Source organism: Bidens hawaiensis, unplaced genomic scaffold (assembly GCF_021521415.1).
Source record: "Bidens hawaiensis isolate Kalapana, Puna unplaced genomic scaffold, B.hawaiensis_p1.1 tig00011949_1, whole genome shotgun sequence".
In the NCBI taxonomy this organism is placed as follows: domain Eukaryota; kingdom Viridiplantae; phylum Streptophyta; class Magnoliopsida; order Asterales; family Asteraceae; genus Bidens; species Bidens hawaiensis.
Window position 1 is genome coordinate 596,490 of NW_027491957.1, and position 72,089 is coordinate 668,578.

General features: G+C 34.7%; 4 protein-coding genes and 2 pseudogenes across 5 annotated transcripts; 3 read left to right on the forward strand and 3 right to left on the reverse strand.

The window, feature by feature from the left end:
- The first annotated feature begins 11,200 nt into the window (after positions 1-11,200).
- LOC143539575 (adenine phosphoribosyltransferase 1-like) lies at positions 11,201-13,087 on the forward strand (annotated as a pseudogene). Its single transcript, XR_013136466.1, has 6 exons — positions 11,201-11,393; positions 11,478-11,588; positions 12,204-12,297; positions 12,509-12,658; positions 12,734-12,792; positions 12,917-13,087. The product of XR_013136466.1 is annotated as an adenine phosphoribosyltransferase 1-like (transcript).
- Positions 13,088-15,475: 2,388 nt separating this feature from the next.
- On the reverse strand, positions 15,476-17,087 carry LOC143539576 (uncharacterized). Its single transcript, XM_077032856.1, has 2 exons — positions 16,331-17,087; positions 15,476-15,786 (listed from the first exon to the last, which is right to left on the reverse strand). The coding sequence occupies exons 1-2, from the start codon at positions 17,066-17,068 to the stop codon at positions 15,712-15,714; spliced, it is 813 nt and encodes a 270-aa protein (XP_076888971.1). The 5' UTR covers positions 17,069-17,087; the 3' UTR covers positions 15,476-15,711.
- A 12,571-nt stretch (positions 17,088-29,658) lies between these two features.
- LOC143539577 (uncharacterized) lies at positions 29,659-30,630 on the reverse strand. Its single transcript, XM_077032857.1, has 3 exons — positions 30,491-30,630; positions 29,941-30,046; positions 29,659-29,847 (listed from the first exon to the last, which is right to left on the reverse strand). Exons 1-3 carry the CDS (start codon positions 30,601-30,603, stop codon positions 29,833-29,835), a joined length of 234 nt encoding a protein of 77 aa, XP_076888972.1. The 5' UTR covers positions 30,604-30,630; the 3' UTR covers positions 29,659-29,832.
- Positions 30,631-33,078: 2,448 nt separating this feature from the next.
- On the reverse strand, positions 33,079-33,693 carry LOC143539587 (uncharacterized). Its single transcript, XM_077032865.1, has one exon. The coding sequence runs from the start codon at positions 33,691-33,693 to the stop codon at positions 33,079-33,081; it is 615 nt and encodes a 204-aa protein (XP_076888980.1).
- Positions 33,694-35,726: 2,033 nt separating this feature from the next.
- Positions 35,727-48,099, forward strand: LOC143539588 (mannan endo-1,4-beta-mannosidase 5-like; annotated as a pseudogene).
- A 1,221-nt stretch (positions 48,100-49,320) lies between these two features.
- LOC143539578 (mannan endo-1,4-beta-mannosidase 5-like) lies at positions 49,321-51,228 on the forward strand. Its single transcript, XM_077032858.1, has 5 exons — positions 49,321-49,808; positions 49,895-50,089; positions 50,162-50,284; positions 50,353-50,555; positions 50,758-51,228. Exons 1-5 carry the CDS (start codon positions 49,452-49,454, stop codon positions 51,128-51,130), a joined length of 1,251 nt encoding a protein of 416 aa, XP_076888973.1. The 5' UTR covers positions 49,321-49,451; the 3' UTR covers positions 51,131-51,228.
- Positions 51,229-72,089: the final 20,861 nt, after the last annotated feature.

The window sequence follows — 72,089 nt, forward strand, 5'->3', positions numbered from 1 at the left end:
GAGCCCTAATAATACTCGAGGATGGAGGGTACCGAGCCCTAATAATACTCGAGGAATGTAGGGCGTAATGCTCTTTATAACGTAAGATATGAAGGTAAGTTAATACAAAAGAAAGAATGAAAGTATGAAAGAATGAAAGTATGATAGTATGAAAGAATGAAAGTATGAAAGTATGAAAGTATGAATGAAAGAATATAAGTTTATGTGTATTGTATAGTGTATGATTAACTAGAACTCACTCAGCGTAGCTGACTTTTAGTATGCACGCAGGTGAGTAGGATGAGGCAGCTCGCTTGAGGAGACACGTGGCATTGAATAAGAGCCTGGCATCTGAAGACTTATGATGTTTTAATTTTAATGCTTTAATGTTGAAAGACAAAGGATGTTTTGAGACAAGTTATGAATTATGTAATGTTTTATGAAAGTTTTATATTCCGCGTAAATGTTTTAATTAACTCTGATATTTAGAACTGTGTTTATGAGTAAATCCAACAAGAAAGTAGGGCTACCAGTAACGGGGCCTTACAACTTTCATCTTCAAATAAAATAAAAATAATTCTCTGATAAGGACGAATCTTCAAAGAAGACATTAGATCAATAACTCCATAACCCAAACAAACTGTATTTTCAAGCTTTTTTAACTCCACTATCGATGATCCTTTTTAATGATGAATTTCTACTGTTTTAGGCAACACGTTAAACATCGAAGAATTTCGCAAGATAAATTCTTTGGGAATTTCCTAAACAAAAAATTAAGATTTCCAACAATTAGGTATTGAATGTTTAAAGAAATATATTAACATAGAATTTTAAGAATACCTGAATAGGAAATTTGGGATCTTCAATAAGCATGAGAAAAGAAGTTGTCATAACAAAAATAATCTTTCTACATCAAATCAAACACAATAATGTTTATGTAAAATTTTAGTTATTGACGTATTAATCTAATAAATAGAAGTTCTATAAGAATCGTGAAAAGTTAATCTATACATTATAAGAAGAAATTTAGAAAGTAAGGAATGGATACATACATGAAAGGTGGCAGGGAGAATGAAAAAGAAGATGTTAAACCTAAAAGATGATTAGGTATTTAAAACATTTTTTAAGTTAAGATTCTAACTTAGGTAATAGGCGGCAATATTGTTAGAATACAAATTAACATAAATTGAAAATAGAAGGGGCGGGTATTGAAATTGAAATAAAAATTCTAGAAGAATCATATCAACTTAACAAATTAAAGACATTTATTTGTTAGTTATAATCAAATATGGAAAACATATACTATGAAAATATAAAACATCTATTAAATAAGTAAATTTAATATAAAATTAATATTTATACTAAACATAAGATACTATAACATTTATAATAACAATAACACCACATCAACATGTATGACAAAGGCCAAGATATGATAAACATAGGTTCTATAAGATCTATTAAGTTTATACAAAACATTAATACTTAATAAAGATATTAAACACAAAACATAAAAAAGTGTCATGGTAGCATAACTTAAAAAACATAAACATAATATTCTTGAAATCCAACATTGATAGCGGAAAAACTTAGTTGAAACCTATTTAAAGACTTGGGACATGATTAGAGAATGAGTCGGACGGTTGTACTCGAGTAGACATTTCTTCCCAAACTCGAGTGAATTAAGACGAACAAATTCTGGCCAGTCATGAACTCTAAACTTGTAATTACCATGATTGTGTTCCAAGTGGATTTTAGTCATCACATCTTCACCATTTGGGTTTATCAACACCAACTCAGTCTCCTTATTCAACCCATTGGCACGTGCAAAATCAACACGTAAACGCTATAAAAAATATAAACAAAAATATTTAGTATTTATAATAATACATACTTAAATAAATAATACGTATGTATACCATGACAAATTTATGACAATGGAAAATAACTTACCAAATGATCCCTAATAACAACTTCAACAAAATTGTTACTGACATGTTCATCTTGAATTCAAACACGCTCACCTTGTAGATCAACAACACCAAAGCTTTCATCATCTAATTATAAAAACATACAACAAAAGTTAAAAAATAAATATATTTTCTGGAATATATTAGGTGAATATTGGGAAATTAACCTGAAATAGTAACTATATCTAGACCAACAACAAAACTTTGTTGAGCAAACTGTGTACGTTCAACACCACGACTATCAAACACGTATAACCTGAGAGTATTCTCATCAACCGGTAAAAACACAAGATAATCATTAACTTGTAAGTTAACATGGCTTGCTAAACTGGGCCATTCACCAACAAATGCGTATCTATGTATACTGCTTTTCAAACTTTTAAACACAAGAGTCCATTTACTTCCATCAACTACAGAAACATCCCAGTTGGCAGATGATCTACCACGCTTCAGATATGAAAGGTAACATACAAGCTGATCGTCTCTTAATTGCTGAAAACAATTTTATTAAACATTAATAACAAATAAGTAAAAGATAAATTTTACTTATTAACAAAAATATAAAAAAGTTTAAAATTTATATATAAGCACGAATAATAATACGCTTTAACATACCAACTTATTCATTGTTGGATAAGAGACATAGACATCAAAAACCTTATGCCTCCAGTCCGGATGTTCTGGAACATATAGCAATCTCCACTTGTGTGGCTTAGTTGGAAAGAAAACAAAAACATCTCCAAATAAGAAACCGTTGTCTTTTACAAATGGGAACCATCCATTGCCAAATACATACTTATCAATGCTCAAATAAATATCAACAATCCACTCTTGGTTTAGATGTGTGATGGTAATAGTCTCATTGACAGGTTCATGTGAAAAAAGAAGCTTAAAAAAATCTTCGGGAATTTTCTATAGAATAAATATAACAGAAACTATATTAGAATATACTAACCTAAAAATTAGAAGTACATGATAATAACGACTACTTGTAAATGGTAGATGCTGACCATATGTTCAATGGATGGTTGATTAAACACAGCAAGTGCAAAATAATACATCTGATTAACAAATAACAATGGTAATTAGCCAAGACAAAAACTAAAAAATTAACATTAATGATGAAGAATATGAATAATTATGAAGAAAAAACTAAAAAGAGGGATTATCTAGGACAAAATCAAAAACTAATTAGGGTTGAAGGAACGAACTTATCTTTAAAACCTGGAAGAAGAATAAAAGACTGATGTTGTTATTGATCGGATTGTAAAAATAGATTAAAAAAATTAAAACTTTGTTATAAATGATACAAAAGGTCGGTTTTAAACCCGGGTTATTATATGGTAAACGGGTTTCTTGAAAATATAAACATCACATTTAATAATTGGAATATATTTAAAGTGGAGTATAACTTAAGTACAATATCTTTAATATTTATATTTCTCTTAAATTAAAACTTTGGGAGAAGTTACTTACATTTTTTAGAGACCTAATACAATTCCACCAAATTTATTGAATTAAATTTTAAAAAACATACCATAAAATAACTAAACTAAAATTAGTGAGTTGCAATAAACAATAGAAACAAAATAAGGTTAATCAAAATATAAAGAAATAAAAAACCACCATGATAAATGTATGTGAACAAAATAAAAAACCAACAATGAAGTCTTCAAAAACACCACCAAAATTAAGTCTTAATATAGAAATAACACCGAACAGACTCAGGTGTATTTATTATTAAAATGTGAAAGAAATATTGAAGTCACTTCTCGACCTTAGGAGTAAGAAGTTTAGCACCATTCTTGTTTGTTCCAACAGAGCTAAAAACTCAGAATCACCTTGAACATCGCCTGTCTTGGACTTAGTAGAATAAAATGCCGATGGTTGATCACCATCAAAAACATCCACAAGTTTACGCTTAAGTTTTTCATCGGAATCAGTACTTGACAACTTGATCTCATTCACTTCCTCATCAATCAAAGGATAAGAAATTGGAGTCTTGTTATCCCCATTCTCAGAAATCTGTAAAAAAAGGTGTAAAAACAAATATAAAAACAAACCAAAAAACAAAAAAAAATGTAAAATAGATAGAAGTGGAAAAAACCTTAAAAGAAGCAGAGCTTGTAGATTGAAGATCAATTACAGAATTTCCAAATATAAGAGATCCAGAATCAGAAGGCTACAAATATAATACAAAAAAAAATAAGATATAAGGCTCTAATGTAGTTGATACTTCATTTTAAAGACAAATGAATTTACCACTATAAACTCAGGCATTAGTCTTTTCTCAATAGCAGAAATTATTTTTTGATCATCTGTTAGCTTTGATATACCGTATATCTCTACATTATTTCTAAAGTTGAAATCGGCAATCTCAACTTTAAAAGCAAACTTCTTTTCCAACAAACAGTTCAACTCACTGGGAAATCCTCTATGCCCAACATCATCCTAAAAATTTATAATAAAAACATGTGTTACATTAACAGTGTTTTATATAAATAAAAAAATAAGCAGTAGAATATGAAAACATAATAACATAACCTCATCTTTAGTAGCAAGCAATTCAGATGCTGTTTTGTTGATAATAAGTTTGGCATCCCGATCAAAAAGTGTCAACGAAACAACACCACTGCCATCTTGAACTCTTAGCCTAATCTTAAACCTGAAAGAAATTTTTTAATCAAAAACATAGCAACATTTATTATTAAAACAAATTTACTTATACAATATACACCATACCTAGGAGTAGGTGTAACACCCAAAGTGTTACATCTCTGATTCTTGCATTCATAAACATCTTCGCCTTCGACAACAATCACGCTCACCTTACGACTACAACTATTGCAAGAGACATAGTACCATTCTGAGTCGGGACAACCCGCCTTTATGGTCCCAAGTACTATAATACTCTTTGGCTGAAATAAATCAATTAAAAAAGATAACATAAGCGTTTGGTAAATGTTAGAAATTATAATTATATGTTATTATTATAAATTACCCGCAATATAGTGCAAATTTCACAAATGTTGAAAAATGATTTAGCCATAAGAAACTCTTCATCAAGAATAGACATCAATTTAACAGGAATCGGCCTACGAACAAGACCATCAACAGTGAAGTCCAAAAATTCAAACAAACAGCAAAAAACAGTTAAAAATTTCAACAAATAAATCATTGAAGAGACATTCAGGAAAACTAATAATAATATTACCGTGTCTTATAATCTTCAATCTCAGAAATACTATCATTCATGAAACACGAGTAACATCAGAACCGTAGGAATTAGACACATACGGTTTCTCTAAAAAAATAAAAACATTACAGTCATTATGATATAATATTAAAATAAGAAAGTGACAATGACAAAATAAATGACAGATAAAAAAAATAAAATAAACCTTTATGGTATTTAACTCTACCAAATTGCATGAGAATAATCATATGTGATTCATCAAAATGCTCAACAACATACTTAGAGAACTGTGATACGTAATCCCCCCAAAGAGTAACGTAAACACTGTCACCGTTTGTAAACAAAAATAAAAGAATTGTTATCTGAAAAAAGAATATTAATACAAACAGACATATAAATTAATAAAAAATATTTACCTGATATCAGAAACCTCCATAGTTAATCTTGCACTTTTTTTAACATCTCTCATATTAGAATTGTTATCTTTAAAAACATGAACAACATGTCCAATTATATCTAGAAAAGATCCGATTAAAGAATTAGAAATACAAAAAATGTTCATAAATAATAAAAACAGAAAAGTATGTAAATAACACCTATAGTAGCTTTCGACGGGTTCTCTTTATCAATAACTGACTTGAATGAGTAAAACTTAAAACCGAATGTAGGACCATCAAACTGATTACAAGGATTAACATGGGTACTGGAGTTTAAAACTAACTTATTAGGGCAGTCGATAACCTTGTAATTAGATGCATTAGATCCAAGGCTAGGGTTGACTATAGTTAATGTAGCATTCTCGTTTAAATAACGTTTGAAACAGAATATATCTTGTTTAAAAACTGTAGACTGCATTCGGGTACCTTGAATTTTTAAAAATACAAAATAGAATTATGAACCTTAAAAAAGGGGACAAATCATCATAAACATAAATGGTAAAAAAAATAATATTACCGATTCATCCATAAAAACCATTTCAATCAAGAAATCTTCATTAGGTTTATTATTATCCTTGACGCTCCAAACCTTCAACACTTTTACCTTAATGGTTGATGGAGTAGATTTAAGCACATCAATCTCGTGTAAGATAGTAACATTCTGGGCCTCCATTGACCTTAAGAATTAAAAAAAAAATAATTAGTAACGTATATTGAATGTAAAAGTTGATAGATAAAACAAATAATATTAAAAGTTAAAATGACATTAACTTGGATGAACAAAAACAATGGATATTGTAATGTTTGAAGGCGAGGAGAAAGATTAAGAAATGAAAGACTATATAATGTAAAATAGTTAGTTATTTAAGTAAAATTTAATATAAATAGTAATGATTGGGAATAATTGAGAATTATAATTATGGAAATCATCTAAATATTCGTTATGATATAAAAATTGTTGATAGTCAAAAGAAATATTTTTAGAATAATTGATTTGGATATTTACTATATTTATATAATTAGTAATAATAATAATTACTCCGTATAATTCATAATCTCTTAAGTTTAGACTTTATTAAAATTAAACTTTATAAGTATGTTATTAATTGTATTTTTATTACAATGTACAACTAAAATTTTAATTTGTAATTAAATAATTATTAAATAATTTTATATATTCTTTGACTAAATAATTATTATATTTACTATGTTTAATATAATAATAATAATAATAATAATAATAATAATAATTACTCCGTATAATTCAGAATAATAATTTATATATATTCTTTGACTAAATAGTTATTATGTAACCCTACATCAAATAAAAGTTTGAACTTGATTAGTATTATTTGCGAATTATAATGCTATGCAATAAAAAATTGATAGGGTTACAAAAAAGATTTGTCATGTACATTGTTTTAATCAAATAAAAGATATGTAATCACATACATAGTAATACTATGAACTATAAGTTTAAAATTTATAACAAAAATACAATTAATAACATACTTATAAAGTTTAATTTTAATAATGTCTAAACTTAAGAGATTATGAATTATACGGAGTAATTATTATTATTACTATATTATATAAATATAGTAAATATAATAACTATTTAGTCAAAGAATATATATAAATTATTATTCTGAATTATACGGAGTAATTATTATTACTATTATATTAAACATAGTAAATATAATAATTATTTAGTCAAAGAATATATAAAAATTATTTAATAATTATTTAATTACAAATTAAAATTTTAGTTGTACAAATAAAGGAAACCTGTTAAATAGGAAACCTATAATAATTATTTCATAATTATTGAGTCAAACAATAATTATGGACATTTATTACAAATTTAAATCAAAATTTAAATAATATACAAAAAATGTATAGAGATACTATAGATAAATTATATAACTTGATTTACCTATTTATGTAAATTATTAAAGTTGTTACTCCGTATTATGTATTATTATTTATAGATTATGGACATTTCATTTTACAGAAATTATTATTATGTATATTACGGATATTAATCAAACTTTTTCGTGTTTTTATTATATATTAAAATTATATACCATTAGGGTAAACTAAGATTAACTTTGAGTTTGGTCAAATAATTTTATTTGGTTAAAGTAATAAAATTATTTTATATGTCTAAATGTTATTTTATTTCGTTAAAGTAATTAAATTATTTTATATGTCTAAATGTTATTTATAATTAGAATTGATATTGTATAATTAATTGTAATTTAAGGAAACTCATGGTGTATAAATATAAATGTAATTAATTGTATTAACACTACAAAAATTAGGAAATACCTAATTGAGGAAAGTCAATGTATAATAACTAATTCGGTTATGAGGACACATTAGGTAAGTCAAACTAATTAATTATAATTAATGGAATAGTCAATGGTGTATTTTATTTAAAAAAAAGGAAAACAAATATTATTAACTTTTAACTAAAACATATGAAATAAAATATTGAAATACATGAATATTTAAAAATTTAAATCTATACATGAATATATATTAAAAATACAATTACTACAGTCTTGATCAATTGTGATATTAGTACAGATGAGTCGGACAATAACCTGAAATAATAAATTCGAGAATTATTATTGATAATATGGACTTTTGAACATAATTAAAACACGGAAAATTTAAAAGGTGTTACCGGAAAAACTATATTGTCAGAATTACCATGGTATACCGGAAAAGCGAAATGACCCCAAGTCTTGACATTAACCTGAAATTATAAAGTACAATATTAATGTGGAATGTCTTACCGGTAAATAACAAATATGATTATTAACCATGAAATCCCAGTTTTTGATTAACAAAGTTAAATGAATTATTCAAACATATATAAACAGAAACATCTTATCAATTATCAAAATTTAATCTACAACATAGATTAACAGGATGTGAAACAAAAGCACAACAAAAATAACAAACGACTTTTAATCATTATTATAAACATAACCGAAAAAAATAACCGGCAACACTTACCGGAGAAAGGTAAAAAGGTCCAAAAATAATAAACAACGCCCATTTGTATTAAATAAACGAATCTGATTTAAAAGAAACATAACATAATTGGATGAAACAATAACCGGATGATAATATATTGTCGGAAAAAAATATATATAATACAAACTTACCATATATTACAAACTTACCGGAAAATAATATTATATTGCCGGATGATAATATAACAATACACATTTGGAGTGGTCGGAATATAGAAGACGAACAAATAATATTTGGGTATTTGGCCGGAATATAGAAGATGGATGAAAGAAGAGCCGGCTCTTTGAGAAATAGAGAAAAAAATGATTAGGGGAAAAAATATGAAATATTATGGTTTAAATATAGTTAAGTAGATGACATGCCATTGATAAGAAAGGTAATGAGTGACATGGCCTTGAGGTGGCATTGATGTGGATGCCCTAGAAGCTTGACAGGTGGAAAATGCATCTTGCTTTAATAGTATGTATAGATTTAATATTATACATTTTTTTTACAAATATGCTTTATAAATTTTTAGATCTTAGATTCAATCCATGGTTAAGCATTTTTTAGAGAATGTGAGTTTTTTCTTTTTATTTTTTACTTTTTATGTTATAGTTAATGTTTACTTTTTTTTTCCTAATGTATATATGTTTTAAATTTACATAACGTTTATTCTTTTCTATTTCAATTAATGTGTATGACATAAGACATTTTGAATATTGAATTCATTAGATGATTAAGTTTTAATTAATATGTGTGTTTTAATACTCATGGTATAAGTTGTAAATATATTTTAACTTTTCATGTATCTCAATTAGTCTTTGTATGTTTTTATGTTTGAATTAAAATAACAATGTAATGTCTTAGAGGGGAAGGGGCACTAGTATCGGTAAGGTTTATGGGTTGTTTACCACATAACAAACCCACCCCTAACTATGTTTGCCAAATTACAATTTGTGACAAAGGTTTACCACATAGCAAACCCATTGGAGGTTTTTGATTACATTTAATTGTTTTATATTTTTAAATTAAAATAAAAAAAAGTTTTAGGGTACTTGTGGGCATGTGTTTCCAGTTATTTTATTGTTTGTGGGTACTTAAGAGTATAAATGAAATAACTGTGTATGATTGGTCGGTGCATGAGTACTACCCATAAGTGTCCCCTACCCTCTTATAATCTATGTAAAATTATCTTTTTTTAATATATAACACTTGCATTTGATTCAATTTAAACATATCTATCATATTTATGACGTTTCAAATATTTTACACATGTGTGTAACAAAGTATTATCCTAATAAGTATTAATAAATAATAGACAAAATGGCAAAACTCGTCCTTTATGTTTGTACGGTTTTTCAATGGACGTCATTTGACAAACTTAATGACATAAATCATCCTTTATGTTCAAAAAACGTTGCACGGTTCGTCTTTTCACTAACGAGGGTTAGTTTTTCTCGTTAAATCTAGTCATATGCATCTCATGTGAGGGCAATTTAGTCTTTTTACCTTCTCAGAGGTTATTTGTGTAATTGACTTAAAATATTAGGATTTAAATAAATAAAAAAATTTTCTCTTTTTCAACCATCTTCTTCCCAAATATTCAAAACGCACCATTAACACCACTCACCACTCACCACCCATCATCTCAGAAACCCTAGATCTACCAATCCTTACAAAGATCTAATCAATAATCAATTTACTCAACAAACCAACTCCCATCATCATCCTACCGATCCGACAAGAACTCGGACACCAAAATAAACGCAGCAAACCCCATCATCACAAAGAAAAAACTCAGACCCCGTACCGACCGCGGGTCTCACAAAGAACCCGCCACCTCCAAATGGTGTCGGAGCATAATACGGCACCGAAAACGATAACTCAGGCACGCAGGTTCAAGTACTAAAGCTTATGGAGGACGACGGAGCCGACGAAAACGACCGCCCGCCCGAAGCAGCCATGACATGGTGGTGATCATACAATAACAAAAACCTCAACAAAAGCCTAGTGATTAGGGGTTTTTGTATTAACTTGAAAAAAAATGTTAATTGATTTGAGAATGAGTTGATTAAGGTGGTTTTTAGTGTGAACTAAAGTGGAATTGTGTTGCTTTTGGAGTTTGGTGGGTTGAAATTAGTTTTGCCGTTTTGAATTAGGGTTAGTGAAGAAGCAATTGACTCTGAATTTGAGGAAATGGGGAAATTTGAAGGTGTGGTGAACCAACTACTAGATCTAGGGTTTCTGAGATGATGGTGATAGGTGGTGGGTGTTGTTAATGGTGGGTTATGAATATTTGAGGAAGAAGATGGTTAAAAAGAGAAATTTTTTATTTATTTAAAGTCTAAAATTTTAAGTCAATACACAAATCACCCTAAGGGGGTAAAAAGACTAAATTGCCCTCACATAAGGTGCACATAACTGGATTTAACGAAAAAAATTAACCCTCGTTAGTGAAAAGGACGAACCGTGCAACGTTTTTTGAACATAAAGGATGATTTATGTCATTAAGTTTGCCAAAGGACGACCATTGAAAAACCGTACAAACATAAAGGACGAGTTTTGTCATTTTGTCTAAATAATAATACAGTGGCAATATCGTCAATCCACTAAAAACCCACTTGCTAAAAACAAAACCCTCCATCTCCGGCAGCCGCCACTACCACTTGTCTCCTATGGCGGCTCCTACTTCCGACGGCCACCGTGATGGCGTCGCCAAAGACGACCGCATCTCACGTATCACATCCGCCATTCGCGTCATTCCAGACTTCCCTAAACCAGGTACACAAAACACTTACAACTTCTTTATTATATGTTTCAAAGATATTATTAACTAATAAGAGTTTGAATTGTGTGTTTGTGTAGGGATATTGTTTCAGGATATAACGACTTTGTTGCTTGATCCAGTGGCGTTTAAGGACACCATCGATCTGTTCGTTGAGAGGTATAGAGATAAAGACATCTCCGTTGTTGCTGGTAATAATAATATATGTATCTTCATCTTGCTAGTTAGCGTTTATATGTTTTCATCTGTACATATTTGTTGTAAAAAGTTACAGAGAAGCTTTATTTTGTTTCAGATTTAACCTTACCTGCTTTTAGGGCTGTAATCGAGCCGAGCCAGGGTGTGCTCGAGCTCGAACTTAAATGAGCTGAAAAATCAAGCTCGAGCTAGGCTCGTTTAAACCTAGAGCCGAGCTCCTATATTTTTTTTGTTTGTTGTTTATTTAACTTTTATTTTTACAGATTTTGATATATAAATGACAAGACAAAGATATAATTTTAACGTTATATGTTTTATTTTTGTTCTTTTTTTTTATAATGTTTAAAGATTGAGTGGCATAATATATAATTTATGTATTATTTCTATTTTTTATTTTTTTGGTATGCGATAGCTATATATAGACATTCAGAATTTGAGTTTAATCTAAACGGGCCGAGCCGGCTCTTTTAAAATCGAGCTTTTTTCGGATGAGCCGCGAACTCTTTGAACAGCCCTATCTGCTTCAAATTTGAAATTGGCATTTACACTGTTTTCCTTCTCTATTTGTATGAATATGATATGAGCTGATTATAGTTATAATAATGCAGGTGTTGAAGCAAGAGGATTCATTTTCGGTCCTCCGATTGCGTTGGCCATTGGTGCAAAATTTTGTTCCTATGCGAAAACCAAACAAGTTACCTGGTACATTAACTTCAAGTCTTTATTTCTTTGTGTATTGTAGTGTCTTTGTGTGTGTAATTGTGCATAGTTGAATAATATGTGTCAAATCATGAAGCTCATACAGATACAGATTTTTTGATCTTCTGTAGTTTGCAGAGTTATGCACATGTAGAAATGAAGATACGGGTTTTTTTAATAAGGTGTTGACTGTTGATAATTTGTGTTATTACAGGAGCTGTTATATCAGAAGAGTACTCCTTGGAGTATGGAACAGATAAAATCGAGATGCATGTTGGAGCTGTACAAGAAGGTGAACGGGCTCTTGTAATAGATGATTTAATCGCAACCGGAGGAACCTTGTGTGCTGCAATCAATTTACTCGGTAATATTTGTTTTTATTTGTTATCATTATCCTTATTTTTATATAATCTACAAAGTCTCGTCCTTCTGATTTCAGAGCGGGTTGGAGTCAAAGTAGTCGAGTGTGCTTGCGTTATTGAGTTGCCTGAATTGAAGGTATAGCTTTTGATTAACTTAAAATAATATTATTAATATATGTTCTCATACTTGTGGTTGGATTTTTGGTTTGTATTTTGTGACTATGAAATGGTATTAGTTTGCATCATCTTACTGGTTTTAGGGTCGGGAGCGATTAGGAGACAAGCCGCTGTATGTGCTCGTGAGTTGAATTTGTTCTTATTGTTTTCTACAAGCTTTAATTGGTTCAAAAATGGGTTTGTTTTTTGCAACCAATACTCACATTTGTACTCTTTGTGATTTAACATTTGATCGATGAGCGTTCTTGGTGTTATTGGCTTTGTGAACCTTAAATAAAATGGTTTAGGCTTATGATTATATAAAGCCAGTATATGTTAATTTGTAATCTTTATGCATAGGTCAGTGGTAGTGCTTACAAGTTAGCAAGATATTTGAGTATAGACAAAGTTAAAAGAAAGATTAGATTATTGGACAAAGGTGCAACCATTCTAATCTCTTTTTCACATGGATGATGCATGCTCATTGAGTTGACTCAGTTAGCTCGTGGCTCTAACCGAGTTTTCGTGTTTGTGACTTGTTTTATTTGAGATTGTCTGTCTTTAAATTGTTATTCAAAGTTTAAATAAGAATCTATAAGATCATTAAAATAAAAAAAGAGTGTCAACTCACTGAGCCATAAACTGGCTAGTTGGATGCATGCCCAGCTTCTAGCGTAGATTGAGATAACAAGCCAAGCCTGCTCGAGCCAGTGTTGATGCTTGACCAGCTTGCTTGTTGAACATTAATGTACTACAAACACAACATTATAAGGTGACTTAAGTATGTTTGTAATACTATAAGAACAAGATACACCAATCTGAACTTTTTAGTGTCGATGCACGAACGAATCTCTAGAAAATCACCATTTAAACCCATAAATTTCTTATACAAATCATCTTTAGGTACCTGATTGTGTAGCACTTTTTGACACCACAACCTTTAATGTTCATCAAACCCAGGTTTCTGGAGTATAACCGTTCTAGGTATCGAAAGAAACGCCATGTTTCCGTTGAATCAGTTCATACAACAGACTCTCAGTTGACCCATTTTCCAAACCACCTCATTTTGCCGGCTCTAAATTACTTTATTTAAGATTTCAAGGATAGAGGATGACTGGAGAGACAGGAGTGTTTCACTGGTTCTTGATATTCTTTTTGGCTGAACATCCTCATCCACCTCAGCAAACGATTCCAGAATAGATTCAAGACCTTTGCTTCCGATCAATATTGGAAACAGTGATATTATTTCGCCTATGTTATGTTGTAGTGCGTCAAGTGACATCCACATGATAGTTTAGGACAATCGGACATTATTTTGAACCACTTAGGATTATAACCCTAATCTTAATGCATCAACACCTTTCACCATACAAGTTTAGACGTTTAGTCGTTATGAATTAGTCAATACGAATCTTCATTTATTTAATCACAAAGTTTGTTTATGTTTGTTAATTTAAGAATTTCAAGCTTATATCTCATTAAACATGTAGTCATTTGTGACATTATTTTAGGATAAGTATGCTTACAGTTATTATGTCGAAGTTTTTGTGATTTTGTATTTTTGTTTATGTTGCATGTTGGGCTCTTAATCTAATGAGTGGGCTATGTTTGGATGCGGGCTTGTCTTGAGATGTCTCCTTGAAGTCCATCTAGGCCTTTATCGATCTAGCCTCTAGTCCTCTACATTCCAAATACACGATTGATTAAAGTTGGAAAGAATTCGTTTCTTAGTTTAACAGTTACAAGTTACAAGTTGTTCAGTTCCTTAAGGAAACTTCTCTTGATCTCCTCGGCTATAAATTTCGATCACCCTCTGATGTTCGGTGGACCTGAGGAAACATTAGTAATAATCACATAACTTAACTGACACGCGAACTTTTAGTTAATCAAATGCATTTTAAGACATTGTTTAAGCAATTAAGCTGTTAAGCACCATGTTTGGTATACTACTATACTCTTGAACATGCTATTGTGACTTGTTTCTAACATGATTATCAACGGGCATGTGTCAATCTTGATATTATCGATATAATTAATTGATTATTATTTTTTTTTTCTTTTTCTCTTTACTTCGCTCCTTGGCATACATGATCACATATTTAATTTTGTAAAAATCATTGAAAAAAAGATTAAATAGTTAGAAGCAATAATTAATAGATAAGACTTATGATGAGTTTATTACAAGGTTAATAACACATGGGTTTATTGAAATATAACAAGAACATGTGAAACTCTATAAATTACACGACGCGCCATTGCTAGATTGACTTGCACTGAGCCACAATCTTACTTAAGAAACATTAGTTAGGGAAGAAGGCCTTAAACCATTTCTGCTTAACAATGACTTGTAACAATACTTAGTATATATACTTGTAATATCATGCAAATCAGGTCATTCACTCTTTAAATGTTCTCTCTTATATAGTTATTTTTGGTGATTGCATATATATACACCTATTCACACGCTAAGGATGGTCACAAATAGATTTGTTTTCCTCCGACAAGATTGACAACGTTTTGGTTGGTGCATTTAGGTTTTTTCATGTGGAAGTCGGTATCAAGACCATTTAGGATTTAGTGTTTGCTTATTCATGAATAGTTATAATTTTCTTATAATAAATACAAGTGTGAAGTGTCTTTTCTATCATGATAGAGACCTAAAACTGGATTGAAATTATGTTACTACTTTATAACCACAAATCAACGTACAATAGAAATTTTTTGACGTTGGAAAATACTATGCATATATATAAACATAAAAAAAATGTAACATTAAAAAAGAAAACTAAAAACACAAATCACAGGTATACATCCCAGCCTATTGTTTTATTCCCATAACTGTAACTATTGTTTATTAATTTGTTTGTTATTTAATTTTGGTGTGGGCAAGTGGATGATGCTAATCTGACGAATCCTCGCTGTGAACGGCGTTGCCGGATCTTGGTCGCCGTAGAAGCTCAATCAGCGTCTCCCCCTGTCCACCATACAAATCATTCTTTTTAATACGACAAAACCACCCACACTAAAATATAGCTTTGCTTTCATTAATTTAATCCAACATATTTACATGTTTCTAGAATATCATACTTACTTTATACAAAAGTATTATTATATATTACTTAAAACTTAAGGTTGAGTGGTATACAAAGGTGGCGTTTGGTACATAATGAGTAACGACTTTCATAAACAATTAAACATAATACTTTGAAACCACATAAACAATTAAACATAAATCCTTGTAAAGTTAAATAAAATAAAATAAAATTATGTATTTGTTTAAGTTTTTGTTTCCATACACTATGCATGATCTATAATGTGGTTTTCATTATTAAGTTTTAAACAATTCTTTTGGTAATTTTATATAGAAAACAATTAATACAAATTGCTATAAATATAAAAAAGTAGAGAGTTAAGTAAATTAGTAATTTTTTTTTTAAAAACGACAAATTTGTTTTTGTCGTCTGAAAGACTTGAATCCAAGATCTCCCAATCTAAGATATTTTAAGTAAATCAGTTACCTTTTGTTTAGCACGACTAGTACCAGACTCTGACAATGCCACAAGAGGCGGGATCGCTCCTTCACGAACCACCATACTCCGGTACGCCACACTCTCATCACACAACCGCAACAATATCACCACCGCAATCTCCTTCTGCCATTGCGTTCCCACCTCCACAATCTCCACCAACACCGGAATCCCACCTTCCTCCACCACCGCCACCTTTGCCTCCACCAACTCCACCAAAACACTCATCACAAACGCCGCCTTATCCACCATATTCATCCCAAAATCCGCCATCAACTCAACCAACACCTTCATAACCCCTGACTCCACAGCTCTAATCTTATTCTCATTAACCGAACACAACGAATACAACGCGGTACACGCATCCTTTTTGCCACGTGTACTTCCGGTTTCTAAAAGGTTCACAAGTAATGGAATCACTCTTAACCGTCCGATTGACAATTTGTTTTCGTCAGATTGAGATAATCTCAGAATCGCACACGCGGCGTTCTCTTTAGCCGTTGATGTTCCAATCATCAACGCGTTAACCAACGGTTTGATTACATTTAAACAACATAACTCCTCTTTGTTTTCATCGCATAGAGATAAGTTCAAAACCGCTGTGACTCCGTACTCTTGAAGCTGTAAATCCGACGACGAGATTAACGAAATCAACGGCTGGATTGCACCGGCTTTAGCGATCTTCAATCGGTTATCGGGATTGTTCTTTGCTAGTAACCGTATCTCCATTGCCGCTTGTAATTGATCGTGGATTTGAGTCCGGTGACTAGGTTTTTGATTAGGTCGTCGGTGGCGCGTGAGAGGAGTACGCGGCGGTTGTCCAACGACGTCGTGGTGAATTCGCCTGATCGGTCGCTGTTGCAATCGCTGAAGGCAGTGGAATCATCGGTTGTGGTGGTGAGTGTGAGATTACGTTCGAAGTATGAGTAGTTCGTTTGGAGGAGTTCAGTCTCCGTCACCATTACCGGAATATGCTGCCGGAAGTTGTAACTCCGATGGGATAATAATAATATTTAGGGGGCAGGACACCCTGTACGGATGCTAAATATGATTGGTGATATAGAGGAGCCGTACTCGTCTTATCACGTGCAAACCGTGTGACTCTTTGAAACGCGTGTATAGAAGCTTTCTTTTTTTAAACAACGAATTGTCCACATGTCCCGTATGAGATTACCTAAGGTAAAGGTCACCGTCAGCTAGCCTAAAATAGTTATACAAAGTTTTTAAGTGTTTTCAAGTTATTTTAAGTTTGGGGAAAACTCACATGCATTAATGCTCACTAGTGGTAAAACCCAAACATAATCAGATTCGAACCAGGGATCGCAAAAATCCCGACCTTCCTTTATTAAGCCACTTATACCCTCTCCTAAGTGTTGTTTGTGGGGATCGAATCTGGGTATTCATTGAAAAACATAGGCTTGCTACCACTACACCATATTGAAAAACACTATAGAAGCTTCGATAATTTGAGGACAATTTCAACTTCATTCTAATTTTGTTATCTTAGTTTTTAAAAAGGCGAAAAATATATACATTGTAATTTGCTTCAATCAAACAATAAGAAACTGATGACATAACAATACATTCCAAAAGTTGTGGAATAACGATGACGTTGAGTAAAGAAATTGTCAAGATGCGTCAAAAATAGACATCTCTTCATAGTTATCAAATACTTTGTAATTTACTAGATGCGATCAAGATCATCCACGATTGAATTCACAACGTTAGTTGTAACTTGTTGATGTCCTTGTCTGGAACTTTTGACCAAGAATGATGTAGTTGTAACATTTTACATTAATTGTCGTCATGTTTCTTTAGTTTAATTCAATACTTTTCGATCAAAACCTTAAATTGTAAAATTAATTATGTTTCTTATGGTATATTGTTTTGTCTTATTTGCTTTATGACTTTTATAAGTTGCTAATAATCTCTGTGATGGTAAAGATAAAACTAAACCAACTAAAAATTGAAATATGGATTTTACAATTTGAAATAATAAGCAGCAAATCAACTTTCAAAATGGAGGTTATCGTTTACATCCTTGTAAATATACAAGATAAAAGGGATTTTAGGTGGAAAAGAAATTTGCTATTCTAAAAAAAATGGTAAATCAAAACATGGTCAATCCTCTACAATCGTTTATTGCTTTCAAACAACAAGAAATTGATGACATAGCAATACATTTCAAAAGTTGGGGATTGATGATGACGTTAGAGTAAAGAAATTGTCTAAGATACGTCAAAAATAGATATTTCTTTACAGTTATCAAATACTTTGTAATTTACTAGATGTGGTCAAGATAATCCACGATTGAATTCACAATGTTAGCTGTAACTCGATGATGGCCTTGTCTGGAACTTTTAAAAGTAAAAAAAACGTTATAGTTTCTTTGCAAACACAAATAAACCAAACAAAACTCACCAGAGGTGGACCATGTCAACCCTAGGGGCATTCTTCGGGTTCGTTTTTTCGATTTCAGGTTTTTCGGGCGGGGTTCTTTGGGTTTCAAAGTTTTAAATCTTGACTCGAAACCCAACCCGAATCTCTCATGAGTTTTTCGGGTCCGGGTTTTTTCGGGTTGGGTTAATCAGGTGTCAACAATCTTAGAAAACAAAACAAAAAACAAAAAAAAATTTAAAAACTACAATCTCAAAATTAAAACAACATATTATTATTTGCTCGTAACCAAATAAACAAATAATAAACCAAGGGGTGTTCTTGATAAAAACAATCCAAAAGAAGAGTAAAACTAACTTGAACCATAAGCGCCTTCAATCGGGCGTGATTTGGTTGTTCGATTACGATTGCTATTAGTAATAAACGGAAAACATAAATTAACAATAAACAATCGATTAGGACCATATTATAATAATCGTAGTGGCAAAGACTAAGCCTATTATATCTAAAAGTATATTAAATTTCAAAACTAAAGTGTATTCAGATTGGGCCGAAACTTATAAATCAAACCCGAGAACCAATCCAGATTACTTCGGTTCGGGTTCGAGTTAATCATTTCTCGGGTTCAGGTTTTTCAGGTCGGGTTAATTCGGGTTCAAATACGTGTTTTCTTGGATTGGGTTTCAGGTAAAAGTGACCGCCCTAGTAAACCCTCTACAATCCCAATTGACCACAAACAAACACATTATAATTTGTCGTCATGGTTTGGGAAAAGCATTATTGTTTCCATTTTAGTGAGAGAGAGTTTGATTTCATGTATATAAAAGAAACCTTGACCCAAGAAGATAAAAATTAAAAAATTAAAAAATTAAACTAGAGTTAGTAACATCACTCTAGAATACATAGTTTAGGTTAAGGTCGTTGTTTAACACGGGCCTTTAACAAATTTCAATGTTTATTTATATGTTTTCTAAATAAAAATTAAATAAAAAAACACGGTTGAACCTCTAAAGATGCCCGACAAATCTATATGTTTGTGGGCAGACGGTTAATATTTTATATTTAAGTCAATATTATCCGGTCTTTGAAAGTGCATTGATAATATGGGAAATGTTAACGTATAAATGAAATTAACGTGCTAAACGTGAAAATCAAGTAGAGTAATTATATATACAAGTAGAATAATTATGTAATTAATCTATAATTCTCATGTTTAGCATGCTAATTTCATTTGTATTTGATCCAAACCCTTGATAATATTTTGTATTAATATTTTTTTTAATAAATAAGTAGTTTTCTGTGATTCGGTCAAATCTGATCTAAAAGGGTGTTTGGGATTTCTTCTTAAAAATGTTTTTTGCTTTTTGGAGAGGTAAAATGTTCAAAATGCCCCTCCAAAAGCACCTAAAAGTTAATTGGTACTTTTAGATGCTTTTGGAGGGGCATTTTGAACATTTTACCTCTCTAAAAAACAAAAAACATTTTTAAGAAGCAATCCCAAACATACACTAATTCATTGGAATTGGACTACAACCAAGAATTTATTTTATCTTTCATCATTGTGAATTGTGATGAAGAATTTGAAATAGAGTATATTAGTAGAGTATATGAATATACAGAAATAGATACAAGGCTTCTGACTTAGAAACAAAATAAGTAGACGGGCTCAAATAAAAGAAAATAAGGGTTTGGTCAGGAAGCCTCCGTTGTCTTCAATCTCCGTTAAGATCGGTGGCGGACCTAAGAATTAATTTCTTGGGAGCGACATCAGGACTTAACACTAATTTTAATGAAAATGATCAGGATTTTCACATACAAATAACAATAAAAAAAATTAAGGTGAGTGACCGTACCTGATTAAGGCCACGAGTTATCTTCTTGTCTTCCTTTAAACCGGGCTCAAACCAAGAATGCACCTCTACAACCCAACAATAGAAGCCTAAAAATTTTAGCATCCTTAATTCAACAATTCCACCCAAATTTGGCAAGTTGTACATCCAGTTTTTCCAAAAACTCAATTAGAGGTGGCAATGTGAGTGGATTGGGTTGGATTTGGGTGATGAGTCAGGATGAGTATAGGTCAGGATGGATATGAGGTCAGGATGGATATGGGACAAGATGGGTAAAGCTAACCCATCTTAACCAAAGTAAATGTTGACATAAAAAGGGTTTTAAAAACCCCTCAAAAAATATTCAAAAAAACTATTAAAAAACTAATAACTCAAAATATAAATAAAAACACAAAATGTAAAATAACTAAAATGTTTCCAACATCATTCTCGTTCATTAAAAAAAACGTTATGTACCGGTTTAGGTTCGAGTTTTTCGGGTTTTTTTTGTCGGTTCGTTTTTTCATTTCGGTCGGTTTCAGTATCTGCTCGGTTTTTTCGGTTTCATTGTTGTTTTGTTTTAGTCAGTTTTTCGGTTTCATATCGTTCCTTTTGTTTCGTTTCGATTCATTTTGTTTTATTTTGGTTGGGTACGTTTCAGTTTTTTTGTTTCGTTTTGGTAAGGTTTTTGATTGCATTTCGTTTTTTTTCGTTTTGGTCAGTTTTTCGGTGTCATATAGGTTTTTTTGTATCGTTTTGGTCGTTTTTCTATTTTGGTTCAGTTTCGTTTCAGTTTTTTTGTTTCGTTTTGGTCGGTTCAGTGTTTTTGATTCGTTTTGGTCAGGTTTTTAAATTGCATTTAGTTTTTTAATGTTTCCTTTTGGTCAGTTTTTCAGTTTCAATTCAGTTTTTTTGTTTCGTTTCGGTCGTTTTTCTATTTCGGTTAAGTTTTGTTTCGGTTTTTTTGTTTCGTTTTGGTCGGTTCAGTGTTTTTGTTTTGTTTTGGTCAGCTTTTCAGTTGCATTTCGCTTTTTTTTGTTTCATTTTGGTCGTCTATTTCGGATCAGTTTCGTTTTGGCTTTTTTGTTTCGTTTTGGTCAGCTTTTCGGTTTTATATCGATTTTTTTGTTTCAGTTTGGTCGTTCTTCTATTTCAATTCAATTTCGTTTTGATCGGGTCGGTGTTTTTGTTTTTTTTTCCAGCTTTTCAGTTGTATTTCGCTTTTTTTTGTTTCGTTTTGGTCAAATTTTTGGTTTCATATCGGTTTTTTGTTTCATTTTGGTCGTTTTTATATTTCGATTCAGTTTTGTTTCGGTTTGGTCGATTCGGTATTTTTGTTTAGTTTTGGTTAACTTTTCGATTGCATTTCGCTTTTTTTGTTTCGTTTTGGTCAGTTTTTCGGTTTCATTCCATTTTTTTGTTTTGTTTTGGTCGTTTTTCTATTTCGGTTCAGTTTCGCTTTTGTATTTTTGTTTCGTTTTAATCGGTTTGGGGTTTTTGTTTCGTTTTGATCGTTGTTTGGGTTTCGGATGAGTTTTGTTTCGCACGTGATAGTTTTGGTATTTTGAATTAGATAAATTTTGGATAACTTGGATATTTTATTTTGACCCATTTTAACATATAAATAAAACTCACTTGTATATTTTCAACACATCCTGACCCACTTGAAGAATTTTTATGATCTATCCTAACCCATTTTACTTTTAAAGTCTATCTACCTTGACCAAAAACAATCCATTTAAGTTGAGTTTGACACCGTTAAATAACATTATCATTATCTATGTGGAGTCTATGTATTTAGCTTCTTGTTAACTTTAATGTCACATAGACTCTGTCTATGTGGAGGTCATGTATATAACTTTTTTATTAGCGTGAATGCCACATAGACTCTTTTATTGACGTGGAACGTCACTTCATTAATTCAACTATTTAACTGCTATAAATACAAATGAATATTATCTTGTATATTTAAAAGAAAGAGTGCATGAAGATTTTGAAATGCTTGAAATGTCACGTTATCAAATTTAAACCTGTTTAAAGAGTAAAAAAGTCAATTTAAAACCCGTTTAAAGAGTTAAAAGTTACTTTTTAAAACACTTTTACGTCTATATATGTTTTAAACAAGTTTGATGTCAGAGAAACATACCAATATTGGGTTAACTAGACGTGCATAAATCGGGTATTGTTAAAAACCCGAACTGGTTCGGAACCGAGTTTTTTTACACCGGGTAGATAATGGGACCGGTTCCAGTCTGGAACCGGTTCAGTTCCGGACCCAAACCGATCACATGAAATGGCAACTTTTAGGAACCGGGTAGGGTAGGAACCGGAACCGGGTATTACGTAAAAACCGGTTCCGCCGGTTTTTTTTGAAATTCAAATAATATAGCCGTTAGGAACCGGTTCCAACGGCTATATAGCCTTTTTTGATCGTTGGAACCGGTTTTTTACTATATAAACCTTACCAACATACTATAAATAGTAATGTATTGTGTGTTATCAAGTTAAACCACTTTCAAAAGTATAAAACACACTCTAAATCACAATTAAGGTTAAACCGAGAAGAAATGACAACTAATGATGACGTTGTTATGGTGATCGAAACAACACGATGCCCCGATGTTTGGGTTCATTACTATTTGTGTGTCATAAACAACGCACAAGAGATGGCTCTGTGCAAGTATTGCTCGAAGTTTCTTAAAGCGGGGTCGAACTCGACATTACGAAAACATACGAACAAGTATTGTCGTGAGAAAAGAAGTTTGGATGCCAAGAAAGCGGAAGTGGGGAAGTCGTCCAGCTCTACAACTCAAGCATCTACCGCCGTTGACAACGCTTAATCGTTGAAGAACGCCGGATTAACACGACGGACGTTGTTTTTTAGTTTAAGTTGTTATGTTTAGTATCGTTTATGTTTTAATAATGTTTGTAATAGTTATTGTTTAAATAAATAAAATGTTCGTCGCTATTAAAAAAGTAACAAAAAATTAATCATGACTAATAAGAAATAAACCGGTACTAGTAATAAACAAAACAAAAGTAGTTATTAAACAAATCAAAACTAAATATTAGTTGAACTTGTTACAAATAATTTTACTAAAACAAATAAAAATTACAACTCTTCTTCGTCTTCACCCTCGTCTTCATTCTCGTGTTCACCTCGTCTTCATTATCGGAAGAAAACCCGTCCTCCGCCTCCTCATCATGAATAGGACGCTCTATTGGTATTTCGTCTTCAAAGTTCGCCTTGTGTTGTACACGATCCACCACATACAAATGGTCCTTTAGGCAAATGCAAACCTCTAGCGACCGGGAGTTAATTTTGTTCTTCGCATTAATAATACTCTCCCACTAAGAGAAAAAACCGATTCGGAAGCAACCGTTGAGGCTTGTACGGCAAGCAAATCACGAGCCATGGCGGATAGAATAGGAAATTCGTTTTGTTTTCCTTTCCACCAAGCCAACAAATTAATATTGCGAATTTCGTCGACCGTTGCGCCCTCAACATAGTTTGCTCCACTATATCGACCAAGTTCGCTAGTTGGTGTGTTTCCTCTTTGCCTCTTAGATGCCGATTCACGAACCACATTCAATAAGTTTATAAGTGGGTCCTTGCACGGCCTACTAGTTGTTGTTTTTTTCAAAAAAGACGATCTCGTGCTTGGACCATACATTTGAAAATAATGGTCATAAAGGTCTTGAAGGTTTTTGTTGAACTTTTCCTTCGCTTCCGTCGACAACTTCGGGTCGATCTCGTGCATACCCATGTTGTCGAATATTTCCTCGATCGTTGTCTCAACCCCATGAACATTCCAATAGGGGTTTAAAGCGGCGACACAAGTAAAGACCGACGGTATGTTTTCAAAATATTTTAAAAACTTTTCATTCATCGCCACAACAATATTCTTGAAGAGTTTGTTCTTCTCCTCAAACTTTTTAAAAGTACAAGACATGTAGTATAATTTTTGCAAAACCCAACAACTAGTAGGGTAATAGACTCCCGATAACATTGTTGTTGAGTTTTTGAACACGTCAAGATACTCCAACAAAAAACCGACATTGACCCAAACACTTTCCGGAAGCATATCGGCCTCGCGTACGTCAACAAGATTGTTATGAAAACTTTGTAGAGTTTGGCGTTGGGCGAAATCACACTTGAGCATATGACAAGTTGAGTTCCAACGGGTTGGAATGTCCCAATTCGGCCCCAAATACTTTCTTTCAACCGACTTGCAATAGTTCTTATATTCAAGATGTCTTCTTTTGTAAAGCCCCGTTACCGGTGCCTCACATTGGACGTTGGATTTACTCATAAACACAGTTCTAAATATTAGAGTTAATTAAAACTTTACGCGAAATATAAAACTTTCATAAAACATTACATAATTCATAACTTGTCTCAAAACATCCTTTGTCATTCAACATTAAAGCATTAAAATTAAAACATCATAAGTCTTCAGATGCCAGACTCTTATTCTTCTGCCATGTGTCCCCACTCAAGCCAGCTGTCTCATCCTACTCACCTGCGTGCATACTAAAAGTCAGCTACGCTGAGTGAGTTCTAGTTAATCATACATCAAACAATACATTCACTTACCTTCAATCATGCATCCGAAGATACATAATAATTACTCTACCAATTTACTTTTATTTCATACATACATACATACATACTTTATTACTTTTATACATTTTCTATCTCAGATATTATTAGGGTCTGATCCCTTCCTTTTCTATCTCAGATATTATTAGGGTCTGATCCCTCTTTCCTTTGTCTATCTCAGATATTATTAGGGTCTGATCCCTTTCTTGTCTATCTCAGATATTATTAGGGTCTGATCCCTTTTTACTTCTCTATCTCAGATATTATTACGGGTCTGATCCCGTCTTCTCTATCTCAGATATTATTAGGGTCTGATCCCTCTTTCTTCTTCTTCTTCGTTCATACTATCTTTACATACTCATACATATACTTTCTTTATTCATTATTACATACTCATATATCGTACATATATTTATATCATACACATTCACCTTTCATGTACATACCTCCCTTGTCAACACGTACAATATCCGAAGATCGTTCACGTATTAACAAGCTTTCATTCACAATGTACATACCTCCCTTGTCAACACGTGCAATATCCGGAGATCGTTCACGTATTGACAAGCTTTCATTCACAATCATAACATAATATCTATCACATAAATCATACATGGCATACACTTACCATTTAAGGTAAGTGCATTAACTATCACATCGAGTATGCACACAGCCCCGAAAACATAACAAGAAAATGGGGCTAGAAACTCACATGGATTCTGTTGCGTTCACCGTTAATCGTTATCCCCTTCTTTAACTGAGATCGACTAACTATATATAAGTTATACGTATCAAAACTCGTCCTATCGTATCAGATTACTTTAACTTAGTTTTAAGCGAACTTAGTATTAAGCGAACTTAGTGTTAAGCGAACTTAACATTAAACGAACTTAACATTAAGCGAACTTATTATCTAAGCGAATTTATCTTTTAAGCGAACTTATCATTTAAGTGAACTTATCTACAGTAGCGAACTTATACTGCGAAGTTGATCAGTAGGCGAACTTGCTTGCAGGCGAAGTTGTACAGTAGCAGTTTCGGGTTTGGTTTTGAACCCATAAACATCTCAGTTTTAACGTGAAATCCTTTGATACGATGTTAATAATTCCCGTGAACATTTCCATGGTCATTTTCGGATAAGACTCGGCCCGAAAACGCATAAAGTTTGGATCTTTAAGCTTAAAACGTTTAAAACTAGATCTAGGGTCTATTTTAAACGAGCCGTTCATAACCATGAGTTCGTTAAGTCTATTTTAATCTTCAAGTTTGCAACTTTACGATTTATCTAGACCCGATCTATCATCCTACCAATTTTCATATAAATTCGGTCATGAAAAGTAAACCTTTTTAACAAAAACGTACATTTGAAGTTTTTGTCTAATATCACTCGAGAGGCCCAAAACCATATCAAACGAACTCCGATTTGAGTGATTCAAGCGGCCACGGAACCGTCTCGTCCCGATCTACAAACCCATCAGCTCAACTTCGCCGGAAACGGCTGCTACAGTAGCTGGAATAGTGAAACAGTGGCCGGAAATCTTCATGTTGAGCTGCTACGGTTTTGCTAATAAAAGACGTACTTCTCGACCTATGATCGAAGATCTAATCGGTGGGAATCTTCATTTATATACCATAAACACTCGGTTAAAATTTGAGACCGATCCGACGGCTAGATCTCCGGGAATCTTTCTGTCTTGGTGGGTGGTTTTCTCAAAAACAGGAATTGGGTTAAGTGTGTGTTTTGATGGTGTAAGCTATGGTGCAGAGATGTATAAAAATGAAAAGGATTATGGTTTTAACGGGTATTTATACTCCCTTAAGCTCATGGACCTTAGGCCATCTTTCCTTTTTGGTCCATAATTAATTACATCTAATTAGCCTACATATCCTTCCATCTTTATTATTTTACTATTTTTCTATAAACTCAAGTAAACTTTTCCGTCTTAAATAAATAATATATTAATTATTTATTCTTGTAAATTTCGGGATGTTACATCTTTTACCACTTTTGAAGACATCTTGTAACATAAGTCTAAAAATTTTTAAATCGTCACAAATGTTTTCATTGTCGAGACATTTTTGAACAACCAAGTTGATGATATGTGCAACACATCGAACATGAAAAAAATCCCCGTAACAAGGTGGTGAATATTTAATGATAAATTTTTCTGCCGCCTTAGTATTGTTTGATGTGTTGTCAAACGAAATCAAAAATATTTTATTTCTCAAGTTGTAAGTCGTTATAACTTCATTAAGCAATTCAAACAATTTTTCGGCGGTATGTGGGAACGGGAAATTTTCAAAAGCGATGATGCGTTTCATCAATTGTCATGTCACCGGATCAACCCAATGAGCGGTGACACATATGTATCATTAGGGCAACCCGTGTGGTGCCGACCAAAATCGGTAGTTAAACTAACCATCGCTTGTAAAGAATGAATAAACTCGATTAACTCTTTTTTAGCACACTCCCACAACTTGATACAATGACGTCTTAAGGTAGTACGACTTACATGTGTGTATCGCGGTTGTAGAGTTTCTCGAATCAACGACGTCAAATCCGGGTCGTCAAAGTGGTTAAATGGCAAACCTCGCTGAATAACGAACTTTGCCATTCTATCTTGAACTTGATTAATGTGTAACGAAATAGTATACCATCCTTACCCAAGTCAACTTGATCGGTTCCGCCAATGCCTTTCAAGGCCTTGCAATATGGCTTCTCGATGTGCTTTCTCAAAGTCGAGTTGGAATCGTGCTTTAATTGTGTTCCCCATAGTTTGCAACGAGCCTTTTGATCACCATCGAGATTGACAACCAAATCCCAATTCTTCCATATGTCTTGGTTGCGGTTATGGGTGATCACCGCAACAACTTGTGGGTCATCTATAGCACGAACGGGTTCAATAAAAACATTCTTCTTAGCCTTCTTGTTAGTTTTTTTGATGGGTGCCATAATAATATTGAGTTGGATGGTCGGTTTGCTAAAGGAGAAGTATTTTAGTTTGTTTTTGAGTTTGGTGGTGAAACAAGTGGTGGAAAACAACTTATATATAGGTTTTGGGCATCAAGAACCGGTTCCAACGGCTATATTACCGTTGGAACCGGTTACAACGGCTCTTTTTTGTCTCAAAAACCGGTTCCAACGGTAATATAGCCGTTGGAACCGGTTACAACGGCTATAATTCTCTCAAAAACCGGTTCCAAAGGCTATATTACCGTTGGAACCGGTTCCAACGGCTAGTTTGACCTGCAGTTGACCTTTTTAAAAAAAACCATACGGAACCGGTTATTTCGGGTAGGAACCGGACCGGGTACAATTTGGAACCGGGTAGGAACCGATTGGAAAATACAATTGGTGGAACCGGGTATGAATTTCGGGTACAAAAATACCCAAACCGGGTATGAGGTCCATCGGGTAGAAACTGGAACCGGTTTTTTTGTGCACGTCTAGGGTTAACTATTCCTCCCCCCCCCCCCCCCCCCCCCCCCAAGGCCTCAAACTTATTCAACGTAGTAGTTTCAGCTTATAAATTCTATTTTTATGGTTAGCCTATTTCGTAGGCAATAGAGAGAACCGGAAAGAGATTTTTGGCCAGATTTAGCCTATATTAATCTGATGCCCGATTCTGTGTTAGTAAAGCATGTGACGGGTCAAAGGAATTCTGTTAATCAATATTTACATAATTTCTTTTGTACCAACATCTCTTTGGTTATACAAAATAAAGTTTTTTATTTATCAAGTTGGCAACTTCTGGGCTTGTTATTTGAAGCTCAATATTTAAAAAAAACACTTATTGCCTTCTCAATTTCAATATCAACAAAATCATATTATATCCAACAAAAACAACCAAACCCATAAAAAAAATTCCACTAACAACAAGGCTATTTAGCAGGGTCTGGTAATGGTAGGAAGTAGACAAATTGTTCCTCTATCTGAGTTTTCTTCCAAAGAGACCCCAAACTCCAAAACCATACATAAAGGTAACACAGAGTTCAAATCTAAATAGTTGAGAGAAAAATATATAAATAAATAGTATTAGTAATAATAGATAGACAAACAAAGATAGTGATAATAGTAAAAATAATATAACATTTACTAAAAAGTAAATAAATAAATTGAGTTAAGTTAAATAAATAAATACAAAACAGAAAACTTAGAGAAGTATGAGGATATGAAAAAATCATCAGAGTGACACGAGATAAAAATAAGGTAAGCATAAGCCCCTAAGGTACATTTCTAACCAATGCTATACCTTCTCCCTAAAAGTCCTTAAACTTGATCCTACTTCTCTAGTAAGTCCTACAACCAGATTATATTTCAAGTATAATTTCAACCAAAGAAACAATAATGAAAACATCATGGTCAGAACCGTCTAACCATGATGCACAGTGCCCGGTTTGATGCAAGATAATCAAATGTGGTGGTCACCTTTTTGATGTATTATAAATTACCAACCTGTTATTATTCCCAGATAATATACAACAATCCGTTATCAAATTACATCGTTCCAAAACAGGCAACTTCAAAACTGATGTTACAATAAACAAATTCCATTAAAACAACAGCAACAATCTCTTATTAAATACAAACAGTCGAATACTACTTACAAATGTACTTGATGCCTTGATGGCGAGCGTTGTGCTTATAAACGCCAAGACAACAATCATCCCATCTGCCACTGCACCGACAAAACAATAAGCTCATCAGATGCTAAAACTAAAATAAAGAAAACACCGAACGACTTACAAAAAATTGTGAAAATAAATTATACCTTAAGAGTCGGTTCGCCTTTGTTAGTATGCGAAGCCTGTTTTGCAGCCGCTTGCATCTGAGCACGTGCAGCTCTACCTGCAGCCGATTGTGCAAATTGTTCTTGCCTGCAAATTTAGTCATCAAACATAGAAATCAAATGTCATATTGATCCTTCAGTTAATCCATAACCGAATTAACAAACTATAATCGAATTAACCAACTTAACCTAACCGAACTGAACAATTGACCGATGTTCAGTTAAGCAATAACAGCTTAACCAAAAATTAAGGTTTTGTTTCGGTTTCAGTTAACCGTAACCGAATTAACCAACTTAACCGAACCGACTCACTCACAGATTCCTAACAAAGGTTTTAGTTTATATAAATTTTATAGGATCATCAATCAATTAAATAACCTACTGTAAAAATAGCCCTAGAACTAGAAACAGTAAAAAATAATAAAATTGCAAGCGATGATAACAAACAAGTTAGGTAAAATAACAAAGACTGATCGGAAGTTCCTAATAACAAACATATCAAATGAAAATGAGAAATAATAATAATAATAACCTTTTTTCTGCGGCTTCAGCGGCTTTCGCACGAGCTTCTTGAGAAGCTCTTTGTTCTTCTTCCAATCGCTCCTGTTTGGCTAACCCTCCGCCCAAGCAATCGAAGCAACCCATCTTCTTCTGATTCTTCTCTTCTCTTCTCTTTGTCGTCTCAATTTTGACCGGTCATACATACACAATATAATAAAACACCCAGATCAAACTATTTAAGTTGTTTTCTAGTAACCTTTATCTTTTGTATTGTTTCAGCTTCAGTCCTTGTAATTGTAGGTCAACATGTGAGGACCGAGAATAATAAGTGGCGGAACTAGAAAGTTTTTATGGGGTGTTGGAACTTGGAAGTTTTTGGAGGTCGGTTGTCTATTACTATATATAAATTATTATTTTTTCATTTCAATAGGATACTATACATACAAGTTTATCACTTGATACGTGTCAAGTTTACTGATCAACATATAAGAAAACGAAATAATGAATGAAATATTAATATATACAAGCTAGATTATGGAGCGGATATTCTGTTTCTCATTATTTTAGTTATACTAAACATATATTATTTGTTTTTGTGTTAGAGTTTTCTCTTAAAAATTTAGTTGAATCAACTGATGGAAACTAGAGTTGATTAAGTTGGGATTGGTTTGCAATTAGGTGGAAGCTTTTGGAGCATGTTATTTGTAACTTTGTCCTTGATTTGTGACATCTAACTAAACCACTACAATTTTTTTAAATGGCGCAAAATCCTCATTTATAAATAGTGTCTTTAAGTATTTAATATTTTGGATGTCTTTTATCATACCATGAAACATGATCACTTGATGATTTCTCAGTTACAAATGATGACCACAAACGATAATCCTGGGCAATGATGATCATATATGTTGGTTTGAAGATTCATTTCAAGCGAGTTCAATATCTGCTTAGTTTAGGGTTAAAAATGGTTTTGAGGGTTGTGATTGAGCAAAGCATCTAATAGCAATACGCAATAGGCAAAAGGGTGATAATTAAAAAGAAGTAAAGAACCCAAGAAAAATGTAAAATCACCAAAATGGTTGTATAGCAGCTATATAATGGCCAGATCTCATCCCAACAATAAAAACAATTCCAAGCCAGTTCTAAAAAGCGGCTATTCATAACCTGGTTCCAAACGGGTTTCTAGAAGAAAAATGTGGAACCGAACACAAGCCGATATGTGGGACTGGAACCAAATGTCTGTAGAATTGACTAAAAACCATTTTTACAATCACATCAGGTTCGGGTTTAAAACTAGTGTATGTTCCAGAACCGTTTTTAACACCATTAACAGTAGCATAGTATCCCAAGACATTGAGATACTATATCACGATAACATACTTATGGGTCAATATTGTGAACATGGTCCATATTTTTGGGTTTTCAGTGAACTTCATTAGCATATTCATTTTTGAACTTAAAATTTAAATAAATTATGATATAACTAGTTTTGTTTTTATTGATAAAATTTAGTTTCATCAATGTTACTTTAGTATAATTGGATTCACTCAAAATCAAATGAAATATAAAATAAATAAATATTATTACGAGTTCGGGGGCGTGAAATATACACTTGTATAACATTATTACGATTTCAAGCATCATTGAACCTTGAGGTTTTCCAAGGGGTACCACTATTGGTTTGAATAGGCATGGTTGGCAAAAAGTTGATTTAAAATGATCTTCAGTAGTAACTCCCCTGAAGGAAGCTGGTGTTATACGGTTGGATTTAGTAATGAAGTACACTACATTGAGTTGACAAGTGAGCTAATGAGCTGAGCTAGGGGTAGCTCGAGCATAACTCGTTTACAAACCAAAGCAAACCAAGCTCGGCTCGGTTCGTTTGCACCTGAGCCAGTCCGGTTTCGAGTGAGATTCGAGTTACAAGCTATTAGAATAGTCTTAATTACATATGATGTGTATATAATAATTAGATGAGATAAACTTATTCCCTAAATTTGTGTAATTGGCTGAAGCAACATGCTTAAAGTTCATACGGGACACATAACTCTTAAAACTTTACCCTTTAGAGAGCGTAGAGAATAACTATATATAGAGAATTAAGTATTTAAGTTTGAATCTGAAACAAAATAAAAATATACATATAGTTGGCTTTTAATACACCTAATTACGTACCTAACCCTATATTAAATTAAGACTAAGATAAAGAATCGCTTAATGACAAGAAGATACGTCTTTTATCTCAACATGCCTCATATAAATTGTCGCCACTTACATTAACGATATAAACAAGATTAAGGTACCAAGCGATCGAACTTTGAGTTCTACTCAACGTGCCTAATGCTACCAAAACAAAACAAACAAAAGAACCAAAAAAGAAAACATACACAACAATGCTACATAGACATCTCCACAAAGAATAAAAATCTACAAAACAACAAACATACGAGCAAAACCACTTAAAACAATAAACAAACCGAAACAACGTTATGTTAGTTATTTCTGTGGTCACCAAAATCATAGATTGTTCAATCTGATTACATCAAAGTTCGATCAGAAGCTTCCATTGTGGTGTTAAGCTGTTTATTGCTTATTATCGGTCCGTCTTGACTTATGCAACTAAGCTTTCTTCGTGATATTATTAGACTTCTTTGAAGTATGTAATATCTCTTTAACGTTGGGAACCAAATACCAACCAATAGAAGTACATAATATCACCAAAGATCGTCCAGAAAACATCAATAACACCAATATCATGATCACAAACAAAGCAAAATAATAACAAGACTTCCGCCACTCCCCGATCTTTCTTTTGCATTGATCGGACCTAATCTTTTTCCTAGGATCATTAACCAATGGTGCCGTGTTATCTTCTTTGGCTTCGTTACCATCATTATTCTGTTTAATAGTAGAAAGCTTCATTAAATGATCCACTTTTGGAGTATGTAACAAACTTGTGTTATGGTGTTTTCTATGATCTAGTAACTTGATCACAATAGGTTCGATTTCATTGGAGCTTGATCTGTAAATGAACTTAACCAAGGAGACATCTTCACACCCTTTTTGTGCCAAAATCTTGTGTCTTTTCTCGTCAAGATCAGCCACAAGTGCCTCAAACTTGTCAAGCCCACAATCTGAATACGCGTTTGTGGCATTTTTACGGCTTCGGCTACCGAAAATGTGACGTCTTCTTGTTGGTTTTCTTGGAGATGTGGAAAAACAAATGAAGGCCATGTTCATTTGTGTGCGCGCGTGTGTGTGTTGGAGTTTTTAATATGTGGGGAATGTGTGGTTCTTTTACAAATATGAGAATCAGAGTGGTTAGGAAGAAATTTAAAGTATATGGATGATGTTTTGTCTAAAGAGTAAATCCAACAGTGAGAATAGTCAAACATGAAAGTTTGACTATTAGGATTGAAGGGGAAGCTTTGGTGAATCTTCAATACTGAAAAACATAAAATGGAATTTTACTTGGCTGCTATTTAACTTACTATGATTATATGTATCAGATTGTTTGTCGGTATCAAGAAGACACATGCGTGGAGGTTAGTGGTAGTAGAGTTGCGGATGTTGACGTGAATGTGTGAACATACGAGGTTGAATTAAACAAGATAAAAAGGAAACAATGAAACTAAACTATAATGCAATTAGAATGTTATTTTCTTTGTATTTCTAAGATAAGGTTATTAAACCAAGTTATTAGTAGCTCTTTCTCAAGGGAAATTCTTGTGATAAAGCGTCTCTCTTCTATTTTCGAGGTTGATGGTTTAAATTAACAAGATGCATGTATAGATGTATATTAAAAAGTAGATTACGAGCTTTATCAATGGTTGTATTTTTTTGTTGTAAATGATAGTCTAAAGACATTCTTTATAGGAAATCGTGAGTTTCAGACTCTATATAGTATTTTGTTTAGGGTTGTGCTAGGGGATTCTCCAATTGTAGGTTTCCTCTTGAGTGAGTGAGTCAGGTTTGTTACGTTTTGTTTATCGGACGAAAGAGTGATCTATTTGGCAGGGTGGGTTCCGGGTGTCCGGGTCTTTGCTGTTAAAAAAAGAATATACTTAATTTAAAAGATATATACTGGATGGAATATGTAAAATTTAAACAGGGTCGGCATGATTTTTGTGATCCAAAGCGAGTGAAAAATTGAAGGTTCTTTTCTAAGAAATTTATAGTTATACTTTTCAATAAAATTTAAGCTAACGTAGCGAGGAGACGACATGTTTCGAACTCCTAACGTAGTAGTGATGACGAATTAGTAAGGATACAATGAGCGAATTTGAATTTTCCGGGCATAAAATAATTTAGTTTGTATTTATTGTTGGAGTTATTAATTAGTTCAAAAGATTACTGGTTGTATTAACTGAAATACCTATTTCGGTTATAATATTTTATTTAATTTATTTCTCTAGTTATATCTATTTTGACTGACTTTAATGTATAGGCTAGTAGAATAGTCTTTAAATAAAGGATTGTTTGTAATGTTTAGGACAATTTTTTAATGTGTAATAAAACTTCCCGCAAATGGATTCTCACCAAATTGTTTGCTAGACGTATCTAGTCAATTAATCGTCGAGTTATTGTAAACTATAACCACTATAAGAGATGATGGGGGCACCAACGTGAGTAAAGTATATGACTTTATTCCATAGTAAATATTTGTCACGTAAAATAAAAAAATTCATTTTTTTTGCATTTATTGTAGAAATTACTTTATAAAACAGTAATCAAGTTTGGAAATTTTTTAAATCAGGTCACTTATAAAATTTTTTGTTTTAATTTGGTTAATAAAGTTTCCTTTTTATTCTAATCATAAATATTTTACCTGAATAGCAGTTGACGTAGTTTTTTTATTTTTAAATAGCTTGAAATTGCAAAAAAAAAAAAGAAATTGACAAATTTAGTAAAATCGAGAAAAAATTAAAATTTGCGAAAAATTGCAAAAAAGAAAAAGACAGAATTACAAATTTTGTCCTTTAAAAAAAGTCAAAATACGGTCCGTGCCATTTTTTTAGTTTCTTTGCAGGCGGTGTCCTTTAAACATTTTTCCTACACGTTATGTCATTTACGCTAACTGGGTTAGAAAAACTCAGTTAAATACCCTCACGTGAGGCTCATGTGAAGGCATTTTTGTCTTTTCGTCTGTACCTGCAAATTTGTGACACATTCCCTCTCATTCTTCATCTTATCAAATCCCTAATTGTTACAAATCAGTTACAACAAACTAACAGAAAAACAATGAACTCCAGCGACGGTGACGAACAATGAACTCCGGCGACGGTGACGGTGAGTATTCCGGCAACCGGAACAAAGCTCCGGCAGACGACGCTTTTTTAGAACGCAGGCAATCAACCAAAGGAACTGGAAGTTACTCCAGATCTACCTCGTAGAAATTTACGGTGAATTTGAAGTCCAAACCAACGATTATTGGCTTACCGAAGACGCAACGGAACACTCACGTTGATTCCAATCGCCGCCAGTGTAAGCAACCGGCGACTTTACGGATGTTTCCGAAACGGTCAGCGGACGTACGGCGGTGACGGAGCCGTCGTCTAAGAAGGTGTCGTGTATTGGACGAGTGAGATCCAAACGGTGCCATAACCGCTGGAAAAAGTCCGTACAGTCGAATCAACCGGTGATTAACCACACGAAAACCGGTAGAGTGCAGAAAGCCGGTTTAATTTCACGCATAACTTCTCCGCTACCGGTTCCATCGCCACCTCTTACTGCACTCTCTCCACCACCACTTAACGGCCGACGCCACCATCACATTTTTATCTTTTCGTCCGTACAGTCGTGAATTGGAGATTTGAGGATTTAGGGGATTTGGAAAACCCTAGAAATTGGGGATTTGGGGGAATTAAGAGATGAGTTTGATGATTGGACGGAGATTGGATCTCGGTTTTGAATTGATTTGATTTTGGTGTGGTGGATGATGAAGAATTGAATTGAATTGGTTTTGAATTTGGGGGAAATTGAAAAGGATAGAGATAATAAAGTGTTTTTGTTTGCAGTACAGACGAAAGGACAAAAATGCCCTCACATGCGCCTAACGTGAGGGTATTTAACTGAGTTTTTCTAATCCAGTTAGCGTAAAGGACATAACGTGTAGGAAAAAAATGTTTAAAGGACACCGCCTGCAAAGAAACTAAAAAAGGACACGAACCATAATTTGGCTTTTTTTAAAAAACAAAATTTGTAATTATGTCAAAAAAAATAATAATTTGAGTTTTTTTTATTATTTTTTTTTGCAATTTTTCAGCTTATTATTATTATTGCAATTTTTCACAATTTATAAATTATTTTTTCTCAAATTTTAAAAAAAATATTTTTCAATGTCAAGCTATTTTGAAATTAAAAAAAAACATACATAACCTGTTATCTAGGATTATAATACAAATGAAAGTTTAGTAGCTTTATTAGAACAAAATATTTTTTGAGTTACCTGATTTGAACAATTTTTAAACTTGGTTACTATTTTATAGAGTAATCATTTTATTGTACTTGGAGAACTAAAAAACAATAAAAAAGTTTTAGGGTACTTGTGGGTATGTGTTTTTGACAGTTATTTTATGGTTTTTAAGTACTTAAGAGTATAAAAAAGATGACAATGCAAAATGAACGGTGCACAGGTAGTACCCGTGAGTACTCATTTCCCCCCTTCTAGTCATCTCTAGCACACGAAAATGAAGCCCAGTTCATGCACTAACCTATTTATTCCCGTATCTTTTTACTTCTATATTTACCAAACTTCCTTGTATAAAACACACTATAAAACTACTTTGTTTCCATCATCTCATGCATTCAAATCTTCCTCCAACAATGGCTACTTACATCAAACCTGCCCAACTTTCCTGAGTTGCTATTTTTCTTGCTTTATCTTTATACATATCTGAAGAGGTAGGTCCCAGCAGAGGCCAGTTGGACCCGTAAGACTCACCTCAAAAAGAGACGTCTGCGCAGTTGAACCCGCAAGACTCACCTCAAAGAGGGACGTCTGCGCAAAGACCAAACTCGCAAGACTCACCTCAAAGAGAGACGTCTGCGCAGAAACCAACTGGATCGGCAGGACCCACCATGCTCAGAGACGTGACGTCCTTACGCGCAGTACGCTAGCTGTTCCCGCAGGAAACGCCTCCCAATGGTTTCCAAGTACTCCGCCTGTTCCCGCAGTGACGGATACCAGCCATCAGGGAAGGCTACCCGCGCAACAAGGCTACACGCACAAGGCTTAACACATAATAATTCAGTAGTCACCTGAAGAAGGAATGAGCAAGCCGGGAACAATCCCGCACAAAGGCGGGAGGGGGAATACTCCCGCCCAAATGAGCCAGTCCGTACGATACTGAAAGATCTTTTGTACTGTACCTGACGAGGTATGGGCAAAAGATTTGACCAAAGATACGACAGCTCATTGACAACAGTATGGCGAGCAACATGCTCTTGTACTGTATGTCATTATTAGCCGCTACCTACTCACCAACTCCTGTCATACCACGTGCATAGCCGGCAGTTGGTGGAAAAGGAATAGTACACAGCAGGCCTGGTCACTGTCAGCCGCTGCCTACCCACCAACTACCAGCATGGCACGTGCGTAGGCCACAGTTGGTAGAACAGGAATACTATTCAGCCGGCTACACCTTCTTGGAAACCTACCTTCGGCTATAAATACCCCAAATGGTATGATCATCTTATCATATACTATCTTGTATCTTACATATTATACCTGATATCTGCTCTAGCAATCTCTTAATATACATTTATATTCAAGAGCAATCTAGTCTGATTCTCACGCCGGAGGGTGGTCACAAGGAGGAACCCCCCCTTCTCAGTGACGAGCTCACGGTGTCTGTTTTGCAGGTTATCAGAAGAACCATCTTTGCCGGGTCTAACCCCTCGTGGGAAACATCTATCTAACCCCCAGATTATCCGTAATCTGCCCGGGGTCCATTAGTGTTTCTTCATTGGCGCCATCCGTGCATAAAAGCTAGAACTTCATTTCTTTTCAGTTTTTCAAACTTCTGGAAAGATGGTTAAAGAAACTCCGGTAACCACAACCCCAGCCACTGGGGGGAATACCGGCGACTACACAGTTTTTACGAACACTACCCCGGTTACCCAAGCCGGGGCAAGTGCAGTAAACTTTACGAACACTACCCCAGTTACCCAAGCTGGGGCAAGTGCAGTAAACAACCATCCCCTGGGATTCAATAATACCCAGGCGGAAAGACAACAGACGAGATTCCCCCGCCAAACACTTGAACAAGTTAAAGCGTGGGCGGAGGCACGTCAGAAGGAATTCCAAGCTGAGTTGGATGAACGCTTGCGTTCCGTCCAACAGGCTGACGAATTTGGAAGCACTCGACAACAGCTCAACATGAGCAGTGAGTGCGAGTCCTCGGACGATAATCAGGAGGAATCCGACACCGACGCAAACCCTCGCCTTAGGGCGAAAGGGAAGCGTAAGGAAACGGATTCCCAAACGAGAAGGAATTTCGGAGAAACCTTCAAACAAAGGAACGCGGGGGGAAACCCACGTGACTTCTCCAAAACCTTCAGACCAACTGCTGCAAACGCGGGAACATCCAAGTTTGCAAGGGACATTGCGGAAGCAATCGCCCCGAAAAGTGCCAAGCAGATGCCCAACATCGGCACTTATGATGGTATATCCGACCCAGATGATCACCTGAACAGATTCATAGCGGGGGCAACCGTCAGCAACTGGACGGAACCCACGTGGTGTTATATGTTCCAGATGACGCTGGTTGGAGCGGCTAGGGCGTGGTTTGACCGTTTACCGGTCCACCACATCTATGATTGGGCGGACTTCCAACACAAGTTCAGCCAACACTTCAGTCAACAGAGGAAATATATTGAAGAACAGTGGACGATCCTCAACTGCGTTAGAGATAAGGATGAACCTTTACTAGACTTCATCACTCGCTTTAACTCGAAAAAGCTGAGTCTGGGCGTTATAAGCGAGGACCTTGTTCGCGCCGCTTTCATCCAGGGCGCCGAATACCCAGAGCTTATCCGCACATTGACGGGTAAAGATGGCATGCCATCCACATGGGATGCCATCATGACGGCAGCCAAGCGCTTTGCCGAAACAGAGAAGCAACTAGGTGGGAATCTGCCCCAGACTACAAACTTCTACACGCAGAGGACTAGAGAAAACAACGTCCAGACCGCCCGGCAAAACAAAAGGAGGAAGCCAAGCATGTGGCAGTCAAGGGTAAACTTTGACACCTCATCCAGCTCTCGCTCCCTAGTAGGCGGAAGGGGTAATACACACCCATCAAGCCGACACCCCAGGTGGACGCCCCTCACCAAAAGCGTCACGGAGATATTTGCCACTGAGAAATTCCCATGGCCAAAAGCTCCAACGGTCCGACAACGACCTGACGCGGATCAGAGCAAATACTGTGACTTCCACGGCACAAAGGGTCACACCACTGAGAAGTGTTCATCCTTGAGGGATATTATTGAAACATTCGTCAAGGAGGGCAAGCTTACACACCTGGTGGCATCAATCAGGAGTGGAGGGAAGAATGACAACCGATACAAAGGCAACGGACGAAAGCCCGTTGACATCAGCATTCACATGGTTCGTGGTAACATCAGAGGAAGAAAAAGACGGACAACAGAACCATGCGCATGGAAAGAAGCTGAGGTACGCTTCCCGCGAGTGCCAGGAGGACCCAGCAAAGAAGGCCCTATCGTCATCAAAAGCCAGCTGGGGCACTACATCACTTCCCGGACTCTTGTTGACAACGGCGCCTCGTCAACGGTTATGTACAGGCAGTTCTTCGACAAGCTAGATGATGAAGACAAGGAACGCCTGGAAACGGTCTACGCCTCGATGGAAGGGTTCGACGGCAGCACAAACACCCCTCTGGGTATCCTATCTTTCCTCGTCACTCTCACAGACGGAAAACACTCCCGCACAGAGGATGTGGACTTTTTCGTAATGAGGAAGCCACACCACACGTACGACATTCTCTTCGGGAGAGACGGGATGGCAAGATTCAATGCCGTGGTATCTTCAGTCCACGGCATGATGGGATGGCCAACAGCTGAGGGTGTGGCGATGATCACCGGTATTCCCCAGGTATGCATCGCATCTGTCTCAACACCCAAACCAAAGATGGCTAAACCCACCATCACCGAACCAGAAAAATGGGCTTTCAATGGCAAATACCCCGACCAGGCGGTTACCATTGGCCCAACAATCACTGATCCTACGCGCACATTACTCAAACGCTTACTACAGAAAAACGCTGACATCTTCGCATGGAAACCAGCAGACATGACTGGTGTACCTCGAAGTAAAGCAGAGCATAAGCTCAAGTGTGACCCGGCTTTTACGCCGGTCATACAAAAGCGTAGAGTAATGGGGGCGGAACAAGCTAGCGCGTGTAGAACCCAAGTCATGGAACTCCTTGACGCGGGCATCGTACGCGTTAGCAGATATCAAACTTGGGTTGCAAATCCCGTTATGGTACCGAAGTCTAACAAGCAATGGCGCATGTGCATAGATTTCAAAGACTTGAACAAAGCATGCCCCAAAGATTGTTACCCGTTACCCGAAATTGATCTTAAGGTAGATTCGTTAGCACCGTTTCGCCTTAAATGCTTCCTTGATGCGTATAAAGGGTACCATCAAATCCACATGGCCGTTGACGATCAGGACAAAACCGCATTTCGGACGCCCGATGGCACATTCTGTTATCAAATGATGCCATTCGGACTTAAGAATGCCGGGTCCACATATCAACGCCTGATGGACAAAGAGTTTCATGCCCAAATTGGGAGGAACTTGGAAGTATACATGGATGACCTGGTCATCAAAAGCCTTGACCCAGAAGCGATGTTGAAAGACATCGAAGAAACATTCAACACACTCAGAAGGATAAACATGAAGCTCAACCCGAGCAAGTGTTCCTTTGGGATGGAAGAAGGGAAGTTCTTAGGAGTCATTGTTACAAAAGATGGCTTCAGAGCGAACCCTGAAAAGGTCGAAGCCATTATCAAAATGGAATCACCTATTACCATCAAGCAAGCTCAGACACTGAACGGACGCCTAGTCGCACTTAACCGCTTCTTGGCAAATCATGCGGATAGGTCGTTCCCATTCGTGTCGACGCTGAGAAACTGTCTAAAGAAAACGCACTTCCGCTGGACACCAGAAGCGGAAGCAGCTTTTCAGGAAATTCGGTCACGCTTGATCGAACTCCCAACGCTCACAGCACCAGAGGTGGGGGAGGAATTAATCCTATACCTCTCCGCCACAGATAGAGCAACCGAGGCCGTCCTGTTAGTCGAGCGAAAAGGCATCCAGATGCCAATCTACTATGTTAGCCGTCTCCTAACAGACGTCGAAACTCGGTACTCTACCCTGGAAAAATTAGTCTTAGCACTTGTACAGGCTTCACGCAGGCTAAGACGATATTTCCAAGGTCACCCAATCATTATTCTCACCAACTTCAAACTTGCAAACGTTTTAGGCAAACCCGAACTTTCGGGACGCCTAGCCAAATGGGCAATAGAATTGGGAGAATACGCGATAAAGTACAAGCCAAGGCTAGCTATAAAAGGCCAGGTCTTGGCCGACTTTATTGCCGAAGTCCCCGCATCGCGGGAGAAAGAGTGCCAGGACGAGGCTCAACCCTCTCCAGCACAAGACATCGATGATGTCTGGCGACTTTACACTGATGGAGCGGCCAGCAGCGAGGGCTCAGGCGCAGGGTTAAAACTTACCAACCCAGCAGGCCAAGAATACACTTACGCTATTCGACTAGACTTTCCAAGTACGAATAACGAAGCTGAGTATGAAGCATTCTTGGCCGGGTTGAGGATTGCGCGTAAAATGGGAGTAAAGAACTTGGAAGCCCATGTGGATTCCATGTTAGTAGCCAATCAGATAAACGGGACGTACACGGCCGTAAACGAGACAATGGCCCTGTACCTCGCTCAAGCAAAAACCCTCATACGCGATTTTAATGATTGTAAAGTCATACACGTCAAGCGTAGCGAAAACAAATTTGCGGATGCGTTAAGCAAGCTTGCGTCATTAGCTTTCACCCACTTGGGAAAGGACATCCGCATTGAACTCCTTGGATCACCATCAGTCCCACACAAGGAAGTCTGTGTCATCCAAACCGGCACAGAAACGTGGATGACACCAATAATAAATTACCTTGCGGCGGGTATACTACCAGAGTCAAAAACACAGGCAAGAAAAATACGCTGTAAAGCACTGAACTATCAACTCATCGATGACATCCTTTACAGACGTAACTTTCTTGGCCCTCTCCTCAGATGCGTTGACGACCAAGATGCCAACTACCTCCTAAGGGAAGTACACGAAGGCATCTGTGGGATACATGCAGGTCCACGCGCAGTTGTAGCTAAGCTAAACAACGCGGGATACTTTTGGCCGGGGATGCATACGGATGCGCTGGCGTACATCAGAAAGTGCAGGTCTTGTCAGCTCTACGCACCCAATACGCATCGCCCGAAGAATGAACTTGTTCCAGTCACCTCTGCATGGCCATTTCAGAAGTGGGCCATCGACGTGACAGGCCCATTTCCCACAGCAGCAGGGAACGTCCAGTTTCTAGTAGTTGCCATCGACTACTTCACCAAGTGGATAGAGGCAAAACCCTTAGCCCAAACGACCGCGAAACATATCAAAAAATTCATTTGGGAATTTATCATTTGTCGTTTCAGGCTTCCACAGAATTTGGTGGGCGATAACGGCACCAACTTTGCTGACAAGAAGCTACAACAGTGGCTTAAAGAACTTCAAATCACCCACACCTTTACCTCGTTGGCACACCCGCAGGGTAATGGTGAGGTGGAAAGAGCAAATAGGAGCATCGTCGACGGCATAAAGAGAAGACTATTGGAACACAGATCCGGCTGGGTGGACGAAGTTCCACACGTACTTTGGGCACACAGAACGATGAAAAAGGCAAGTACGGGAGAAACCCCGTTCAGCCTCACTTACGGCACTGAAGCCATGGTCCCGGTCGAAATTGGTCTACCCTCACCAAGGGTCATGATTCAACCAGAGGACAATGATGCGGAAAGACGGTTAGACCTCATGCTAACCGAGGAACGCAGAGACTTAGCCGCAGCGCGTGAGGAGAACTACAAACGACAAATGCAAAAGTACTACAACACGCGGGTAAAACTCTGCAACTTCAACGTAGGAGACTACATATTGCGTAACAACGAGGCTTCGAACCAAGAGCGCCCAGGAAAGCTGAACCATGTCTGGGAAGGTCCGTACGTTATCAAACAAGTACTGGGAAAGGGCGCATACCGGCTCGAAAGGCTCGATGGCACTCCCGTCCCACGAACATGGAACGGAGCTCAATTACGCAAATGTTACATGTAGATCAATTCCAAATTTGTAAAGAAAAGGCCCAGAGCCACTTCTAATGGAAATGATTCTCCTTTGAACATCGACGCTGATGATTTTACATTTATACTTTTAACTTTCCACACGGATATGCCGGTCTTCACCGCATACATAAGTGAAAGAAAGCCGTTGCGTGGGGAAGGTGGTAAAACCCGCATAAACCCAAAAAACGGCAAACCTTCACGCAGGTCAGTCATAGGTAAACTTTGGTCATCCCACTAAATGAAAGTGCCGGTCCTAACCGCACAAATCATGAGAGGAAACCGAACCTATTGACAACCGCGCGTCGAACGGTTAACTTATCCAAAACACTGGGAAAATTGCTAAAATAAACTAAAATATGCATGCGCAAGTCATGTAACGTTTATAACGCAAGTCCCAAAGATTCAAAAGTAAGCGGGAAAATACCCCTTACCTTGGAAGTAAAGTAACTATAAGACGGGTGCGAGTACAGTGTTAAGGCAAAACCCTTCACATACTTAGCACCTGCAGGGAATTGAAGCCAAAAATACCTCGGTAACCAAGTAACTATAAGACGGGTGCGGGTACAGTGTCAAGGCAAAACCCTTCACATACCTAGCACCTGCAGGGAATTGACGCCAGGAATACCTTGGAAGTAAAGTAACTATAAGACGAGTGCGGGTACAGTGTCAAGGCAAAACCCTTCACATACTTAGCACTCCGCAGGGAAATGAAACCAAGAAGGATCTTCTGGGCCATGCTTGCGGAAACGGGAATAACATCCCCGCATAGCAGGAACGTCGAGAACTAGATTGTTTGAAGCTTCAAGATGGAATTGGTGGTTTTAACATAATTGATCACTATGTTCAAAACTACCAAAACCTCATGGAGAATCCACACAACTAGGACTCAACGCTCCTGACTTGCGAGGAGGTTACAGACCTACCCGCATCATACCCAAAGATCAAGCAGGAAAGTCGGGAATTTCTGCAAGTGACATTAGGACTTCCGCGGGAAAAATCCCCATGGAAAACCTTAAAACTAAAACCTTTTCAAAAACCCTTTGCTTAAGTCCAAAAGTTCACCTCACTTTATTAAACATTCATGAGAAGAACATTGGACTGGGGGGACTTGAAGAGGTAGGTCCCAGCAGAGCCCAGTTGGACCCGTAAGACTCACCTCAAAGAGAGACGTCTGCGCAGTTGGACCCGCAAGACTCACCTCAAAGAGGGACGTCTGCGCAAAGACCAAACTCGCAAGACTCACCTCAAAGAGAGACGTCTGCGCAGAAACCAACTGGATCGGCAGGACCCACCATGCTCAGAGACGTGACGTCCTTACGCGCAGTACGCTAGCTGTTCCCGCAGGAAACGCCTCCCAATGGTTTCCAAGTACTCCGCCTGTTCCCGCAGTGACGGATACCAGCCATCAGGGAAGGCTACCCGCGCAACAAGGCTACACGCACAAGGCTTAACACATAATAATTCAGTAGTCACCTGAAGAAGGAATGAGCAAGCCGGGAACAATCTCGCACAAAGGCGGGAGGGGGAATACTCCCGCCCAAATGAGCCAGTCCGTACGATACTGAAAGATCTTTTGTACTGTACCTGACGAGGTATGGGCAAAAGATCTGACCAAAGATACGACAGCTCATTGACAACAGTATGGCGAGCAGCATGCTCTTGTACTGTATGTCATTATTAGCCGCTACCTACTCACCAACTCCTGTCATACCACGTGCATAGCCGGCAGTTGGTGGAAAATGAATAGTACACAGCAGGCCTGGTCACTGTCAGCCGCTGCCTACCCACCAACTACCAGCATGGCACGTGCGTAGGCCACAGTTGGTAGAACAGGAATACTATTCAGCCTGCTACACCTTCTTGGAAACCTACCTTCGGCTATAAATACCCCAAATGGTATGATCATCTTATCATATACTATCTTGTATCTTACATATTATACCTGATATCTGCTCTAGCAATCTCTTAATATACATTTATATTCAAGAGCAATCTAGTCTGATTCTCACGCCGGAGGGTGGTCACAAGGAGGAACCCCCCCTTCTCAGTGACGAGCTCACGGTGTCTGTTTTGCAGGTTATCAGAAGAACCATCTTTGCCGGGTCTAACCCCTCGTGGGAAACATCTATCTAACCCCCAGATTATCCGTAATCTGCCCGGGGTCCATTAGTGTTTCTTCAATATCTCTTCTTGATTGTGTTTGTGAAGCTAGGAATTATAAAGTAACCGCCTTTGTTCAAACTAAAGGATCACACTTTGTTATCAACGGTTCAACCTTTCTGTTCAATGGTTGTAATTCATATTGGATGATGAATGTAGCCACTGATCCGAACGATAGGTACAAAGTTAGCCAAGTGTTACAAGACGCTGCGAATGCTGGTCTTTTTGTTTGCCGCACATGGGCCTTCGCCGATGGTGGTGATGGTGATAGAGTGTTACAAATTTCACCAGGGGTGTATGATGAACGCGTATTTCAGGTACAACTCAATTTACTTGTTGCACTCTCTCTTTAAGTTGTCACATTAGTAATATTCTCTTGTACGTGGTTTTTATACATAGGGATTAGATTTCGTGGTAGCCGAAGCAGGAAAATACGGTGTTCGATTGATATTAAGTTTTGGTAACAATTTCAAGGACTTTGGAGGGAAAACACAATATGTTAAGTGGGCTAGAAACTCAGGCGTTCAGGTCCATAGTGATGATGATTTCTTCACAAATTTAATAATTAAAGGGTATTACAAAAACCATATTCGAGTAAGTACAAATATATATATGTTATGTTATCCAATTCAAATATCTTCTTATAGTAACTTCCATGTATTATAATGAATGTAGAGTTATAACACGAATCAACACAATCACCAAAATCGCGTATAGTCAGGACGCCACAATCATGGCATGGGAACTCATTAACGAGCCTCGATGCCAAGCTGATTTATCAGGGCGAACTATTAGTGTTAGTGATTTTTATAACTATTTATAGAGACATGATTATTTTTAAATTTATATATAATTTCATGAATTTGAATTTATGATTGTCTTTAACTAGGAATGGGCTCAAGAAATGGCTTTGTTTGTTAAATCATTAGATCGACGTCATTTGTTGGAGATCGGTATGGAAGGGTGGTATGGAGACACAACACCGAGAAGAAAAAAAAGAAGTAAACCCTATTTACCCAGTTGGAACCGATTTCATCGGCAGCAATCTTATCAAGGAAATCGATTTCGCCACTATACATGCATATCCGGATAGATGGTAATTTGATTAAGTGAACTAATTGAGTTGCACACTTAACGTGCAACCCATAAAAAGTAAACAATGCTACCAAAATCCGTATACATAATGGAAATAAGGTTTGCTTACATTATGTCCAGGATTTGCATAAAACGGAAAAATCGAACCAAACCCAAACAAAAATCGACTTTCCATAATACCTGAACTTTTTGTCCAGTTTCGGGGTTATATTAAATAGAACCTGGAAAAAACAGACAAGCCAAATGTATGAATTTTCATTTTTAATCTTGAATGTTAAGCAATTTATAGGAATTTGTTAAATAGTGTAACCCAAATATTTTAGCTAAAATGTATACTAATAATCTTAATCGTTATTTAGACCCAAAGTCTATTATTGAGCCAATTTTTTTGGCCCATATATTTCAAGCCCAAATGGTAAAACATAGTGAACCAAACTGAAACCAAACGATTTAAAAAACTGACTTTTTGATTTTTGGTTTGGTCGTTTTAGTACAAAACCGACACTATCACACCCCTACTTATGTCTAACTTATTTACAGGTCACCAGCAGGAACAGATGAAGCTTCTCAAATGGCATTTTTGCGAAAATGGATGTGGAGTCATTTCAAAGATTCAAGGATTATCCTAAAGAAGCCACTGGTATTAACCGAATTCGGGAAATCAATCAAAGAACCAAATTCTGACATCAACAAAAGGGATTCATACATAAAACTTATTTATAGAGACATTTACACGGAGGCAAGAATTGGAGGGACGGTTGGTGGTGGTTTAGTGTGGCAGATTATGGGGAAGGGGATGGATTCCTATGGAGACGGATACGAAATTATCTTGTCGAAAAACCCGTCCACCAATCACATAATGTCACAGCAATCTCATGACATGATCACTCTATCACATAAGCAAAAAATGTTTGTAAGCAATTTTGAACACATTAAGGCCTTGTGATACCGGTCAATGACCCAAACTCACGTCACGGCCAAGCAACCCGAACCCGACCCGGACAATCTGCATCACAGGCGGAAGTCCATTTACAATTTCCGACGTTTATATTAGCATGCATATTAATGTTAGGCTATTTCAATCACAGCACCTTTCCATGCATGTAAAATTTTTTGTAATTCAAAACATAAAACTTTAATAAAATAATATAAAAACAAACTATCATTGGAAAAAGGTTTCCTTCCTATAAGGTACAGATTTAGCTCATCAATGGCGATATACAAATTTGTTATAGATGTTAATATATTTAGTTATCATTAATTAATCACTATTAACATCATCAAGACATAACTGTCACTAAAGGTGTAATCATTTTCTCTTAAATAATCAATTTCTTGCCTTTGTAAACGGTTGTGATTTAATAATCCTTCAATTCTATAAACCCGTTTTGGAATGTAAATAATTGTTTATGAAAGATTAATCTTGAATATTAATAAAGTTAAGGTTTATTATGTTATTTTACTTATTTGAATTGTAGTAGGTTTAGGAAAGGTATGTTTTGGAGAGCAAGTTTAGTAGGTCTATAAATAAGGTCCAGTTTATTAGTTTTATTGGTGAGAGATAGGAGAGAGTTGAGAGAGAGTTAAGAGAGAGTCAAGGAGTCTCATCTCCATCTACGTTTGATAAGTTCGTGAAGTTCGTTTGTTAAGTTCGTTTGATATATGAAAAGAGTCGAGGGTTGTCTCCTCAATATCTCGTGTTCGTTTGTTTGATAAGTTCGTTTGATTCGGTTGTTTGATCCGCCTGGGCCAACAGTTTATATTTTTGTAATTTAAATGTTAAGTTAATCATGTTACCACTTGAAAGTTAATATAAATTGTTTAGGTGTGACTCGATTTTACATTCAGTCCTGATTGTAAAATTGATTTGGATATTGGGAGGATGCTATTTTTAAGTTTATATTTAGAAAACTTATTCTTAGAAAATTTAAAAGGTCAGATGTAACATTGCCTAGCATATTGATTTGGTTTCTTTCGCGAATAATTTATTGCTGAATTCACCTCAAAAGCACGTCATCATGTCTCATCTGCTTGCAAAAACCGAAACAAACAATGCAATACGCACATACAATATGGCGATATCCGATGATCCATACACCAATATTGGTTATTTACTTGTCTCACAAGCCATTCTTTTTTAACCACCATAATGGTCATCTTATACTTATAGCACACGAAAAATGAGGCCAATACTTGGGGTAACCTATTTCTTCCAATATCTTTTAACTTCTATATTTATCAAACTTCATTTTCTAAAACACACTATAAAATTAAGCACTATATATCGTTTCCCATCATCTCATGATCTTCCACCATTATCAATGGCTACTTACATAAAACCTCCTAATCTTTCATGGAGTGCCATTTTTCTTATTATTTCTCTTCTTGGTTGTGTTTGTGAAGCCAGGATTTACCGGGACAAACAAAATACCTTTGTTAGAGTCAAAGGATCACACTTTGTTATCAACAAGTCACCTTTTCTGTTCAACGGTTTTAATGCATATTGGATGATGAATGTAGCCACCGAGCCGAGTGAAAGGTACAAAGTTAGCCAAGTATTACAAGACGCTGCAAATGCTGGCCTTTCGGTTTGTCGCACATGGGCTTTTGCCGATGGTGGGGGTGGGGATAGAGTACTACAAATTTCACCAGGAGTATATGATGAACGCGTATTTCAGGTACTTGTCAGTTTACTTGTTGCATTCCACTTTTAACTTGTCATGTCAGTAATATTCTCCCGTGGTTTTTAACTTTTTATACATAGGGACTGGATTTCGTGGTGGCCGAAGCAAGAAAATACGGTATTCGGTTGATATTAAGTTTTGTTAACAATTATAAGGACTTCGGAGGGAGATCACAATATGTTGAGTGGGCTAGAAACTCAGGGGTACAGATCAGTAGTGATGATGATTTCTACACAAATCCAATAGTTAAAGGTTATTACAAGAATCATGTTCAAGTAAGTAAACTTTTTTGTGTGTCCAATTAATTTTGTTTTCATGGTAACTTACATGCATAGTTATGAATGCAGAGAGTTATAACAAGAATCAATACAATCACCAATATCGCGTATAGTAACGACTCCATGATCATGGCATGGGAACTCATGAACGAGCCACGCTGTCAAGCCGATTACTCGGGACGGATGATTAATGTTAGTGATTTTAGTTATGTAAATGAGATGATTTTGGAAGTTCATAAATTATGCTACTCTTTAAACAGGATTGGGCTCAAGAAATGGCTTTTTTTGTTAAGTCATTGGATCGGCGTCATTTGTTGGAGATCGGTATGGAAGGGTTCTATGGAGACACAATGCCGAAAAGAAAAAAAATAAACCCTGGTTTCCAAATTGGAACCGATTTCATCAAAAACAATCTTATCAGAGAAATCGATTTCGCTACTATACATGCATATCCTGATCAATGGTAATTTTGGAAGTCATATGTTCTAATAATATCTTCTATTATATGTAGAGGTGAAAAAAGGGATTAATAAATATCCTAATATATCAAATAATAATAACAGATGGTTAACATTGATTAACATGATCTTCTTTAGAAGGAAAAAAAGAAGCCCTATACGAAACAGAATTACGGTATATTTATCTTATGTCTAACTTATTCATAGGTTGTCTGGAAAAGATGAAGACACTCAAATGGCATTTATGAGAAGATGGTTGTGTACTCATTTCAAAGATTCAAAAACTATCCTAAAGAAGCCACTAGTTTTAGCCGAATTTGGGAAGTCAAGCAAAGACGATCCACATTTCGACATTAACAAAAGGGATTCATACATGAAAGCGGTTTATAGAAACATATACATGGAGGCGAGAATTGGAGGGACAGTTGGTGGTGGTTTAGTGTGGCAGATTATGGCGGAGGGGATGGGCTCATACGGGGATGGATATGAAATTATCTTGTCTGATAACCCGTCCACCAATCGCATCATGTCTAGACAATCTCGTGTTATGACCACGCTATCACATTTGCTAAGAATTTGAGGTCAACGTCCCCCTATAAGATAAGTTTGATCACTTTGAAGACCGTTCGTTTTTGTATCACCATCATCATCCGCGTTCTTATGGAAATCATAATCACAATCTATTAACGATTAAGAATTAAGAAATTAACCACATTCAACATTTTTGTGGGATGTAGATGTACGTTCTTCTTTTATATTTATACACTAGGTTATTAACCTGTGTACGACACGGGTAGAAAATAAAAAAAGTATGACTCCCTCTTGCAGAGCTTGGCAGGAACTTGATTAATTTCCAGTTAAAAATTAATTTAACTGGAAATTATGTTTCCTATCAATTCTAAAACAGAAAATAGAAAAAAGAAATATGTAAACATACATTAAATGTTATTAAAAATTCGTTTATTAAAAAGGTATAATGTAGTTAATAATAAAAATATCAAAAATCGTTTATAAATTTCTGTTACAAGTGCCAAATTTTAGGTAATAACATATTAATTTTTATTTACTATATTTTAGTTAATAAAGAAATTATACTTTAGTGTATTAACGCGTTTAAAATAAAATGTTATCGTTCAAAATGTTAATAAGTAGTTCTCTTGGCGTTGAAGCTGCACGTTTACAAAAAATATGCATACTTAAAAAAATTTAAAGGGTAACTAAAAAATAATAGACTGACTAACCGTTTGAAATTTTCTTATTGGAAGGTGTTGATTGACCAAAAATTACGTTTTCTTTAATTTTGAATACATCCGTAATAGAATATAATATGGTTAGCATATGAAAAAGATGAACATAAATATAAAAACAGAATTTTATAGAGCATGATGTTTCAATTTTTTTGACTTAATGAATGATTTTAATACACAAAGCAGATAAATTAGAAAACCATGAAACCAATTAAGTTATTTATATTTGATGTTCATAAATACATTAAAGACATGATAATTAGAAATACTACACAGGAAACAACAATAACACAACTTACTCTACTGGATATGAAGACTATTGACTAACTTGAATCCACATAGATGATCAGAAATTCATTTATGTAAAAGTATCTAACCCACAAATATATTTCTAGAATAGCAGCCCATGTTACAAATGGGTTGAAAGCATATCAACAGCCATATATATATAGACAACCATAAAATTTCATAACTTTGTAACCAAAATATTAAACATTTAGATTGTATAAATAAAAAGGTAATACTTACAAAAACTTACTATACACCTAAACTAAAAAACCAAATGAAGATATGAACATGTTATAATCATATTAGCCCACCATTAACTTCTTCGACATTTCACAAACAAAAAAAAGGTAATTTTGCTTCACAATCTAAAAAACAAAATAAACCATAGCAGCCTGATTAATATACAACTAAAGTTTTTAAGGTATTATGAGTTTCATTTCAACATTAATAATTAAATAAAGATATATTTTATTATAAATTATTTTGTAATTAAACTTTTGTTTTATTTCGATTCAAAGACCATTTAGTTAAATGTATCAAGTTAAATCGAAGTAATAAAGATTTATTATACTAATTTCACTAATTAAGTATAACTAAACTAATATAGAGATAGTTAAAATTAAACCGGTTAATTTTAATTTTATTACATATAAGTCATTCCCTAATTAAAGTTCTGTTAAAGTAACTGCAATCTAAAGTAAATTATGTTTCAAACCCTTTAACATCATTACATTATTTAATCAATTTCATTATATAACTATTCTTTCAATTGTATACATTAATCTGGACATTTATGCGTAATTAAAAATTGTTCAAATATAAAAGATGGAAACTTTGTTGAGATTGGAGACTATTAAAAAGTACAAAAGAGTTGTTAAATTCGGTTATTAAAAACATAAATAAATAAATGTGTAAATGATTGGAATGTATCATTAAAATTAAAGATGATGATTATTTAGCATTAATAAGCAATTATAGTGAATATCTAAGATTTTTAAAAATAAATTTGAAATAAGTAGTTAACTACATATTAAATTGGTCAAATAGATTAATGGGTATTTAATACAAAACATATTAACTTTTTAGTATAATCAAAAGTAATTATTTAAATTTTCAGTATACATTAAATTTGTCATATATGCTAATTAAAATTTGGTAAAATATAAAAGATGGAAAGTTTTAATACATTAAATTAGTCATTTAATACAAAACATATTAACTTTTTTAGTTTAATGACATTGAATATTATTATAAACTACAAAAGATTGTTGCAAAAGTCGTCAATTTCGGTTTTGTAAAAACATAAATAAATAAATGTAAATATTATTATAAAAAAATTTCCATTTTTCTTGGAAATTCAGTAACTAAAAAATATACTGTTAATTTTTTTAATTATCACAAAATTATTGTCAACACTTTAGCATCATTACCTTATTTAACAATAAATTTCATTAGATAATTCTTTTTTTCAATTTTATACATTAATCTTGACATTTATGCCTAATTAAAAATTGGTCAACTATAAAAGAAGGAAAGTTTTATTTTTTGTTTACTTTATTAGTTTATTTTTTAATTTAGAAAGTTTATTGAGATTGGAGACTAATAAAAACTACAAAAGAGTGTTCAAAATTCGGTTCTTAAAAACAGAATTAAATAAATGTATAAGTGATCGGAATGTATCATTAAAATTAAAGATGATGAATATTTATCATAAATAAGCAATCATAGTGAATATCTAAGATTTTTAAATATAAATTTGAAATAAGTAATAAACAACATATTATATTTGTCAAATAAATTAATGTGTATTTAATATAAAACTTATTAACTTTCGAGTATATTCAAAAGTAAAGTATTAAAATTTTTAATATACATTAAATTTGCCATTTATACTAATAAAAAATTGGTCAAATATAAAAGATGGCAAGTTTGTTGACATTGAAAACTATTAAAAACTTCAAATGATTGTTGCAAGAGTGGTCAATTTTGGTTCTTAAAAACAAAAATAAATAAATATAAATATTATTATAAAAAACTTTCCTTTTTTTAGAAATTTACTAACTAAACAATATACTATTAATTTTTTTAATTATCACGAAATTATTGTCAAGACTTTAGCATCATTAACTTATTTAACAGTACATTCATTAGGTATTTCTTTTTTCAATTTTATACATTAATCTTGACATTTATGCCTGATGAAACATTGGTCAAATATAAAATATGGAAAGTTTTTATTTTCTATTTAGTTTATTAGTTTATATTTTAATTTGAACGAAATAATTTAGACGAATCGGTAATTCTTGGCATTTATGCCTAATCAAAAATTGATCAAATATAAAAGATTTAAAGTTTATTGAGATTGGAGAATATTAAAACTAAAAAAGAGTGGTCAAATTCGGTTCTTAAAAATATAAAGAAACAAATGTATAAATTATTAGAATGTATCATAAAAATTAAAGATGATGAATATTTTAAAATAAATAAGCAATTATAGTAAATATCTAAGATTTTTTAAATATAAATTTGAAATAAATAATACACCATATATTAACTTGGTCAAATAAATTAATGCGTTTTTAATACAAAACTTATTAACTTTCAAGTATACTCAAAAGTAAATTATTTAAAATATCCCATATATATTAAATATGTCATTTATGCTAATTAAAATTTGGTAAAATATAAAAGATGAAAAGTTTGTTGAGATTGAGATTGAATACTACTAAAAACTAAAAAAAGATTGTTGTAATAATGGCCAATTTTGAATTTTAAAACAGAAATAAATAATTGTAAATATTATTATAAAAAAACATTACATGTTTTGAAAGTTCAATAAATAATTGTTAAAACTTTCAATATAAGATTTTAAAATTTAAACACAAAAAAAAATAAAGATTGTTATTCATATAAAAAATGAATTAATTTATATGAATTATCTAAGCTACATAAAATAAAAAATAATAATAGAAAATTAATAACTAAAATACATTAGTAATGACAAAAACAAACACAACCAACTTACTCTACATCAAATACTTTTTTCATGAAATTAGCCAATCTACCAATTTGGGCCGTCATAAACTAAAATTATTAAAAATAAAGTAATGTTAGATATACTGAACTATTAAAAAGAAAATTAGTAAGAATTATCCATGAATGTAATCGGAATAATTAGCATGATAATTTCGATAAGGAAATAAATCAACAATATTTTCGTATATCTCAAAACCTTCAACATGTCTATTGAATCTTGGAAGGAGTAGGTGGAACTTTGGTGACCCAGTCCTACCATGGCTAGAGCTAGTCTCCAAATCGTCCTTAAACTGTAAATATGAATAGAGAGAGCTTTCAACATATAAAAATAAAACTGTAAATATGAATTTCAAGAAATCTTACATCTGTAAGAACACGCATTTGGTGACCAGGTCCTACCGTGGCTCGAGCTATACTCTAAATGGTCCTCAAACTTCATGTTACTTGCCGTATATCTCATAAAATTTTAGATCTAATAAAAAAAGACGGTCATAAAATATTAACATTTTAAATCAATTGTGGTTTATAAAAAAGTTATTACCGTTGGATATGATACGCAATAGTTGTCTAGACGATGACACTGCACGTTTTGCAAACAAAATTATTATTATTATAACATACTATTTAAAGAGTAACCTTAAATTATTAAACTCACTAACCATTTGTATTATTCCTCTTATTGGAAGATGATTATTGAGAATTAGTGCGTCTTTTGGAACTTGAAGACATCTAAAATATAAAATAAAAAAAATACGATTAACTTGTGAAAAATTTAGAAATCTTATATCATGCAGAGTATAGTTACATAGACTGACGTATAGTTATATCGATTATACAAAGTAGCGTATTTTACAAACAAATCGCACATACCTTCAAACTTATAATATTATTAAACTTAAAATGTTATCAACACTTCCAAATTATTGAATCTCCGAGTTAATAACCCACCAAGTATTAGGAGTGACAATTTAAGAGTGACATATTTTGTAAGCTCAAGTATTCAATATATAGGTTGAAAGTTTAGGTGTGAAAGTTTATGGTAAAAGTATTTTAAGGGAAGACCAAGTTTCTATGGTTAGCATAAATTATGTTCTTTCTATATAAATAATAATTTAATAAGTTATGAAAAGTTTGTTTGGATTTTATTTTGCATAAATTAAGTTTCCTCTTTTGAAAGAATCATTATGATTGTTTAATTTGTTTGACCAAATCAATATATTGTAGTATATAGTGTATTTTATATAATATGAGTAGGTTGAAAAATTAATTTTCAACTATATTTATTACGAATTAAAAAAGATGACCGAGATTTTTGTTAATAATGACATATGTAAAACAAAATTATTGTTCATAATAAATTAATAAAATCTAATTACCATAAACTTTGATGATAATTTGAACGAAAAACTTAAATAAAATTACATTTATTGATGAATTTGGTCCAATTTTAACTAATTAGATGTGAACATTAAAAAAAAAGATAACAATCTACATTTATTGATGAATTTGTTTCTATTTTAAGTGATTGTTAGTTACAAATTATATGTAACTCTCAAAATAAAAAAGTAGTTAAAATCTAAAATTAGAAATCGATATATTAACTTAAATGAATACATTAAGTATTTTAATTATTAGGAATAGAATTTATTTTTGATTTATTTAATTGGTAAGAAAAATAGAGAAGTGAAAGATAATTTTGAAACTAAAGACAATCGTCTAATAGGCAAGGGGCATGTGACACCAAACTAATTTGTTTTAATAGTATAGTAGGATTGCATATATACCATGGTAATTATTATGTTTTTAGTTAAAGAAAGAGAATCAGATAAGTGGCATATCGGTTAATTGTAGACCATATCTAGATGGCAAAATGAAGGAAAACTATGATTCTTTTAGTTATACTGGAGTAGAAGTTGTATTTATGATATAAAAACGGAAAAAATAAGTTGCGTATCACTTTAATCGTTGACAGCATATCTTTTGTTTACATCTTAAAGTTATTCCTATATCCATGCTTTGTCACCATCCTCTAATTAAGTTAGCATGTCACCGTTTTAGTATCTGTTTTAATACCAAAAGTAAATTAATTAACAAAACCTTTCCAAATCGTAAGGGAAATCTTCTTTTTTTTAAAGGCAAATAAAATTAAACCAAAAAAGGACCACGTAGAACTAGAGGTGCAGGGTATTCGGGTAGGGTAGGAACCGGTTCCGAGCATGGTCAATAAAAGTCAAGAACTGGGTCAGGTAAGGTCAGATATTGGTGGAATCGTTCTAGTTACAAGGAGAAACCCAAATCCGATCCATACCCGCGGGTCGGGTAGGGTCAGGGTCCGAAACCGTTTTTTGCCCACCTCTACTTAGAAGAGGCAAGAAGCCCCAAAAGGAAATAAAACAAAAAGAAAATACAAAATGCATAACCCGAGACGTTCGATTATAATGGGAAATTCATGAAGTTAAATTTGCACCATCTCTCCAATTCTAGGCATGAGCATTTGCTTATATGTTCCACCAATAAGAAGGAAACTGATTGGATGCCATTAACCACTTTGGACATAACGAACGGGGCCTTATTATAAATGATGTCATTCCTAGCTAGCCAAGTCACCCAACATGTGACAACCGAGATTGACTGAACCACTTGGCACTCCTCTCTGTAATTTATCAATTTACCTAGAAGATCAAGAATCACCTCCACCAAGCCGAAGCTAACCTGTTTTTGGTAACTTAACACATTCGTGTATCATTAACCATACCCCTTTTGCTACATTACAATGAACAAACAAGTGTTAAGAGTGAGAGGTTTCCACATTCCTCCCACAAAACACACACCATGTATCCTCCAAGAATACGCAGTCAAACTTAACACAGTTCTGCAATTCGAGACAATGTAAGGCCGAAGTAAGGTGCAAACGAGCCGAGCGGAAGCTCGACCATGCTCGAGCTCGGCTCGTTTAACTTACACAGTGCTCGAGCTCGAGCTCGGCTCGTTTCGAGCTCTATTTTCAGAGCTCGGCTCGTGAATGGAATTTGAAGCTCGAGCTCAGTTTGTTTACTATTTATCAATTATTTTTTATTCATTGCAAATTAGTTATAAGAAATAACTGCCTCTTAATCTCTCTCTACCTACTCTCTACCACCACCACCATCGTACCTCAATGCCATAATGCCACTAAGAAAATATTTTTAAATAAATCGCTTAAACTTTTATTTTTCAAAATTTATCAATTTACCTAGAAGATCAAGAATCACCTCCACCAAGCCGAAGCTAACCTGTTTTTGGTAACTTAACACATTCGTGTATCATTAACCATACCCCTTTTACTACATTACAATGAACAAACAAGTGTTAAGAGTGAGAGGTTTCCACATTCCTCCCACAAAACACACACCATGTATCCTCCAAGAATACGCAGTCAAACTTAAAACAGTTCTGCAATTCGAGACAATGTAAGGCCGAAGTAAGGTGCAAACGAGCCGAGCGGAAGCTCGACCATGCTCGAGCTCGGCTCGTTTAACTTACACAGTGCTCGAGCTCGAGCTCGGCTCGTTTCGAGCTCTATTTTCAGAGCTCGGCTCGTGAATGGAATTTGAAGCTCGAGCTCAGTTTGTTTACTATTTATCAATTATTTTTTATTCATTGCAAATTAGTTATAAGAAATAACTGCCTCTTAATCTCTCTCTACCTACTCTCTACCACCACCACCATCGTACCTCAATGCCATAATGCCACTAAGAAAATATTTTTAAATAAATCGCTTAAACTTTTATTTTTCAAAATTTATCAATTTACCTAGAAGATCAAGAATCACCTCCACCGAGCCGAAGCTAACCTGTTTTTGGTAACTTAACACATTCGTGTATCATTAACCATACCCCTTTTACTACATTACAATGAACAAACAAGTGTTAAGAGTGAGAGGTTTCCACATTCCTCCCACAAAACACACACCATGTATCCTCCAAGAATACGCAGTCAAACTTAACACAGTTCTGCAATTCGAGACAATGTAAGGCCGAAGTAAGGTGCAAACGAGCCGAGCGGAAGCTCGACCATGCTCGAGCTCGGCTCGTTTAACTTACACAGTGCTCGAGCTCGAGCTCGGCTCGTTTCGAGCTCTATTTTCAGAGCTCGGCTCGTGAATGGAATTTGAAGCTCGAGCTCAGTTTGTTTACTATTTATCAATTATTTTTTATTCATTGCAAATTAGTAATAAGAAATAACTGCCTCTTAATCTCTCTCTACCTACTCTCTACCACCACCACCATCGTACCTCAATGCCATAATGCCACTAAGAAAATATTTTTAAATAAATCGCTTAAACTTTTATTTTTCAAAATTTTTAATTGGATTATTCAAAAGCGAACTTCATACAATGAATGGACAAAAGAGAAACAATAAACGTATATGAATGTTACCAGCCCCATTTTCTCATCGTCGACTACAATATCCGTCGAACTTTTATGTAAAATGCTTGTTGAGCAGATGATTGTTTCGCTCTCGGCTGTAGCCGCTAACTATGGAGAGGTTTCACCTATATCAATAAAGATGATAGATCCACGTGCCCACATGTCACCATCACCAAGTTGGAATCCATACCACACCTCTACAACCTAATTCTCATTGTCAACGAATAACCCCTCCACAACCCCAAATTGGAATCACTCTGTTGTTGTTGTTTAAACCTTAATTACATTATCAAAAACATCACAACAAACACCACCACACCTTATTTTCCTACCACAAACACCAAGAAATAATGTTGGCCATTAGTGAGTTGAAATAAGTTATTATATACTATTATTAAATAACTCGTTGGGTGTGCAGATGTTTGACGACGGGTATGTGCATTTGTTCTGAAACATAATGAAGTATAAACGTGACACCCCACATTTTCACACTAACTCAGTTAACACATACTCCGTTATATCGTGTGTTAATGTATAACATTTACATAATTTAGTAACAATTCACACACGAGTCTGTTAGTACACGTTGGTGATTATTGTCGAACATGAAAATGATTATCATTGTTATGTGTCATATGACTTGTATTTAAGCATCAACAGTTATATATAACTTACACAAAAATGCACATAACCTACACATGTGTATTTTATATTAACAAAAACATTTGGAGGTTGTATTGTTAAAATAAACAGGTGAAGGTTATATGCAATTTCATGTACTTGTTGATGCGGAATTTTAGAATTTCATATGTTTGTTAGATGTTTTTGTATAAGTTGTATATTTTTTAGTAATATTTAAAGTCCACGGGTATGATGTTTACTTTTACGTAGTTTATGTAATTGTTGATGTTAATTTCATGTGTAGGTTGAATGGTTTTTGTGTATGTTATACGTTTTTTTCGTGCAAAAACTAGTACAGGTTAAACGATTTGTGTATGTTTTATATTTGATACTTATATCTAGTTGAAACATGTGTATTATATATATATATAGTTTGTATTATTCATCACAATAATTTTTGTAGGTATGTCAACTTAGGAAAAACATAAGAATTGTTAAAGTTACGGTTTGATTAATGCTAATAATTTAAGTTGGAAGAAATTATTTTTAGATGTGAAAAAATTATAGGATATTAATAAATTTATAGGGAATATAAAAAATTACAAAAATAAATTAAAAGTTTTTATATTTTTAATTATTATACTTTAAGAGAGAATTTATAACGGTTTTATATTTATGTTTTTTAATTATTTTACTTTTATTAGTTATGTTAATTGGAGAGTCTTATCCGATGTGGTATAGTGGTAGGAGGCATTGGTTCTTAAATAGAGCCGAGGTACGATCCTTACAAACAAAACTTTGGGAAGAGAATGGGTGACTCAATGAAGTAAAACTGAGATCTTTGTGTTCTCTGATTCAATCCTGAGGGCGTTCGGGTTTTACCACCAATGGGCTTAAGGGCGGGTGCGATTTCTCTTGAATTAGAGATAACTTTGAGGCGCTTAAGTGCTCCGTATGACCGGGTTGGGTAAGCTGGTGGTGGCCCTTTGCTATTGGGTCACCTCATATGGAGTACCTAGACGATGCTCTGTATGTTATCCGTTAGAAAGAATGTTAATTGGAGAAAAAAATTATTTATACTTGTATTATTTGAGGAGAGAAGATATTTATTGTTGTAATTAAAACCTTTTTATTTATGTTTAAATATCAAAAATTTATAATTAAAATTAGGGACCCGTATTGATTTTCTTGCATTAGGTTGACTTCTCGCACAAACTTAAGTTTTTGTGTGTGTGTGTGTGCGTGTGTTTGTAATCTGGGGAAGATAAACACACAAGTTAGTTAACATGCATAAGAGATGATATCCAGCTCCCTATATTAATAGACTTGTGTATGCATTGTAACAAAACAAAGTCTATTCATTTATTTCAATATTTAAAAGCCTGAGACTAAGAAGTGTTACTATGGTGAGCCCCATGAAATCACATGCAATCGTCTTCTACATAAGCCTTATATTGTTGATTGTGTGCCAAGAATGTAAATTTTTCACATATAACCATTTTATTATTAGATGTTTTTTAAAAATATATATCCTAATAAATTTCAACCTTTTTTATTTTACTTGTAGGTGACAAATTTATTATAGCCACGTAGGACGCATTGGGGTTCCAGCACCAAAAGATTGTACTCCGCACTGTGTTATGAACCAAATGGTAACGACTATTGTTGTTGTGCTTTGTGCCTTCCTACGAAACCATGGTGAGAAACTAGGTGTCAGAAGATTACCACTTGTTGTAAGAGATAAATATCAATGTTATTGTTAAACGTAAAACATAAAGTATAGATTAAGTATATCCTTAGCTTACATATTAATATTTATATATGCAACGATCAGACATGTAATGAATAATATATATATATATATATATATAAATTGTGTGTTTTTTATATAAAACATTGTATTGGACTATATAAGCATTATTTATTAAATAAGATAATTTCAGGTTTTGTCATTGTGTTGAGTTCTAGTCTATGCATTATTTACTCACATATTTGAACATAAATTTAGGGTTACATGTGTACTATATTATAGTACATTTGGTAAGGAAATTATAAGAAGTTGATGACTTTAAGACATTTAAAAGTTTTTATTCATATATTACTAAATAAATTCATTCACTTTGAGTAATTATAATTTTTTAAAGAGAAAAATTATCTTTTGTTTCCATTAACAATTCGTATACATTATTTAATAATGGGTAATATGATTTTAACTATCCCAACTTTGAATTATTTGCCAACACTAACCCTGATTTAAAAAAAAAATTTCTTACAATCACAACTTTCAACCTATTTTTCTCCAATAATCCCAAGTTAGAGGTTCATTTTTTTTATTCATTGCAACTTAGTTATAAGAAATAACTGCCTCTTAATCTCTCTCTACCTACTCTCTACCACCACCAGCTGACCACCACCACCATCGTACCTCAATGTCATAATGCCACTAAGAAAATATTTTTGAATAAATCGCTTAAACTTTTATTTTTCAAAATTTTTAATTGGATTATTCAAAAGCGAACTTCAAACAATGAATGGAAAAAAGAGAAACAATAAACGTATATGAAAGTTACCAGCCCCATTACCTCATCATCGACTACAATATCCGTCGAACTTTTATGTAAAATGCTTGTTGAGCAGATGATTGTTTCGCTCTCGGCAGTAGCCGCTAACTATGGAGAGGTTTCACCAATATCAATAAAGATGATAGATCCATGTGCCCACATGTCACCATCACCAAATTGGAATCCATACCACACCTCTACAACCTAATTCTCATTGTCAACGAATAAGCCCTCCACAACCCCAAATTGGTATCACTTTGTGGTTGTTGTTTAAACCTTGATTACATTATCAAAAGCATCGCAACAATGTAACATCCCGTTTTTCAGGTTTTGGTTAATAAATGAAAGTATGGGTTATTAGGAGTTGGGTTAAAGGGATATGGGTTATGGACTTGGGTTATAAAAGAAAGAGGAAAGGACCATGGGCTTAAGCCCATGATCCATAATTATATAAACCTTAACTACCCATTTATTACTCATTTCACACATATTCCATACACCACCAAAACACACACTTAAGCTCTCTCTCTAGCCGAAACATAGAAGAAGAACCGATACCGATCCAAGGTATGATAGTATGATATTGTATGAGCTTAAACCCGTTAGATATAATCACGAAACGATGAGCCGACACCGTTAAACCATTTAAATCATGAGATCCGGGTGGAATCGGGTATAAACCGAACCTATGATGAGCTTAGGGGTCAACCTAGCTCAGATCTGGATCGAATGGGACGAAAAACGGCGAAAAACGAGGTAAAACTCGTTTTTCCGGCGAATCCGTGATTTTCCGGCGGCTCTCCGACGGCGGCGCCGGAAAGTTAGGTACGAGGTAAGATATGTCAGGGAATGTTCTGACATTCCCTGACCTAACCCTAGTTCGCTAACGGAAGGTTAGCGAATCAGAGGGATTCGCTAGTGATTCGTTAAAGGAAGTATAACGAACTAGCTTTAGTTCGTATCCGTTTCGTTAAGGGAAAAAGGTAGCGAATTACAATTGGTTCGTTATAGCCAGTTCGTTAGAGGAGATAACGAATTAAATGGGCTAATCCGTTATATGGACTGGTTCGCCATGGACTGTTTCGTTAAGGAGTCCAATTCGTGAAAGGGTTCAATTCGCTACAGAAACCAGTTCGCTAAGATAAGCCAATTCGTTATGAACCAGTAACGAATTAGAAATTTAATAAATGACAAGAACAGTCCCTGGACTTGGTAAGGAATGAAATAATTACACATTAACCCTTGAACTTCTAAGTAGCAAATTAATTAATGATTCAAAATGCTAATGGAAAGACCCCAGCCAGGGGCTCTACCCCTTGGACCCTGCTAGGGGCTGCCGCCCCTAGACCCCGCTGCCCCCGGACCCCCGTTCATTGAGGGTTATAATTAGACTAGAAACGCGAGATGAGTAGTGATAGTTAATTAATGCATGTAATTATTATACAGTTAGCCGTGCCCAACTGAAGAAAGGAATAACTATTAACGGTGAACGTAACCGACTTCAGGTGAGTTTCTAGCCCCTTTCCTTGTTATGTTTTCGGGGCTGTGTGCATACTCGACGTGATTAGTTAATACACTTACCTTAAGTGGTAAGTGTATGCCTTATATGATTATGTATAAATGATTGATTGTCGGTACGTGAACGATCTTCGAATATTGCATGTACCGTCGGGTGATAGTTGAAGATATGAATGATATGTATATAAGGTGTGAATGATTGCTTGTCGGTACGTGAACGATTTTTGGATATTGCACGTACTGTCAAGGTATAATGTTATGTATAATGTATGAATGATATGTATGCATGTTATGAATGAATGTAAGAGATAGACAGGTACAGAGGAAAGGGACTGAGCCCTAATAATACTCAAGGTAGACAGGGACCGGACCCTAATAACATCCGAGGCAGAAAAGGGACCGAGCCCTTTATAAATCTCGAGGCAGAAAGGGATAAATCTCGAGGAAGAAAGGGACTGAGCCCTAATAATACTCAAGGAAGAAAAAGGGACCGGACCCTAATAAAATCCGAGGCGGAATAGAATAAAGTAAAGTAGAATTTAGAATAGAGTATGAAGGTATGTATGTATATTATGAACGAATTACGAAAGTATAAAGTACATATGGAAGTACGTAGTTATGAATGTATTGAATGTTGTATGATTAACTAGAACTCACTCAGCGTAGATGACTTTTAGTATGCACGCAAGCTAATCGACTGAGGCAGTTGGCTTGAGGAAGACACATGGCAGGATCCGAAGAGGCTGGCATCTGGAGATATGTCGTGATGTTTGAAATACTATGCTTTATGTTATGTTTTTGAAAGACAAGTTATGGATGTTTGTAATGAATGGTTGACTTTTATATTATTCCGCAAATGTTTTTATTAACTCTGATATTATGACCTGTGTTTATGAGTAAATCCAACGGGGCCTTACAAACAAACACCACCACACCTTATTTTCCTACCACAAACACCAAGAAATAATGTTGGCCATTAGTGGGTTGAAATAAGTTATTATAAACTATTATGAAATAACTCGTTGGGTGTGCAGATGTTTGACGACGGGTATATGCATTTGTTCTGAAACATAAAGAAGTATAAATGTGACACCCCACATTTTCACACTAACTCAGTTAACACATACTCCGTTATATCGTGTGTTAATGTATAACATTTACATAATTTAGTAACAATTCACACACAAGTCTGTTAGTACACGTTGGTGATTATTGTCGAACATGAAAATGATTTTCATTTTTATGTGTCATATGACTTGTATTTAAGCATCAACAGTTATATATAACTTACACAAAAATGCACATAACCTACACATGTGTATTTTATATTAGCAAAAACATCTAGAGGTTGTATTGTTAAAATAAGCAGGTGAAGGTTATACGCAATTTCATGTACTTGTTGATGCGGAATTTAAGAATTTCATATGTTTGTTAGATGTTTTTGTATAAGTTGTATATATTTTAGTAATATTTAAAGTCCACAGGTATGATGTTTACTTTTGCGTAGTTTATGTAATTGTTGATGTTAATTTCAAGTGTAGGTTGAGTGTTTTTTGTGTATGTTATACGTTTTTTTCGTGCAAAAACTAGTACAGGTTAAACGATTTGTGTATGTTTTATATTTAATACTTATATCTAGTTGAAACATGTGTATTATATATATATATAGTTTGTATTATTCATCACAATAATTTTTGTAGGTATGTCAACTTAGGAAAAACATAAGAATAGATAAAGTTACGGTTTGATAAATGCTGATAATTTAAGTTGGAAGAAATTGTTTTTAGATGTGAAAAAATTATAGGATATTAATAAATTTATAGGGAATATAAAAAATTACAAAAATAAATTAAAAGTTTTTATATTTTTAATTATTATACTTTAAGAGAGAATTTATAACTGTTTTATATTTATGTTTTTTAATTATTTTACTTTTATTAGTTATGTTAATTGGAGAGTCTTATCCGATGTGGTATAGTGGTAGGAGGCATTGGTTCTTAAATAGAGCCGAGGTACGATCCTTACAAACAAAACTTTGGGAAGAGAATGGGTGACTCAATGAAGTAAAACCGAGATCTTTGTGTTCTCTGATTCAATCCTGAGGGCGTTCGGGTTTTACCACCAATGGGCTTATGGCGGGTGCGATTTCTCTGGAATTAGAGATAACTTTGAGGCGCTTAAGTGCTCCGTATGACCGGGTTGGGTCAGCTGGTGGTGGCCCTTTGCTATTGGGTCACCTCATATGGAGTACCTAGACGATGCTCTGTATGTTATCCGTTAGAAAGAATGTTAATTGGAGAAAAAAAATTATTTATACTTGTATTATTTGAGGAGAGAAGATATTTATTGTTATAATTAAAACCTTTTTATTTATGTTTAAATATCAAAAATTTATAATTAAAATTAGGGACCCGTATTGATTTTCTTGCATTATGTTGACTTCTCGCATAAACTTAAGTTTTTTGTGTGTGTGTGTGTTTGTAATCTGGTGAAGATAAACACACAAGTTAGTTAACATGCATAAGAGATGATATCTAACTCCCTATATTAATAGACTTGTGTATGCATTGTAACAAAACAAAGTCTATTCATTTATTTCAATATTTAAAAGTCTGAGACTAAGAAGTGTTACTATGATGAGCCCCATGGAATCACAAGCAATCGTCTTCTACATAAGCCTTATGTTGTTGTTTGTGTGCCAAGAATGTAAATTTTTCACATATAACCATGTTATTATTAGATGTTTTTTTAAAAATATATATCCTAATAAATTTCAACCTTTTTTATTTTACTTGTAGGTGACAAATTTATTATAGCCACGTAGGACGCATTGGGGTTCCAGCACCAAAAGATTGTACTCCGGGCTATGTTATGAAACCAAATGGTAACGACTATTGTTGTTGTGCTATGTGCCTTCCTATGAAACCATGGTGCGAAACTAGGTGTCAGAAGATTACAACTTGTTGTAAGAGATAAATATCAATGGTATTGTTAAACGTAAAACATAAACTATAGTTTAAATATATCTTTAGCTTACATATTAATAATTATATATGCAACGATCAGACATGTAATGAATAATATATATATATATATATTGTGTGTTTTTTATATAAAACATTGTATTGGACTATATAAGCATTATTTATTAAATAAGAAATTTTCGGGTTTTGTCATTGTGTTGAGTTCTAGTCTAGGCATTATTTACTCACATATTTGAACATAAATTTAAGGTTACATGTGTACTATATTATAGTACATTTGTTAAGGAAATTATAAGAAGTTGATGACTTTAAGACATTTAAAAGTTTTTATTCATATATTACTAAATTAATTCATTCACTTTGAGTAATTATAAATTTTTAAAGAGAAAAATTATCTTTTGTTTCCATTAACAATTCGTATACATTATTTAATAATGGGTAATATGATTTTAACTATCCCAACTTTGAATTATTTGCCAACACTAACCCTGATTTAAAAAAATATTTTCTCACAATCACAACTTTCAACCTTTTTTTCTCCAATAATCCCAAGTTAGAGTTTCATGTTTTTATTCATTGCAACTTAGTTATAAGAAATAACTGCTTCTTAATCTCTCTCTACCTACTCTCTACCTCCACCAGCTGATCACAACCACCATCGTACCTCAATGCCATAATGCCACTAAGAAAATATTTTTGAATAAATCGCTTAAACTTTTATTTTTCAAAATTTTTATTTGGATTATTCAAAAGCGAACTTCAAACATTGATTGGACAAAAGAGAAACAATAAACGTATATGAAAGTGACCAGCCCCATTTCCTCATCGTCGACTACAATATCAGTCGAACTTTTATGTAAAATGCTTGTTGAGCAGATGATTGTTTCGCTCTCGGCAGTAGCCGCTAACTATGGAGAGGTTTCACCTATATCAATAAAGATGATAGATCCACGTGACCACATGTCACCATCACCCAATTGGAATCCATACCACACCTCTACAGCCTAATTCTCATTGTCAACGAATAAGCCCTCCACAACCCCAAATTGGTATCACTTTGTGGTTGTTGTTTAAACCTTGATTACATTATCAAAAGCATCACAACAAACACCACCACACCTTATGTTCCTACCACAAACACCAAGAAATAATGTTGGCCATTAGTGGGTTGAAATAAGTTAATATAAACTATTATTAAATAACTGTTGGTGCATGATGTCAGTAGTTCAGTGTCTAGTGTCTGTAATTGCGTTTGTAATATTTTATGTTTTGTATAAGCGAAGTTGCTAACAAGTTCGCTGATATGAGCGAACTTGTTAGACAAGCGAAGTTAGTGACAACTTCGCCTGAACATGCCAGGCGAAGTTGTCGTGATTATATAAGCTATATGTTACGGCTTATTAGTAATTAATCATTCATTCAGTTTTCGTGTATTCGAGTCAGAGAGAGTCTGTAATCAAGTGATCTTCGTATCACGTGTTTAAGGTTGGTATACAACGTGTTTGATTATCGTGTGTTAATCGTATTGTTTTCTATACTCGTAACGTCTTACGTAGGGATTCCGCACCTGCGTAGTACGTGATATCTCGTGTAGATCCGGCTGGGAACCTACAATTGGTAACAGAGCTTTTGCTCGATTGTGTGGTTCGGGATTATCACGCGGGTATAGAAATCGTTCCGTTCGATTATTCGCGGGACGAGTTTTCTGAGCTTTTGTGTCATACTCATCTCCTACAAGCTTAAACAACCCATAACACCTTCACAAACCTCGAAAAACCCAGAAATCTAATCTGCAGAAACTTCGTGTTCATCAGGCGAAGTTGCCGTCACTGTTACTAGGGTTTCGGCGAAGATATAAGGTTAAGCGAAGTTATCCACAACTTCGCCTACCTCTTCAAATTCGCTTACCTCAAGCGAAGTTACCCACAACTTCTCCTACCTCCCAAGTTCGCTCAACTTAAGCGAAGTTATTCTCAACTTCGCCAATCCGGCGAATTTAAGAAAGTGAGCGACGTTACAAATTCACGCGAAGTTAAGCTTTAAGCGAAGTTATCCACAACTTCGCCTACTGTGCTGTTTGAAAATAAAATTTTTGATTTTCGGATTTCTTTGAGTTTTGAGAAAGATGTCTTCGATAAACATTACCGAATTAGTAAAGATGGAAGTAGAAGCAGGTTCGGCTACAAAAGCACCCAAGATGCTTAAGAAAACTGATTATGTAGCGTGGAAAGACCGTTTTGAACAATATGTCAAGTATCAAGATGCGAAGATGTGGGTATGCATACAAGATGGTTACATTCCACCTACTACTGAGTATGAAGGTCGTGATCAGATCAAGAAGTACAAAGAAATGGAAGATGAAGAGAAGAAGATGTATGAGGCAGAAAGTAAAGCTCATGCAGCAATTACAATGGCTCTTCCACAAGAGATTCTGCACACTTTCAGAAAGTACAAGACTGCTAGAGAGCTTTGGGAAGCTCTTGAAAACCGTTTTGAGGGCAATGTGGGAATTCGTGCTTCGAAGATTAAACTTCTAAAAACCCAATTCTCGGTCTTCAAGTATCTGAAAAACGAATCACTTGATGATATCATCACCAGATATTATCATCTGATGACTGAACTCATCAACTATTCAATCGCATACAAAGAAGATGAGATTGTTGAGAAGCTTCTTGATGCTCTCCCACCAAAATGGGAGATGTATACAGTGTTGATGAGAGAAGATAAAGACTTTGCTGACTATGACCTTGAGACAGCAGTTAACAAGCTAAGAACGTTTGAACTGAACATGGTACGAAAGGAAACACCTACCGATCAGGTTCAAGATCCGGGTATGTATGGGGCAAAGGTTAACTCAGGATCAAGTTCGAAAACGGAATCATCTGCTTATTACTCTAAGGGAGAGTCAGGCGCGAGCTCAACACATGAGGGACACGTATCTCTCAACATGAACGGTGATGTGTGCTATGTAGCTGGAGGGTCAAATGCTTCTCAACCACAAGCGACCAAGAGTAGTTATTCCCCAAGTGTTTCAAACAACAACTACTCGAAGATGCCCATGAGTGTCAAATCTGCTGAACAGCAGTTTGCTCTCTATGCATCTTTTATTGCTTCATATGAGAACTACATTTAGGGTAAGATCGTTGATCCTGCAGTTTTGGATGAAGACTATGACCAGATCGATGCTGATGATCTAGAGGAGATGGATCTGCAGTGGCAGATGGCCATGATAGTGAGAAGGGTAAAGAGGTTCATGAAGAAGACTGGCAGGAAGTTTGTCGGAGAGAGGCCAGGGTTTGATAAGACGAAGGTTCGCTGCTACAACTGTCAGCAGAATGGCCACTTTGCAAAAGAATGCAAGAATGAACGTGTAGAACGCAGTCAGAACAGATCTACACATCAAAGTGGTAGTGGTAATGACAATAGAGCCATGATTTCCAGACAGAACGAAGAGTACAACTGGAATCTGCATGTTGAAGAAGTATTTGAACTGGCCAACTTGGCAAACATCGAAAATGCAGATAGTGAGAAGGGAACTGGCGAAAATGAAGCGTACATGGCAGATGTAGCAGACCAGCTCTCCGAGGTAAGTACCGAACTTCCTTGTACTAAGTGTGAACATCTGTCTGAACAACTGACAACTCTAACTGATCAGTTTGTTAGTTTGGATGCGCAATATAAAACTTTAAAAGAAGATCATCATTTCACTAAAGCTAGAGAAAATAGTTACAAAGTAAAAATTAAAGCTAGTGAAACAGATATTAAAAGTCTTAAAGCAAAGCTTGCTGAAAAAATTAACATGATTGATCTTAGCTATGAGGTTCTAGAAGAAAAAACCAAACTAATAGCTGAAAGAGAAAAACAGATTGCTGATCACCAGGTAAAAGTGGTGGAACTTAACAGGAAACTGGAGCAATTCAGAAATTCCTCTGCTATACTTGATCACCTCGTTAGTGATCAAGGTTCCCCAAAAAGGGGAGGAATTGGTTATCATGAAGTTCCACCACCTTTCAATCATAATTACACTTATAACCCTAGTAATCAGAAATCTGTCGATGTTGACTATGGTCAGACAGTTCCAGTTCCAGTTACTACTAAAGAACAAGAAGTTAGTAAGCCTGTCGCAAGTGTTAAGATTTCTGCTCCGAGTCCTGTCTCATCTAACTCGGACAAATCCAATGAGTCGAGTGAGACAAATCAAGAGGAAGTGTTACCAAAGAGTGGAGAGAAAAAGAAAACATCTGAAAAGAAGTCTCCACTAAACCCGTATGTCCCACCATATGTGAGACAAACGGGCAGTAATACAGCCTCAACATCTAAGACAACTTTTGATAAGAAAGTTGAAAATATGTGTTGTTTTAGATGTAATCAACAAGGACATCTTGTTGCTGATTGCCCTCTGAAGCAAAAATTCAGAGGTGTGAGGCCTTTAAAATCTGAGAAAAGAGCTAACAGTAATTAATTTAATGATAAAACTGAAAACCCATCGAATTTCAGAAAATGGACTAATCCAGGTTTTCAAAGAAATAGATCTCAGTTTTTCACTGGTAACACCCAAACAATATCTAATAATTCATTTAATTCAAGACGGTTTGGATGGCCTCATAGACAATCCACAAGAAGGTATCCTGTTAGGACTCACAGAAATGATTATGATACTAACTTTGGACAGCCAAGGTACGGGATGTATCGACCCAAGACCAAGAGGTCTTGGGTCCCAAGATTCTAATAATCTGCTTTAATCGTGCAGGAACAGTTGAACAGGGCTACCAACAATCAATGGGTTGTGGATAGCGGCTGTTCCCGGCACATGACGGGTAACAAGAAATTGTTACAAGACTGGAAACCTGTTCAAGGTGGTAGAGTGAGTTTCGC

Coding starts and splice junctions, on each gene's coding strand:
- LOC143539576 (XM_077032856.1), bottom strand. CDS start 17,068: ATGGAGATACGGTTACTAGCAAAGAACAATCCCGATAACCGATTGAAG. Junction 15,787..16,330: donor CTAGTCGTGCTAAACAAAAG/GTAACTGATTTA, acceptor TATGGTGGACAG/GGGGAGACGCTGATTGAGCT.
- LOC143539577 (XM_077032857.1), bottom strand. CDS start 30,603: ATGGGTTGCTTCGATTGCTTGGGCGGAGGGTTAGCCAAACAGGAGCGA. Junction 30,047..30,490: donor GCTGAAGCCGCAGAAAAAAG/GTTATTATTATT, acceptor CTAAATTTGCAG/GCAAGAACAATTTGCACAAT.
- LOC143539587 (XM_077032865.1), bottom strand. CDS start 33,693: ATGGCCTTCATTTGTTTTTCCACATCTCCAAGAAAACCAACAAGAAGA.
- LOC143539578 (XM_077032858.1), top strand. CDS start 49,452: ATGGCTACTTACATAAAACCTCCTAATCTTTCATGGAGTGCCATTTTT. Junction 49,809..49,894: donor ATGATGAACGCGTATTTCAG/GTACTTGTCAGT, acceptor TTTTATACATAG/GGACTGGATTTCGTGGTGGC. Junction 50,090..50,161: donor ATTACAAGAATCATGTTCAA/GTAAGTAAACTT, acceptor TTATGAATGCAG/AGAGTTATAACAAGAATCAA.